The following is a 72,089-nucleotide window of genomic DNA, read 5'->3' as shown; positions in this document are numbered from 1 at the left end:
GTGCTGTCCAGGAGTAGTACTGTGAAGGTCCACAGTCTCTTGGCTCGGCTCTTCAACTGCCAGCCTCCTGCTTGTGCTGCTTCATCTCAATCTCTTGTCACTTGACCGTGGTTGGATGATCATGACCTTGCTACTGATGCAGGCTGTCATCATGGGCCACTTCGAGCAAACCACGCAACAGATGCTCCAAAGCACATTAATCGAGGATGTGAAACCCTGGGATTGCTTCCTGTCTCTCAGCTACTTTCCCAGTTACCAAAAGATCCTAGACTTTGACATGGACGATGTGCCTAGTGAAGATCCGGTCTCTTGTAACCCCAGCACAGTAGGGGCTTCGGCCAAATTGGAGGCTGCAGGTTGACATGCTATGGAAGCTCCTGACTGGTCTCTTAGACAAAAATATACAAAGTCCTTGCTTCTAGATGTGAATGGATTTTAAAATGTTGCTGGTATGTATCTAATATATGGTAATGTAATATATAATTAAGTTATATTTAAGTGTTGAATAAAATACTGTTGCATTCAGCCCAAGGCCTTTCCAGATTGCATCTGGCTCATTGCGGTGGAGACCTCATCGACCGTATTATCCTTCTCTAGATCTGCCACTCTGGCCTCTCCTAGCCATCTCTTAGGACAGTCTTTTACAAAGTCTAGCACCTCTTGTTGAGGGGCACACAAGTGAGCGGCATGGAAGGACTCCAAATTCCTGTCAAGCTCTTCTGCAATTTTGTCACTTCATCTGACTGTGTCCAGATTCTGTCTTTACCTCTCTGACTGCCATACTCTCTTTCTCCCTCCATCTTAGCCATGCTAACATTTTAATAGTTTTGTTCCCCCTACATATATGTGTTTTTGTTTTGCTAAGTAGCTTGTCCTTGCCTCATGCTTAGCTACTGCCTGGTATTGCGCCATTTTCAATCAATCAATCAATCAGAGCATTTGTATAGCGCACTACTCACCCGGAGGGTCTCAAGGCGCTGAGGGGGGGGGTCCGCTACTGCTCGAATAGCCAGGTCTTGAGCTGCTTCCTGAAGGCGAGGTGGTCCTGGGTCAGGCGGAGGTGGGTCGGGAGGGAGTTCCAAGTCTTGGCGGCCAGGTAGGAGAAGGACCTTCCTCCTGTGGTGGCTCTTCGGATGCGGGGGACGGCGGCGAGGGCGTGGCTGGTCGATCGAAGCTGGCGCGTGGGAGGGTAGAAGTTGAGGCGGCTGTTGAGGTATCCTGGTCCTTGGTTGTGTAAGGCTTTGTGTGCGTGGGTGAGGAGCCGGAAGGTGATTCTCTTGTTGACCGGGAGCCAGTGCAGGTCTCTCAGGTGTCCGGAGATGTGGCTGCGGCGGGGGATGTCCAGGATGAGTCGTGCTGAGGTGTTCTGGATCCGCTGGAGTCTCTTCTGGAGTTTGGCGGTGGTTCCGGCGTAGAGGGAGTTGCCGTAGTCCAGACGGCTGGTGACGAGGGCCTGGGTGACCGTCTTCCTGGTCTCGGTGGGGATCCATCGGAAGATCTTGCGTAGCATTCGCAGGATGTGGAAGCACGACGAGGAGACGGCGTTGACTTGTCTGGTCATGGAGAGGGAGGAGTCCAGGATGAAGCCCAGGTTGCGTGCGTGGTCAGTTGGTTTGGGTGCGCTGCCCAGGGCGGGGGGCCACCAGGAGTCGTCCCAGGCGGAGGGTGAGGATCCCAGGATGAGGACTTCCGTCTTGTCTGAGTTCAGTTTCAGGCGGCTGTTCGACATCCATTTGGCTACTTCTGTCATCCCTTCGTGCAGGTTGGCTCTGGCGGTGGCGGGGTCGTTGGTGAGGGAGAGGATCAGCTGGGTGTCGTCGGCGTAGGAGATGATGTTCAGGTTGTGCTGGCGTGCGATGGCTGCGAGGGGGCTCATGTAGACGTTGAAGAGAGTTGGGCTGAGCGAGGAGCCTTGAGGGACGCCGCAGATGACTTCGGTGGCCTCCGATCTGAACGGGGGGAGGCGGACTCTCTGTGTCCTTCCGGTGAGGAAGGAGGTGATCCACTCCAGTGCCTTCTCCTGGATTCCGACGTTGCTGAGGCGCTGTACTAGGGTGCGGTGGCAGACAGTGTCAAAGGCCGCGGAGAGGTCCAGGAGGATGAGGGCCGCTGTTTCTCCGTTGTCGAGCAGGGCTCGGATGTCGTCTGTGGCTGCGATCAGGGCGGTCTCGGTGCTGTGGTTGGCCCGGAAGCCAGACTGCGAGAGGTCGAGGGAGCCGTTCGTCTCGAGGAAGGCGGCCAGTTGCTTGTTGACGGTCTTCTCGATGACTTTGGCCGGAAACGGGAGCAGCGAGATGGGGCGGTAATTCTTGAGGTCGGTAGGGTCTGCTGATGGTTTCTTGAGTAGAGCGCTGAGTTCAGCGTGCTTCCAGCTCTCCGGGAAGGTGGCGATGTCGAAGGAGGTGTTGATGATGTCCCGCAGGTGGGGTGCGATGACAGTGTCGGCCTTGTTGAAGACGTGGTGAGGGCAGGGGTCTGTCGGAGATCCGGAGTGGATGGAGTTCATTGTGCGGATGGTGTCTTCGGTGCTGATCGGGGTCCAGGCGCGGAGGGTGGTGGTGGGGGGCGGTGGTTCGGTCGTGGCGTGCGTCGGTTGAGTGCTGAAGCTGTTGTGTATGTCCGCGATCTTGTTGTGGAAGTAGGAGGCGAGGGAGTTGCAGAGGTCTTGCGAAGGGGTGATGTCGTTGTTTCCGGCGTTGGGGTTGGAGAGCTCTTTCACGATGTTGAAGAGTTCCTTGCTGTTGTGTGCGTTGTTGTCCAGTCGTTCCTTGAATGCAGTTTTCTTGGTGGCGCGGATCAGCTGGTGGTGTTTTCGGGTGGCGAGCTTGAGGGCAGTCATGTTGTCCGGTGTTGGGTCTGTGCGCCAGGTTTTCTCGAGTGCTCTGCAGTTCTTCTTGGAGCTCTTGAGTTCGTCGTTAAACCATGGGGCTTTCTTGCTGCCGGGTCGGCTCGGCGGGGTCTTCAGCGGGGTGAGTTCATCTGCGCAGTCGCTGATCCATTTCGTGAGGTTGGTGGCTGCTTGACTGGGGTTTGTTGTGCTGGTGGGAGGGTTCTTGCTCAAGGACGTGGTGAGCTGGTCAGCAGTGATCCTGTTCCAGCTTCTGCGGGGAGCCTGTTGCTGGTGATGGTGGAGCGTGGTCCTTCTGAAGCTGAAGTGGACGCAGCTGTGGTCCGTCCATGGGAGTCCCGTGGCGTGGCTGAAGGCGATGTCCTTGCTGGAAGAGAAGATCGGGTCGAGTGTGTGTCCGGCGTAGTGGGTGGGGGTGGTCACCAGCTGCTTGAGTCCCAGGTTTGCGAGGTTGTCCAGCATTTTAAATTCCAAGGCCATTTTATCTGAAGGGATCGGGTTGGCTGCATATTCCCTCTCTAGTCCCTGCAGTTCTCCTTCCAGGGTAGTCAGCCTGACATGCCTCGCTCGCCTGTCCCCTATCGCCCCAGAAATAATTATACCTCTAATCGTGGCCTTATATGCCTCCCATACTACCACCGGGCTCCACACTGAGGCTGTGTTGTCTTTTAAGTAATATTTAGTTGCTTTGTTAAGTCCTCTTACTTCCTGCCTGTTGGCGAGGCACCAGGACTCCATTTTCATGGATTCCTTAGGTTTCAGTGCTTTAATGGTGAGTGTCGCCAACAGGGGGAAATGATCACTAGGGCTGCTAGCCAGATAGGTCTCGTCCCTAAACCTGGTTTGTGAGTCCTTTGTGGTGGGAATGTAATCAATCAGTGAGTGAATATTGCGTGCCCTGGAGAAAAAAGAATAACCTCTCCGAGGGTACAAAGCTCTCCACACATACCTCAAGACCAGCGTTTGGATAAAGCTCACCAGGTTTCCTCTAGTGGCTTCCCTTTCCACCTTTGCACTCATCCTATCTAGATTTGCGTCTAACACTAGGTTGAAATATCCACCCGGCACCGCCAGATCTGACCCAGCCTCCACTAGTATGTTACTCACTTTCCTCAATGTGTCATCTGAAAGCCCGGGGGGGGGGGGTAGCATATACATTAGCCAATAGGACATCCTCACCTTCGTATTCACACTGGATTGCAATGTAGCATTCATGTGGGTCTGCCCAGGTGTGTTTTGTGTGGAGTGGGAGTGTTTTCCTTGTCAATATCAGTACCCCTCGAGATCCTGAGGTGTATTGAGCGCACCCCTTCAGCCTGTACCACCTTTGCCGGACACTTCGATGTTGCTTGTGTATTAGGTGTGTCTCTTGCAAGTACACCGCATCTAGGGGCTGATTACGATGGAGGATTTTCCGCATCCTCCGGGCCGGCGGAAGCCACCGCCGGCCCAGATGATGCGAAAATCCTCTGCGGACCCAACAAAGACCCACCGCCACATTAGGATGGCTGGTGGGTCCTGGTTTCAGTCCGCCGCTTTTCCGCCGCGGTTGGCTTACAACCGCGGCGGAAAAGGCCTAATATGGTGGCGGAGTCTCTCAGACATCGCCAGACATATTAGGATGGCTGAGAAAACACGCTTTTCCGCGGCGGCTTCTCCGCCGAGGAAAAGCATGAGGATCTTCACCTCGGGGGCCCGTAGCGGGCTCCCTGGGTGAAAGGAGGGGTGGGGGGTGCACAGGGGGGGTACCTATGGTACCCCCCTGCATTTGTATGCATAAATCGGCAGACACCGCGCGGTGCCTGCCGCTTTCTGCATACAAAGGCAATGTATGCATTTGTAACATAGCGGCGGGTGCAGCTTGAAGCCGCACCCGCCGCAATGTTACAAATAGAGGATGTGACCGCCAGGGTGCCGGTCACATCCTAATTGGACAGGAGGGAACTCCGCATGCCCATGCGGAGGTTCCCTCCTCCTCGGTGATCGCGGACGGACTCAAGTCCGTCCGCGATCATAGTGGGCCCCCTAGTTTGATTCTATTGAGGGCCCTTTAGACTAAACTCCTTTTAGCTTTATCTCCCAGGTCATTATCATTTTCAACTAATTTATGCAATGTTCGCTGGGCCTCAGCTGGTCACCTCTCATGTGAATCAGTTTTCACAACAATGTCCCTCAATGAGTAGTTTATTGTGTAAGAACTGTGTACCAGCATTGCCCCCGGCCCCACTCCCCTGAGGCCCTGCTCTGTCTTACCAGACCCTGCCATCGATCTCGATCTGCTTTACCCCAGATGGTCTGATGACATGGGCATCACGTGTGGCAGTTGTCCTTCTGCATCATGTTCCGTTTCTGTTTGTTACTGGCTACTTCTCCCCTCCTGCAGGAAGCTTCTCCATTTATTAGTGTTGGGAACATCTATGTATTTCTGCAGTTCCTTCAGGATTTGTTCCTGCGCTGGACTCATCTGTGCCTTTGTGGGGGAAGGAATGTTTTGCTTCTCCCCTTCCTTTCCCTTCCTTCTTTTAGACAAGTTTCAAGCCCTTCTCCCTTTCCTCTCCAGGCGTTGGTGTTGACCATAGACCTCTGTTTTCAAGCCACGAGCAGACGTCCTGTGCTGTTAGAAAAAAATGAACTTTCCCTTTTTTTTCCAATAATCATTATAAAGGGGAACAGAGTACCACTGGACTCAGACCAACATCCACCTTTAGCCCTTCTTCTAGCACCATGCCCTCTGCGATCACCACTTATGAAAAAGTGGTTCTTAAAGACATTGATAAGGCTTTAAACACAGCACCCACAGATACACCAGATACAATATCCAAAGTGGAACATTTTTCTTTACGACCTCTGTCCAGCAACCCACACATTCTAATCAAACCAGCCGACAAGGGAAGTCCAAACGAGGCTTAAAGTTGTTAGTGACAAAGGACTCGAGGAGGGACACCTGAGCAAAAAGGATCATGCCTTTCTAAACACCAAATACCAGAGAACTCATGTTATATACACGCTACACAGAATACACAAAAGCCTCACCAATCCACTGGGGCAGCATACTATTTCTGATTGTGGGTCATTACATGAACAATTGTAGGCATACATTGATATCTTCTTCAAACCGTTTGTCCCTCTGACCCGGTCCTACCCCAGGGACAATAAATAGAGGGCATACTGTTTGACAATGCTCAGTCTCTTCTTTCACGCTAGATATGTAGGCCTTCGATGCCAAAATTCCACAGCATGATGCATAACGGGCAATCTCCTTTTCTCCAGAATCCAGGAAACAGCCACATTCTATCCTCACACAATTTATGAACACCTTCAATTATCAGAAGAAAGGAGTGACAGTTGGAGCTGGATTTGCCCTAGATCTAGCAAACCAAACTTGTTTGTGGATAGATATGAGAGCATGCACCTTTACAATGCACTTAGGGCCATATGTATCAAGCCTTTTTGGATTCGCCAAGGCCGGAATTCGGCGAATTCCGGCCTTTGCGAATCGGAAAAGGCTGTTTAGCATTTTTTGCTATGTATGTAAAATTTGCATCATAAGGAATCGCAAAAATGTGCGATTCCTTATTTTGCTATAGCATTTAAATTGCGATTCCTTAAATGCTATGTATGATGCAATTTTCAATAGCGATTTTAGCTTAAGAAATCACAATTTACCACCAACTTTCAATTGGTGGTAAATTGCGATTTCTCATAGATATGCACAAATTGCCATTTTTAAATGTGGCATGTGACGCACATACATCCCCATAGGGCATGTATGTGCGCCATATGCACACACATGCTGATTTTCAGGGGTGCAGCAGGGTGTCCTTGAGACACCCCTGCACCCTAGCAATCAATCTCATTCTGCGAATTCACAAATTGTGATTCGCAAAATGAAATGCATTTCACATTCATTCCTATGGGCCTCGTGGCCCATAGGAATGAATGGGTAAATATTCCTTATTTGCGAATTCGCAAATAAGGAATAATTGGAAATCGCTAAAAAAAAGCAATTTTCTACATACATACCATTTAGCGATTTCTAAATAGGGATTCCTTAAAAATCGCTATTTAGAAATCGCAAATGGTGATGATGATACATATGGCCCAGAATCCCTTTGTACACAATATACATATGTGGCGTTGATACATCAATGACGTTTTCATGATTTGGGAGGTACACATGACATCACTGAACCAATTCCTAACATGGCTGAATATTCGGTCACCTGACATTCTTTTCACCATGCAATATGACACCGATAGCACTTCCTTTAGTGACCTTAAGATGATTGTCAGTGAGGGTTTGCTATATTCCATTCTATACAGGAAAGCCAATGAAAAAAGTTAATTCCTGGTGGATTCTAGTCATCATCCAAGAGTCCAGCAGCTACCTGCTCTATGGGCAACTTCTGTGATCGCATAGAAACTGCCCCATGAAAAATAACTTTTTCCAAGAATCCAAACTTTTAAAATTATGATTAATTGAGAGAGGCTATCCCCAAAGACTGCTTTAACAAGCATGCAAAAGGGCCTGGTACACTAACAGAGATTCCCTCCTGGTCCCTCTCTTAGTCAACCAGGAATGTCTGATTTTTGTAAGCACTTTTAAAACTACTTTTTATACCGCTCATAAAGAAATCAAGAAGTTGGTACTGAAACATTGGCACCCTGTGAAGGAGACACTCAACTCTACAGAACCTCTGCTGTGTTCTTTCGATAGAGGCTCTAACATTAGGGGTAGAGGTGCCTATTAGGATGTCAGCTAGCGGATACGGGTCCAACCGATCTCCCTTCGGCCATCCTGACCACTTTATTTTGATGTGGCCTCACATGGTGTGGTCGCATGCTCTCGTTTCTGTATGGGAGCTTGTGAGGCAGTCGGAAACCGGCAGCAGCACAAGCTCCCATTCAGAAAAGAGAGTTTGTGCCCATCCCTGCAACACGTGGAAGGCACCTGAAGGTGGCTGCCACACGGTGCCGGGGTCAACAGGAGGGCACCATAGGTGCCCCCTTTGGACCCTAACCGGAGGCCGGAGGAAGAAGGGGGCCCTGCAAGGGGCCCCCAAAGTCACTTTCCAACAGGCTTTTCTTGTTGGAAAGCCAGGAAAGGAAAGCTTGTTGGAAACCGAGCATTATAAACCGGACGACGCAAGACTCCGTCCATATGGAATACAAGCCTGTTCCGAATGGCAGACAGGCTCCTTGAGCCCGTCAGAAGCCAGACGGAATGTCCGGCCAGTTTTAAAATTGACAGTCTCCATTGTAATGAGGCTGTCAGTTTTGAAACCAACAATATTGGTCGAAATGCCTATGACCAAATGTCGACAGCTTTCTGACCAAGATCATAATCGGACCAAGAGTGGTAAAGGTAGCTCTACCCACCCCCATTCCCCTGATCCCAGCCATATATTCTCAATGGGGTCTTCAATCTGTGAAGGGCCATTATAAGTGTGGCAAATGTATGACTTGCACATTTTGTGTTGAAACAAAGATATTTGTACATTGAGAATGTGAATGTGACTTTGAAATGTTTTTTAATTGTAATGAGTGGAGTCATTTATGCCATTTGGTGTCCCTGTCAAAGAATTTATGTTGGACAAATGTTGCAGAAAGCAAAGGCACGAATTCTCCAACACCGTAGTTGTATATACTCTGGCACCGTCGGCACCGCATTGATGGAGCACTATCAGCAACATGGACACTCTTTTGACGACATGGGATGGCAAGTGATTGAGGTACTCATGCGGAACCCAAAAGGAGGCAATCGCCAGTCAAATTGATGAATCAGAGATACAAATGAAACGAATAATTAAAATCAGTTGGCAAAGGACTAAGCACCCAAGAAGAATGGTGTCAATTTACAACAATATTTTTCGAATCCTTCTCTCATGTATTATGTATTTGCATGTCCAAAGCAGCCATTGTATCTACTTTCCATTGTCTAAATAATTTGAGAATGCCTGCTCATGCCACCTAACAGAACTTTCTTCCTATCAACTTTGCTGGCTTAGTTATGAGTCTTATGACCCACTCTATACAGCTGGACGTCTTTTTCCTTCCCAGCGATGTCCAACATTGTCAGCAAGAATGTGGAGACACATTTAGGAGCACAATCCAGAGTGTGGATGCTTTACTTCACTGGCCATGCTCTTCACTGGGAAGCACTCTTTTGTCTTGCAAACTGATAAGCCTAACAGTCAATAGTTACCAGTGAGAATGTAGACAGCCGTAGGCAGCGGTAGACAGCGGTAGATAGCAGTGGCATCATGCTGTTGCTAAATTGCCCTGTATTGCTGATAATTTCTTCCTGGAGGAGGATCACTGTGAAAAAGCTTTATTAAATACATTGGATCATTGGCTGGAGGAGAACGCAGGATGTAGGAGGAAACCTGGAAGTAGTCTAACACGGATCAGTGCATATGAGTGCACCGGGTAGCAGTGTGAAGAGGAAGGAGCTCCAAAAGACTCCAGAGCTTTGCCCCAATGTCTCCTTGGGTGCAGGTCTTGGGTTATCTACTGGCTCGGTTAGGTAAAAGGCAGCAGCAGGTAGCATTGGTAGAGTTTTCCATTTCGGACGAAGGGTGGACATAGTTGTTGCTTTATTGGGTGCTCCAATGCTCCCACTTCGACACACCAGTAAGTTGTCACCCCCTCCACCGCCCGGTAGCGAGAAGGTGGCGTGCAGGTAGGATGGTACAGGAATTATCCTTCCTTGATGGTTTTGCTTAGCACTGTTTTCTTTTTTCCAACTTCTCCTGCAGTTGATTTACTGACTTTTGGTGACTGTTACTGTACTGCCTGTTCGTGGTAGTCTCCTGCCCGCCTGCTCAAAATTGGACCGATTCCCATTCTTTCTCCATTGCTGTTTTACTAAGTATGTCCTCCAAGTTGGGGAAGTAGAAGTGAGGAGACAGAGGGAAACAGAGAATTTGGGCATGGAGTTGAGGTTGAGAAGATTATGTATGAGTTATGGCCATTAGGAGAGTTTACTTGCCATCCATACCTTTCTGAGATTTTACTCAAAAATCAAATATTGGGTAGCCGTGCTGTCTATTAAAAAAGGAAGAAGGTAGATCTTCAATAAAAGCGGCAGCAGTTTCACATTATATTAAGTGATTGACCTGGAAGCTGCCAGGGGTTCTTATACCCTGAAATCTATTGGTTGTCTTGATGTTCTCTCTTGTCCTCTGGACCCAGGTTTCTGTAACTCTGAAATGCACCTACTCTACCAGTAGCGAAGGTCGTCTGGTGAGCTGAGCTAGAATGAGGTTGGGAGTAAAATGCTTTTGTGTAATGGGCAGGTTTAATCAGCAGCGAGTGGGCTTCGGAAGGTGACACCAGGTGTGGCTTGAGACTCCCTTTGAACATTTTCTCCAGTGTGTGTATTCCAATTCCATCCTGTTCATACTGAAGTACCAGTAACATCACTCATTGACTTAATTTTTGGGTTGCACAATGAAAGCATGAACGCTGGGATCTGGAATACTAATATCAGCCAGATCATGTAGGATGACAAAGTAAAATCCTCTTTGAACCAAATCTCATTTAAAGGCCCTAAACGTCATTGCACCTATCGCAGCATAGCTTTTAAAAACAGAGAACAAAACTGGTGCCACCCTATTGCCAATGTTTATTCAGCAGACCTCCGAGGTCAAACAAGCCCTAGAGTGTAAAAATTCAATTTGTCTGTGCATAAGGAATTTCTAATCGATGAATTTGCTGTATTTGAGTCAGGTTTGATTAAGCCATTAATTGCTGACTGTACACTGTCTGATTCTGACATTGAAATTAAGATTAATTTTGTGTTTGATCAAAAAATCTAGCCAGTCATGCACTCCCCCCTTAACATTTTCAAAATGCATTGATAAAATTGTTTAGCACCATGCCACTATAAAATCATCATCTGACGTGTCTCTTCTGACATTGATTTGCATGCATCTTGCAATCTTTCAGGCAACTATGTGCAATATTAGGATCTTTGCATTGTTTGGTGATAATTTTAATGTCCATTCTAACCCAACTTGAAAAGTCAGCTAACAATTATCATCAAATATTAGATGCTATTTCTGCAATCCTTTAACGTTTGGTCTCAAAGGGGGTAAATATTTTGGACAAGGATCTTCTTATAGCTAAGCTTGTTGGCAAGGTGAACGCTAGGAGCCTTGATAATTAGGGGGCCTTATCAAGAACAGTGCTAAATGCCCTAGTTGACATCTAGAGACATTGGGATACAAATTGGTTGCTGAACGAAAGTTTTACAGACTACACCAGCCATTTGCTGACCACCTCGACAGCGGCATGAGGAAAAGCAGCTTTTAGAGGGCGGTACAGACAAGTTTGCTGCCATTCAGATTGCGAAGTGCCTTTCCATCAAGCCAACTGTGGCATGGAGATCTCCTGCTTCGAGTCTGTAGATTTGGAGGAAATGGGGTGCAAACTCACCCATTTCCTTCTATTCCCTGCAGTCTCCGGCGTGGCCCCCTTCGTCCAGGGCTCCACCTCACAGCAGCAACTTGACCCCGAAGAAGGCAACCCCGTCGGACTGAAATCCAAGTAACTCTGTTTCACACTCTTCTCCCTTTGACTAGACTGGGCATATATGGTCCAGACTCCAGAAAAAGAAAAGTACTTGTACAAGGTATTTTTTCATGTGTAATGCATATGTGCACATTTTACACTTATTTAGTCAAAATGTACTCACCTGCATCAACACATAAGAAAGAATATTTCTCAATTACTGACAGCGTCCCGTGCCGGTCCCCTGCTGTCAAACACCACCGCTGGACCAGCAGTGTCATCTATAAACGGTGGGCGAGAGACCGTTGACTTGACAGAGTACATTTGACTGCCCCCATGGTGGTATGGCGGTAAGTAGGTTTAATCATCCATTCAACCCCTTAGGCAATCAAGGACCAACTCCATCAGTAACCAAGTTATTCTCCTTCTGCCACCTGGATTCCACATTCCAGAATCCAGTAAGCAAGGCGTTGTAACATTAGCATTTAAAGGAATATACATCATTAACAAGATATAACATATCTCCCTTCCTTAATAACTTAAAACAAGTTGTATTAATATTACACTAAGATTTGTTAATAAAAGAAAACATTAATAAGTTGAAATTAATATAGAACTCATGTCCGATAAAATGCATAACATATCACACAAAATTTTAAATGCACTTATAATCTTTCATCCATATGGGTTTGGATTTAGGACGAACACATCTTTCCTTTACTTTTCTATCTGAAGTCAACCCTGAAGAACTTGCAGAATTAGATTCTGCATCAATACATTTTTGATTTGCAAGAAGTTTACACTCTAAATCATTGCATTTTGTTATACTCCTTATATTCCATTTCTTACCGTCATCTAACTTGACTACATTACCAACAGTATAAACAATTTGTTTTGGTTTGGACCATTTGGAAGAACCAGGTTTCCTGTTCCCCATTTGTTGTGTACGTACCCACTCACCACTTTTAAATGATTTTGAGGATGCCTTAACTTTGACATTATGATCATGAATATATTTTTTCTGGTACTTTTGAACTTTATTTAAAATCTCCTTGTTGTTTTTAACTGTCATGTCATCTTTCTTAGACATCCAAGTAGGTTTGACTTTGGAACCCGCCTCACGTCTTTTTAATAGAAAAAAAGGAGACATCCCAGTGGCAGTATGTGGAGTATTCCTGTAAGACCATAACATGTTTCTGACAGCATCTTTGCAGTTGTCACCATTGTTGTTAGCTAGTTGAATACATTCTTTCAAAACTCGGTTAAATCTTTCTACCAAACCATTTTCTCTTGGATTATAAACCGAAGTAGTGTTATGTTTAATATCAACCATTTTAAGATAACCGGCAAATTCACTTGCTACGAATTGCGGGCCATTATCTGAAAGAATTACACTAGGGTATCCTTCTCTACGAAAAATTTCCTCACAAAAATCAATTATGTTGGAAGCTTTAATGTCTTTTACAAAAGCAACTTCAGGCCATTTAGAATGAAAATCCATTAAAACTATTGCATATTTGTCCTCAATTCCCTTTACATGAAAGGGACCGCATATATCAATAGCAACCTTGTCCCATGGTTTATCAGGAAAAGAGGTTGCAGAAATGGTGGTTTCTTGTGATCTGTGAGATTTATCACTACACATACATGCTAAACAATTTCGAACACTTCTTTCTATATCCTTGTCCATGCCAATCCACCAAAAATCATTCCTAGCTCTCCTTTTCATGCTGATCATGCCACTATGTCCCTCATGCAATAACTTTAACATCTTTTCCTTAAGCGATGAAGGTACTACTAACCTGTCACCTCTCCTAAGAATACCATCAACATATGATAGTTCTCCCCACACCATTTTATAGTCAGCTAAATCAGTCTTGTTCAATGTAGATGGATTTACACCTTCATGCAACTTTTTTATCAGATGTTGTAACATATCATCTATAGCTGCAGCTTCAATCCATTCCTGTTCTTTCAATGCATTATTGCATGATTCCTCTATGTTGGCTATTAACCACTCGTCCTTATCTTCATCTATATCAACCGTATCATAGTTCAATGGAAGGCGTGATAGACAATCAGCATTGATGTTTTTATGACCAGGTACATACTTTATCTTGAAATTCTATTCTTGCAATCTTTAAGACCATTTTGCTATCCTAGGTGTGGCTTTCGAAGCACCTTTTGTAGTAAAAATGTCAATTAGAGGTTTGTGATCTGTCCATAGTTCAAATGTCGTTCCCCAAATAAATGTTTTAAAGTGATCCACTCCCCACCAGCACGCTAAGGCTTCTTTTTCAATTACTGAATAGGATGGTTCAGCCCCTTTAAGCGTGCGAGAAGCAAAGGCAATGATTCTCTCAGCACCATCATTGTCCCTTTGCATAAGAAAAGCACCTAAACCATAAGCACTTGAATCAACTACTATTATAGAGGTATGATTAGGATCATACGGCTTCAGGGCAACTGCTTTGGTAATGTCTTTTTTGATGTTGTCGAAAGCTTGTTGACATAAGGTGGACCAATTAAATGACACACCTTTCTTCATTAGCATTCTCATTTCATGTACCTTGTCAGCAAAGTTAGAAACAAATTTGGAATAATATTCCGCAAGTCCCAAAAAGGACCGTAATTGATCTTTATTAACCGGATGTGGCGCTTTTTCTATAGAATCCAACAACTTCATTTTTGGCTTAACTCCTTCATTGGAAATAGTGTGACCAAGATAATCAATTTGTTTTACCCCAAACTTACATTGCTCACCACACACAGTTAAATCAGCGTTTTGAAGTTTACCAAGAACATTATGTACATTTTTATCATGAGAAGATATATCTTTACCCCAAATTAGAACGTCATCTTGAAAAATTCTAACATGTTTCTCATCTTTCAAGATATTGCTCATGACTCTTTGAAAAACTGAAGATGCAGATGCTAAACCAAACGGCATCCTCAGGTATTGGAAAGCACCTTCGGGAGTGATGAAAGATGTTAAATGTCTGGATTCATTATGCAATTTGATCTGATGATATGCATTTGACAAATCAATAGATGAAAAATACATAGCATCCTTAATACTAGATACCATTTCATTTATGTGTGGAAGGGGATGACGGTCAACCCATATGTTGTTGTTCAAATCTCTCAGGTCCACACACATTCTAATTTTTCCATTGGGTTTTCGAGCCAAAACAATAGGACTAAGCCAATCAGAGGCCTCGATAGGTTCAATCACTTTAGCCTCACATAATCTATTTAATTCTTCTTTTAATGGGCCTCGTAAAGCAAATGGCACGTTTCTTACTTTATGAACAATTGGATTGTTGTCAGATTTAAGAATTATTTTGTGTTCAAATTTAACTAAACATCCAAGATCTTTGCTAAACAATTTGGGAAATACAGATTCCCATTTGGAGGATTGATTGTCATCAGTTAACAAAACTTGATCAATATATTCTTGGGATAATAGTATTTGATCAGGATGATTGGGGTCTAATATCAAACCCATTTTCTTTGCATCCTTCCATCCCAAAAGAGCACGTCCTTGTTCAACTACATAAACTGGACTTAAACAAGATCTTCCTTTGAATGATAACCGAGCATCAAAATACCCCAAAATAGGTAGTTTTATACCACAATACCCTTTAGGACATACATTCGAGTAAATCAAAGTTGGTTTGCTCCCATTTTCCCACATGTACTTATCTATAATGGTATATGGCGAACATGAGTCTGCCCATAGTGCCATGTCATCATTATTTATCCTCACAATACACTTAGGGGGTTGATAATCTTCAGAAATCTCACAAACAGAATCATCATGTATAACCATCACTTCAATCTCTGTTTTATTATTTTCATTATCATCATCCTCGCTATCACTATGAGGTTCAATGAGATTGACAGAACGTTTCCAATTACTATTATCACCAGTTCGGCACCACTTGGCAAAATGACCTATCTTTTTGCATTTGCTACAAATGACTTTAACAGCAGGACATTTATTGAAATCAGCAGTATGTTTCTGACTGCCACATCTGAAACAAACACGCTTGCTGAAACTACCTTTGTTTTTTGAAAAATTAATTTTTACATCTTTGTTATCAGATTTAAAATCAGTCTTCTTTTTGCTATTGTTTATTACACTAACACTGCTGGATTCGTCATTATCTTTCTGTTGTGTGGAACTTAATTCTTTACCATAATGAGATGTGTTTTCCATTTTCCTAGCAGTGTCCAGAGTTTTTTGCAAAGAAGGATTTTTAAGCTCAAGTAAACGCTCTTGAAATTTTATGTTTCTGATTCTATTGATAAATTGATCTCGAATTATCTCTTCGTGTAAATCTTTAAACTTGCAGGTTATAGCCAAAGACCTCAAACAAGCTACATATTGTTGGACATTTTCTCCTTGTAATTGTGCCCTCGAGAAAAACTTATGTCTTTCCACCACTATGCTAGTTTTTTTTCCATAATTTTCTTCTAAGGCTTTTAAAGCTTCAGAATAAACATCTATAGATGCATCGTTGGAACTGGTTTCACTAGTTTCACTACTTACATCTACAGTGTCAACAACAGTAGACACCACACGATTTATTATTGGTAAGGTTTTTAAACCTTTCCTACCTTCTACTCCTAAATTGTGTTTTAGTAAAGCTAACTTTCTAGAAGGTAAGAATACATCTCCTCCAATAGCCTCTAAGTAGGTTTCAAACGATTCGGACCAATCCTCCCAATTCATGGAAGGAGAACCGGGATTTTGTAGGAATTTGGGAGGAGCTGTAATAGAAGAGTTAACATCCATAATGACTAAATTCACTTAATTTCTATACATATTCAGAAACATGTATATAAAAAAAACCTAAAATAAATAATGTAGTCACCGATGTCAGTTTGAATAAGATATAGTAGTTCAAATTTGCTTCATATGTGCTTAATATATGCATAAATACACATATATATGCTGAAGTACGATGAAACTATATCTGTTCAAATATTCCATACAATTCTATTTTCATTAGTATTTAAGTTCACCTGCAGTAATGTCTGATGTTATAATGCTTGTTATAAAGGTTTCACTGTTGTGCTTCGGAAAATAGTTTAAGTATAGCGTTTTTTCAAAATCCGAGTAAAACGATGTTTCCGTGTTGCTATTTGCCGATATACACTATTTGTGTATAGTTGTCATGGCAAATTAAGATGGCCGCCATGCGTCAAGGACGTAATGTCGTGGAGATGCGCAGCGTTATTCAGCGTGGTTCAGCGTTGAGGCGCGATGATGCACAAAGTAATGACGCGTGAGACAGATTGCAGAGGTACGCGTGCAGCGCACTTGAAAGTCAACAAAGCACGCGAGTGAAGATTTGTAAGTAAACACTGCAATGATGATGTTATCCAGCACTAACGATTTCCAGTTTCTTTTTCGTATGGCAACAGCTTAATCCAATTTACGATTAATCCAACAGTAAGGCAACAGCTTAATCCAATTTACAATTAAAATGCAGAGAAGAACCACGTTTCAAGTTCAAAATGTAATACACATTCAAGCGGTTGCTCGATATGAAGGTTGAAAATTTTGTTGTTTAAACATGAAGGCAGGTTAAAAATTAAGTAGGTTAAAATCGTGCAGAAATAGATTTTAGCTATAGATAGCTATATTCAAATGTACCTTGTAATTTGTAGTTATCAGCCTTAGGGGTTGAGAAAATTTTCAGAAGGTTGAAGAACATTTCATCAGTGATTCTTCACAAATTCATTTATTTCTCTTTAAATTCAGTATAGAGAATCTTCAAATCGATCCCATCCTCGTGGCCACTGAAATGACTTGACATAGGCAGATTGAAGATAAGAAGTAGGTTTAATCATCCATTCAACCCCTTCGGCAATCAAGGACCAACTCCATCAGTAACCAAGTTATTCTCCTTCTGCCACCTGGATTCCACATTCCAGAATCCAGTAAGCAAGGCGTTGTAACATTAGCATTTAAAGGAATATACATCATTAACAAGATATATCATAAACGGTGGGCGAGAGACCGTTGACTTGACAGAGTACATTTGACTGCCCCCATGGTGGTATGGCGGTAAGACCGCCAAACTCGTAATCAGGTCTTAAGTCAGACAAACCTTATTTTTCTGCTACCATGTGGTCAGTTGTGTGCTGAAACAAAAGGCGTAACATACTGCATACCACTGCGGCACTGCCAAGCATATTTGAAGTTTCCTCACAGGCACAGTTTTCACGGAGATGAGGTCGTCATGAAGACTGTGGCCTTGAGGAAACAAAGGGCCCCATGTTGCCTCAGGGCCAAGGGGTGTCTGCAGGAGGGCACATGTTGTGCCTCCCTGTGTGCATTCACCCCCTGTTCTAGCACGACATGGACTTTGTAGTCTATGCCATTGTGGACTACAAGGCCATACTGGAACGAGCTTTGGCGTTCTCGTTGCAGTTCTTTTTTTATAGGCACCGCTGTGGAACGCCAAAGGAACTCCCGCCAGACCAGGAGAAAACTCCTATTCTGGATGGGTTTGGCAGTCCTGGAGCGGGGGCTCTGGCATGGCAGCCCGCTCCAGGCCTGCCAAATCATAATCAGGCCCTTTTATTTATGATTTAATGATAAAATATCTTAACCTGCTTTCCATAAAAAAATATTGTAATATTAAGTGTTCCTAAAATATAATTAAATAACTTTTACTTCATTCTATGGACCACTTTTAATAATGATTAATGTATAATAAAATATAACTTGTTTCTACTTCATGTGGAATGAATTTTTTAATTTAAACTTGAAAAAAATTGTAATTTCATTTAACGAAAAATAAATTAATGTAATTTTTATTTCAAAATTAAGTGAATAGTATTATGGCATTTTATCTGTACTTCAATGTCTAAAATACATATATAATATAACTTGCAAATTCACAATACTGATTCTGCACCTAAGTACTAGATGAAATTCATTCAGTCCTTGCAATGTTTTGAAACAGATAATTTGAGTAAAATCTGTTTGAACACTTATGATTTGACGAGCAGGGGCGGCTCCTCCACGTGGACAGAGGAGCTTCACCCCACTGCTTACTCATAGTGCAAGAAGCAGAAACATGAAATGGTATTTTAGATACCATTTTATATTTCTGCTTCTTGCACTGCGAGAAAGCAGAAGGCAGGGTTTGGTTTTGCCCGGTCCTGCATAGAGAAAATGGCCTCCCCATAGACTCCTATGGGGTCGGAGTCCTAGCCATTCACAACACTGCCATTGCAGCGCTGTGATTAGATTAGGGGAGAAGAGGGAGGCAGCCTGCTTCCTGTATAGAGAGGAGATGAGACGCAGGAACGGAGGAGATGGTAAGTTAATTTTTTTAAATTACATTAACCCCCCCTTCCTGCACGACCCCCTCCCTGTGCAACCACCGCCCCTCCCCCCACGAGTGATGCCGGACGCAACTGTTTACCAGAAAATATATCCTTAGGTAAAAAATCAGAGCTGGATTGGAAATCCAAATCTTCTCTGGCAGGAGGCCACAACTGGAAGCAGTCCCTAACCCATAGGTCTTCAAACTGTGGGGCGCGCCCCCCTGGGGAGGCTCAGCATCCCCTCGGGGGGGGTGGCGCGCACTCCACCCTACCACTTCACATTTCATTGTTGATTCCAGGTGCGCAACACCTATTAGGCTGAAAGTGCTTTAGCAGCCCCCCCCCCGCTGTCGTGTGTCTCAGCCGGGCTGATGCTACAGCTCCAACTGCTATGTGTTTGTGCGCATATTTCAGTAGCCCCTTATGGGCTACTCAAGGTGTGAAGACAAGTGCTTCAACGCCTCAGTTGTAAGCCCTATATATATGCAATTACAACATTACAGTACCATTTAAAGAATTCTAAGCTGTCAAAAAACGCTTGGTGCAACGAGTCGCCAACTGTGAAGGACAAACAAATCTTTGCTGCCCTCTTGCAGGAGGTCAAGGGGGATTGGTAAACGGTGCTTAGGTAAATAATGGCAGATTCAGAACTAAATAAGTGGCTGGGTAAATAACACAGTGCCCTGATCAATGGGAAGCGCCACCGCCGGCGCTGCTGTTCATGCAAATATTTATGAACGAGGAGGAGATGTTAACCCCTATATAGAAAATTCTTTTTTATGTTACTAGGAAAACCTTTCACGATCACGTGTGTATGTGTGTGGGGGGGGGGTGATTGTCACTGTAACAGTTTGTCATCGGTTTTATTAGTATTATTGTTAGTAACTGCAATATTATTGCTATCACATTATTGTCATCGATAGCAGTAGTATTGTCATTATTTTGTCATCATCTTTAGCGGTTTGTAATGCACTTGTGACAACACAACATGTTTTTTTGTTTTTGTTTTATACAGCAAAAACTCGACCCAAAGGCATCAGAGCACTTTGCATGAGCACCAGTTACCAGCTGTGAGGGGGGAGTATGCGGGAATGCATTCAGGGGCGGAGGCGTTTAATGTGTGGCATGAGAAGTGGACACAGTATCATTTTATTATAACTTTTCAACATGATGCACAGCAGCCACAGCATAGCTTGAAGACATTGCATGTGTGGTAAAGGCACCTACATGGAAAAGGCATGCTCTGGCTAAACACTTATAAAGTCCCAAAGGCGAGACATATTGGCTATGCCAATGCTTGTTAAATAAAGCAATTTTATTTTAAATGCAGCCTGTTTTTCTTAAAGGAAAACGGGATGCATAAAAAAAAAAATTAAAAGCTACCTTTTCATTTTTAAAGAGTAGGCAGTTGTCCATGGGACCACTGACTGCGCTTCAAAAACGTTGGTGCTCACATTCACAGAGGGGAAGGAGTCCCTTGGGGACCCCTTGTTTGCAAATGGGTTATCACCTCTTTCACGGAGTCCATAAAATATATATGTTTTGCGACCGCATTCCGGTCGCAGAACATTCATATATGCCTGTGACTCAGTATTTGGAAGGGATGCCCTTGGCACTCCCCCTTCTCATACCAACTTGCAAACCCGATTGTGCGAGTCAGTAATAGGTTACTGACTCGCAAAATAGTGTTAGTACATGCTGGAAGCAATTTTAGCAGTTGCAAACGGCCAGGTTCTCCATTTGCGACTGCTAAAAATGGTAGTACATGTGTCCCTAAGTGCTTTGTTACTTCATTCAGTTCTATGTACTCCTAGCTTCTGCCTTAGGGTTGGCCTTGCTAATCCAACAAAAAGTAGAATCCATACCTGTTTTCTGGATATCCACAATGAATATTTATGATGTTCTCATGCAGACCTGGGTTCTAACTTGTAAGTTCACACTGGTAGAGAACGACTACAGAAAGATTTGCTGTTTGTGAAAAAGGCTTTGTTTCAGAAGCAAGTTGAGTGCACAAAAACAACATCCTTCGGTTTAGACGTACATTCTAAAGTGACGTAACATAACTACATCCTAACATGGTCAAACTAGCCCATCTCTTCTCCCCTGATACACCACTCACCAGAGGCGCAACTAGAGCCAAAATTCGGGGGGGGGGGGAGGTTGGCGGTGAGGCTGTGTGTGTGCACCCGGGAAGCTGTCTCAGCACGGCTGACATACACGACGGGGGGGCGCTGAGCCCAATGGGCGTTGCGTGCCTGCCACTCACACCCATGAGGTTCTAAAATTCGTCTTAACATCAACTTAAAAAATATGTCTACCGTTTAGCCTTCTGTTTATTTCCTCAGTCTTTTTTTTTTTTTGTTCAAAAACCTTTATTTGAGCAAGCATAGAAAAATACAAAAATGGGCCTACAACCTCACGGGCTGGCCGCCAATTAATAAGGCACCAGGCACGAATCAGAAGTGTACACCCGTGGTTAGGCACAAATCTAGCACCAAGCATTACTCGCAACATGTCACAGAGCATATTATTTCCTCAGTCTTAAATTCCTTCCAAATTCCTGTCCAGCTAGCCCACGCTGGGCCAACACTGCATCCTCTTGCTTTTTGTTAGTGCCTCTCCTTCACTTTTCTGTTTCTAACCTGCTCCCCCCTCGCTCAGTCTGGGCTCTCTCTTCCCATTTGCCTCTTGTGACAAAACTTAATATGCCAATAACCCCCCTGCCCAACCAATTTGTAACATAGCCTGACAGTTTGTGCCAGAGTGAGACTTGGCCTTGGCTCCTCCGAGGGATTGTGAACATACGTCTGTGTAGGCAAGAGGGCTTTGCTCTGCTGAGGGACTGTGATAATCTACAGCAGCACGCACGCCAACCCTTGCTGTAGCTGCTAGCTATTTTAACTTTTTATCTTACCTGACACTCGTGCTGCCACATAGGTCGCAGGCACTTGAGCAGCTTGGACATTTGGGGGCATAGACTCAGGCTCTTACCTGCACCATAATCGTGGAACCACCCGCACTTTGCGGGACTTAGGCAGTATAGTGGGCGATTGGAACTGGTCGCAGCGTTTTCGGCCGCCATCTTGGGCGGGTGTTCTCCCGGTCGGAACGTTTTGCAGGCGCCATCTTTTTGTGGGTCCAGAGGCTTTCCTCACAGGACTCCCGCGCACTGGGACGAGTATTTAAGACGCTCCTCTCTGGTCAGTTTTAGATTTCTCTACCTACTGCACGCACGCCAACCCTTGCTGTAGCTGCTAGCTATTTTAACTTTTTATCTTACCTGACACTCGTGCTGCCACATAGGTCGCAGGCGCTTGCACAGCTTGGACATTTATGGGCATAGACTCAGGCTCTTACCTGCACCATAATCGTGGAACCACCCGCACTTTGCGGGACTTAGGCAGTATAGTGGGCGATTGGAACTGGTCGCGGCGTTTTCGGCCGCCATCTTGGGCGGGTGTTCTCCCAGTCGGGACGTTTTGCAGGCGCCATCTTTTTGCGGGTCCAGAGGCTTTCCTCACAGGACTCCCGCGCAGCTTAGTTCATAAGGGATGAGTGAGCAAGCGCGCAGCGTGGGCGCGCAGCCGCGAGCCAGCGGCGCGCCGGAGGTGCGCCAGAGGTAAGCCCGTTTGCGCCCGTTCGCGCTCCGGGCGCGCTGGCGGCTGGATATGCTGCCCCTATGGCCACCAACCTAATCTATACTAAAGAGGAGCTCCTTAGCTGGAAACCTGTTGATCCACCCGGTCATCAGTCCACATCTAATAGAGGTCAGAAAACTCTGTCTTGTGGTTTGTTAAATGTGAGATCTCTTTGTAAACATGCCATGGAGATTGCGCTACTCATTGAACAGCATGAGTTTGACGCTCTCTTCATGACGGAAACGTGGACCAAGACTGATAGTGCAGTGGAGTTAGGTCAGGCGTGCCCTCCAGGATACAAGATCAGACACACCCCTCGTATCGGGGCCAGAGGTGGAGGTATAGGGTTAATATATAGAGAGTCGCTGGATTTTTCCCAATTGGAAATCAAGGAGGTCCCGGATTGCGAACCTATGGGTTTCTCCTTGAAAGGGCAGAGCGGGGTCCTGTACACCGGCCTTTTATGTTACAGACCCCCTACTTGTGCTCTATCCTCCGTGACTGAGCTCACGGACTTGATATACGATCTCTCTAACTCCCACGCCAGACTGATGGTGTTAGGGGACTTTAATCTTTGGCCAGATGGGCCTACAGACTCTGTTTTTAAATACTTGACCCAGGCCTGCTGTAACATTCATTTGGAACAGTTAGTTCTCTCTTCTACTCACCAAAAGGGTCATGTTTTGGATCTTATCTTTGCAGACTCTAGCCAGGTGACTGTAGAGAATATCCTTCCACAATGTTGGACGGATCATGCCCTTGTCCTTTTCTCCATAATTCTCCCACTGGGCGGCTTAAAAAACAGCAGCTCAGGAGTTGTTAAGACTGGTAGACAATGGTCGAGGCTCTTGAAACATGCTAGTTTGCCGAACTTGCTCCCTCGAACGTTCGAGCTGGGAGGTAACGTAGAGGAAAGTTACAACTCTCTCTCTCTGCAAATAACCTCCTCTCTGGACAATCTGGCTCCATTGAGAAAAATGCGTGATAGATCTAAAACCGCAATGCCTTGGTTCTCGAATGAGCTTTTTCAACACAAACTTCGCTGCAAGCGCGCTGAACGGGCATGGAGAAAGCAGTATCTTGAGCCTGACAAATTGCGCTACAAACAGGAACTGGCGACATATAAGTCGCAGATTAAACGTGCTAAAGCCAGGTTTCTGGAAGCGACCTTACTGTCAGCTTCAAACAAAGCTCAAGCCCTATTTAAAACTGTCAAAGACCTGTCCCGCCCAGCTTGTGCTACATCAGTTATTCCAGCCTCTCAATTGCTCTGCGACTCATTGGCTAAGGCCTTTGAGGATAAGATCGCGAATATTCTGAGTAATCTGAGCCCTATGACACCTGTGGTTGACTTACTAACCGCCTCAGAAATGGAGATTGGTAAAGCCCGTTTAGACAGTTTTCCTCTCCCCCCTCCTTTTCGGAGTTCTGTTCGTTGGCGGATGGAGTAGCTTCAGGCTCCCCCTTGGATGTGCTTCCGCACAAATTTTGGAAGCTATTCAGGCACGAGCTTTTCCCCCCTCTCCATGCTATATGCTGCCAGTCCCTTATGTCTGCTGTGGTCCCGGATAATTGGAAGCTTGCGGTAGTATCTCCTCTGTGGAAGAAGGAAACGCTGGACCCTTTGTGTCCAGCTAATTATCGATCTATATCATTGCTCCCATTACCGATCAAGATCTTGGAAAAACTGGTTACAAAACACCTGTCCAGTTTTTTGGAGACAAATGATTGTCTGCATACGGCGCAGTTCGGTTTTAGGCCAGCCCATGGAACCGAATCAGCTTTGGTGACTGTTTTGAACGACCTTCGTTCGCGTGCCGACCAAGGCCGAGCAGCATTTTTAGTGCTGCTCGACATGTCGGCAGCGTTCGATACGGTCAGCCATGGTATTTTGATCAGGAGACTGAAGGAGGCTGGGGTGGCGGGTCTGGCCCTGAACTGGCTGGCTTCATACCTTGCCAACAGACATCAGGTAGTCACCCTGCCTCCCTTTAAGTCCATCATTAAAAGGGTTGAGCTACCTCCGACCCTTGATCAAACTTATTAAATCTTTTGGCATCGCAGTCACCAACTACGCTGATGACACACAACTCATCTTCTCTTTCGAGGGCAAGGATGCAGTGTCACAGCAGACCTTCCATCACTGTATGGTTTCCACGGCGGAATGGCTGGGCAATAACTCCTTACAATTTAACAGTTCAAAAACCGAGGTGCTCCACTGTTTTGCAGATCGTATCCAGCATCCCCTTCCGCAAGACTTCTGGCACATATCCTTTCAGGGCACGGCATCTGCAGCTGACTCTGTTCGAAATTTGGGAGTGAGGATAGAATCTAATCTACAACTGGATGGTTTCGTAAATAAAACAGTATCCACTTGCATGATGCTGTTGCGTACTTTACGAAAGATCCTTCCACTGCTCCCGCCCCATGCCAGACCAGAAGTAGTGCGGAGTATCATCTTGAGCAGACTTGATTACTGCAACGCACTACTTCTGGGGGCCCTGTCACCTTGCTGGGTAAACTGCAGCGGGTCCAAAACTTTGCAGCAAAACTGGCACTTTCCCGGCGGCGCCTTGATTCCTCTTCAGCCGCACTTAGGGATCTTCATTGGTTACCCATTCCCCAGCGTGTTGAGTTTAAGGCCCTGCGCTTGGTCTTTCGGGCTAAAATGTGTAATTACATTAGAAAACAGTACACTTAAGGTCGCAGTAGTTTGTGTCTAGACTACTCAAAAACATATTTTGTAAGAGAGTTGGCATTGATTAATTTATTGTTTGCTATATGGTTACTTTTTCAAAAATTTAATGAGAACAACTCCAGACATGTTTGCTGCCTCTAAAACAAGCATTGGCAAAGCCAATAGGTCTCAGCAATCAGTGGTAATACATTTGTGGATATCAATAAAAACAGCCCCTGAGCCATACACAAATGCACTTACATTGCCATCGCCTGTAGCTATCTGATTGCTGAGACCTATTGGCTTTGCCAATGCTTAATCTGATATCTTGTCTAGGGCAAGGATGTGGCACAATAGCCAGAGCTGATGACTGTGGAGCTGGGGAACCAGGTTCAATTCTTGGTGTCTGCTCAACATCCTGTGATTCAGGGAATATCACTTTATTGCCCTGTGCTTACAAAAAATGAATGTGTGCCGCTCGCAGCCGTTTTCAGGTGATTACAGTGTCTCGAGTGGAAGAGGAGAGAGCCTTTTCTGGACCCAGCGAGGATTTTAACCGGGCGTATGCCATTGGGGAGTGACTGACTTTCCGATTCACTGCCCAGAGGGTGCGTGACTGCGAGCCCCAGCAGGCGGAGCGCGAAAACCACCAGGCGCACCTGCGACTCTTCCCGCCCCCCTGCATATAGGAGTGCCTACAGGATCGCACGCGGGACGCGCGCGGGACGGAGCACGGGGCGGAGCACGGGGCGAAGCCCGGGCAAAGGGCGGGCCGTTTGAGGCCATTCTAGAATGGTCGTGACCGGGACCGGGCCACCACCCTTGGTCCGTTCATTTTCCCTTGCAGACTTTTCTCTGGTAAAACATCGAAAGTATTGGTGCCTTATGATGACCACGAGAGAAACAAGGAGCAAAAGCACGCTGGCAGCAACTGCTGCTGCCAAAGGCCCATTGGATAATTATTTTGTCAAACAGGGGTCATTATTGATTGATGAGATCACGATCTTGGAGAGGCGTATCTCACAAGAAATAGACTGGGTGAGAAGGTCTTCCATGGGCCCCCTGGCACAGGCAAAGAGCCCAGATAACAGACCCAAGCACACCGAGTACACTGAGTGCAATAAAGGGGTGACCAGCGAAGGAGAGTTCTCTGTGAATCCCGATCCTGATTTGATTAACTCCAGCTCCCACACTAGTACGAAGGACCGCAGTGATTTTGTCGATCTGAGTCTGCTAAATTTACCACCAGTCCAACCTTACCCCAGCTCCCTCCCCAATCCCGAACATGCTCCCGTCGTGGATATCACTAACAACAGAGATCCTATGCAGGGGGCAAGGGAAGGAGCAATCCCCAAAAGGAAAAGAGGGGCACAAAACAACGGGGCAAGGAAGGCAAAAACCCCGAAGCTCAATCCTACCTTGGAGATTATTAGTCCCGGATTGAGCACATCGGGGAACTTGCCCACGGACAGAGCTGAAGCTATGCCTATTGAGATCCCGGTTATAGAGGCAACGGATCTTATTATCACGAATCCTTTTGAGACCTCTTGTGCAGATATCACTCTTGCCGATATTGGATCCCTCTTGAGGTCTTTACTAAGTCCTCTAGAAGCACGATTAATTAAAATGGAAGCCAGGCTAGTGAACATAGAGAAATCGACGGTGCAACTAGGCGACAATTTCAAAGTACATAGCGTAGCAGATATCAAGGGTGGTAGAGGGGGGGCAGAAACAAAGAACAATAGGGGTGTCTCAGTTATCACCAAGGCAGGCATTAGTGCAGTACCACCAGCCCAACTGGCCAAATCAACTCCCTCCCATAGTACGACCACGCAGTCAAAAATTAATGCTCGTATCCCCAACCAGCCTATAGCTCAACTGAAGCAAATATCCCCTTCTCAAACTACGTCCAAACACTTTACGGATAACACTCCCGTTCTTAGCCAACCACACAAACCAGCAGCACCAATTGATGAGGTAGTAGGCAATGCTAATAAGGCAAGAGTAGTGAACTTGCCGCCGGAGGCGAGCCCGTATACAGTAATCTTAGTGGGGGTACCCGAGTTAATAACCACTTCTAAAGAATCAACCGCCTCCTTAAAGAACAAGGTGTTAAGTTGGCTATCAATGTTCAGATCTCTCCCGCAAGGTGTTTCGTGCAAGGTGCTCATGGTTAGAAGGGTCCCATGGGTGGGTAGTACAAGAAAATCCATCAAAGGAGACTGCATCCTGATTAGTTTCAGAGATCCCATGATTGTCTCCCACATTTGTGGATGGTGCCCCGATGACCAGGGGAGCAACATCCAGTCCCTACCCCTCTCTTTCTTTTACCCCCGGCTGACATACACATGCGAGGAGGAGGGATGGGGTAGACCCTTGGAGAGGGTGGGAGGGTGGGACACCAGAGGGAGAGGAGACTTTCATCCCTCAAGAACCCTACAACAAGCACACTTTACACCATATACGGAGGAGGAGGGTTGGGAACCGAGTCACGGGAGGGGAGGCGTTTGGAGGGGTAGAGAGAGAGGAGCTTATCGCCATCCTGCAGCCCACCACCCTACATATCTTCCCACATTTAATAGGTATAGTTACTTGGACATGGTAGATTGACAGTCCATCTGTAACCTTAGTGAGCAATACTACTATCCAAGGGAAGGTGTGGAGCCAGATACCACATCCCCCATATCTACTACGGATCCAACACTAGAGACTGGGTACCCCAACGTTCCACTACACAGCAAGGAGGTCAATCAAACTACTGTTCGAACTACTGTTGACCCCCCCCTTACAACCAGGGATCTAGGTGAAATATCGGGGGGGTCGTCCCAAAAAATTAGGACCCCGGGCACTGCCATTGATAACATTCCCTCCTTACCCCAAGCTTCGCACTCAAGGTCACCATCGCTGAGGATGGTATCATGGAATGTGGCTGACCTGGGCAACAAGCTGGATCAACAGGAATGGACTGCTTTTATTGACTCCAAAGATATATGCCTGTTCCAAGAAACCTGGGCGAGGGACGAGTCCTCTCGCCAAGGCTTTGTGGCATTTTCCATTCCGGCAAAATGGGGGGGCAGAGGCAGTCCTTCTGGAGGCCTTTCAACCTGGGTAGCTACTCACCTGGGTTGTCAGGCCGTACGTCTCCCCCTGGCCTCAGAGGATATACTAGTGGTGTTGTTGGAATGGGCAAACTCCCGTAGACTCGCCGTGATAAATGTATATTCAAGGCCGGTAAATATATCTCGGGAATCACCTACTATAGAGGAATTGTCAGCTTTCCTCTGTGAAATCCCTGAGGGGACTCCATTTGTGGTAGGTGGGGACTTGAACTCACACTTTGAGCCCCTTGCAGGCCTGCAAGAGGATGCAAGGTGGTCAGTTCCCTCCACGGTGGCTCCTCCCCCCAGAGCTTGGACCCCTCTTGCCTTACAGATCACTGCTCTAACCCTTAAACATGGGGTCAGAGCTCGCAATAGGCGCTTTAAATCTGATATTCCGAGTAAATGCACCTATAATAGAGTAGGCAGAGAGTCACGTCTGGACTATGTCTTAGTGCAATTGTCCATGTGGTCGCATATCATAGACTTCAGGGTGACAGAAAGATCTGACAGCGACCACAATGCCCTAAAACTAGACTATGCTCTCCCTGGCCAGGAGGGCAGGGGCTATGCTACGGTGGTGTCAAATACAGGGCTTCTCCTGGAAAATAACAGAAGGAGAATAAGGTGGGAAAAATTAGTTACTAGTAGAGAGAACCTCCCAAGACTTTATGCCAGACTTATTCCATCATTGGAAAAAGTGGGCAAACTAAGCGAGAAATCCAGTAGCCAGGAAACCCACAATTTACTGTATTTGGCACATGAAGAGCTCATCAGCACCTTGGCGGCAGACCTCTTTTCTGAGGGTCAAAGTAGAGGTGGCGGGAAACACCGCATTACATGGTATAATGCCACATGCTGCAAGGCGAAGGGAGATCTCCTGTCTTGTATTAAGGAGGGCAAAAGCAGACTGGAGACACAGGCTAGAAGAAGGGTCTACAAGAAACTTGTCACCCAGGCTAAGATTGAGTGGGATCAGGTTAAATGGGAGGAACTCTCTTGTACGCTAGCTGCGTAAGACTATCGCAAGTTCTGGCGAATTGTTAATACGGGATCCGAGCATTTACCATCGGCTATAGAACCGAATATTGCACCAAGTGTATGGCAAGAGCACTTCCAGTCCCTCTATACAGTGGAAGCGGGGGCTTTATGCCACCTATCCCCAACTATACCTAGCCACCCCGAGGGGGACCCCTTCACAGAAAAAGAGGTGCGAGCTGCTATTGCGGGACTGTCATCAGGCAAGGCTCCTGGGTTGGATGGCCTCCCAGGTGACCTATTCAAACAAGAGCCCGATGTATGGGCCCCTTACCTATTGACAATATTTAATGCTGTTTTGATTGGTATGGAGGTTCCTAGTACTTGGCTGGGCGCAGAGGTTGTCCCCATATTTAAAAAGGGTTCGCCTCTGCTCCCAGCCAACTACAGGCCCATCAGCCTAATAGACGTGTCCCAGAAGCTTTTTGGCAGTCTTATACTAGATCGTCTCCAGAATTGGCTCGAGGAAACTGCCACTCTGAGCCCATATCAGGCGGGATTTAGGAGGGGAGTGTCCACAACTGATCAGATATTCCGCCTAAACCTTATTTACTGGAGGACTGCACTAATCGAGGGGGGCAGCTTATACACGGTCTTCGCGGACTTGCGATGCCGCCTTCGATTTGGTGCCAAGATCCAAACTATGGAGCGTGCTCGCTGACTTAGGGGTCCCGGTAGACATTCCTGCCATCCTAATGAGATTACACCAGAACAATTTTGCACGTGTCAGGTGCGGCAGAAATGGTAATCTAACTGAAAGATTCCCAGTTGATAGAGGGGTAAGACAGGGCTGTGTGCTCGCACCGACCCTGTTCTGCCTCTTTGAGAACGGGGTTATTGCCCACCTGACCAGGATTGGTGACATTGATGCTCCCAAACTGAATGGCAGTAGGGTGCCCACTATCATGTTTGCGGACAACACCCTGCTGCTATCAAAATCCCCCATGGGAATACAACGGGTACTCGACGGGTTTCTGGAATTTTGTACGGAGAGGGGTCTTGAGATCAACGCTTCTAAAACAAAATACATGATCCTAAACCCCACCCCTACAACACGCCCTAATCCTTTGCTTGGTTTGGTGCGATTGGAGCGGGTCTCTACATTTGAGTACCTAGGAGTAACTTTAAATGAGAATCTGACATGGGGGACACACCAGATTAAGGCAAACATGAATCCGGTGCAGTTAGTGGGTGGCATCACTAGGATGGTGCAAGCAGGCGAGACACCAAAATGTACTTTTTTTTCTATTCTGAATTTAAAAGCGGTATCGGGATGGGTTTGAAGGGCAGAAAATAAAAGTGAACTATGAAGCAGGTTAAATGTATGGCCTGGAATGTGGCAGACCTCAATAGTGCAACTAAGAGACAGCTAGTCCATGAGGAATTACGAATGTATCAGCCCCACTTGGTCTTCTTAACAGAAACCCATCTCGCCTATAAGGATCGAAACATGTTGAAACAATTAGGATATAATAATATTATCTGTACTACTCAATCTGTATCTATAAAAGGAGTGGGCATACTAAAAGATAAGAGGTTTCACTGTAGCGTGACTAAGACTCAATCTGATCAATGGGGTCGTTGGGCATTGGCACAGTTCGTATTAGGGGCAGAAAGTTTGTGGCTTGTGCAAAATATGGCCCTAATGTGGACGATCACCTTAATCTAGAATTATTAAATTGGAAGGGTGAAAAACTGTTTATGGGAGACATTAACTGTGTAATAGATTATGGTATAGACTCTACGGGGAAAGGTAGTAGTATTAGAATGCGAAAGACCCGGGCTGTAATACTTCAGTTGGCAAGGCTTCAGTCGGTTAAGGATGTATGGAGGTATTTGAACTCAGCCATACCGGTGTATACATTCTATTCAGCTCCCCATAAATCATTTTCTAGGATAGACATGGCCTGGGTGTCGGGCAGTTTAATTTTAACATCTGATATGGGAATATGTCCCTGGGTCACTTCAGACCACAACCCCATCATTTTATACTTTCAGGTTGAAGCAGAGAAAAGGGAAAGTAGACTGTTCTCTTTTCCTAGGTATGCGAATATCTTGTTAAAATGGCCGAACAACTTGAGGAATTTTTTAGAGAGAATATGAGGACAGCATCTCCTCTAATTGTCTGGGATACTATGAAAGCCTATGTCCGTGGTATTACACAAAAATATATTTTATTACAGAATAAAAAACGCAAAGGGGAAATGGAGATAAGGGTGAATGCTCTGCGCATTATTGAGAAACAGCAAGTCGAAGCAGTAATAAATGCCCAGAGGAATCAGGATAGTTTGCTCCTGTCATTAATAGATGCAAGAACCATGGTGAAGTAGTTACTCAGGGACAAAATTGCAGCTAATTATAAGAAACATCGATTAAAACAATATGAGTATGTGGAGCATATAGGGCAGATGCTCGCTTATCAGACAGCGGATGCGTCAGCTAAAACAAAGATAAGTGCAATTAAGGCTATGGATGGGCTTTTGTATACTGAATCCACAGGTATTTTGGAGCAGTTTTTGTTGTTCTATAAGCAGTTGTATTCACTTACTTGGATATAAAACCAAGTGGAGATTGTCGGTAGTAGCAACGGAGGAAGCTTCTATGCTAGATAAGACTGTAACTATGGAAGAAGTGGAGATGGAGATTTCAGCATTGCAAATGGGGAAGGCTGCTGGAGATGACTCAATACCATTAGAATTTTATAAATATTTTAAAAAGATTTTGCTCTTGCCTTTCAGTAGGGTAATACAATGGGTGTCTACTAGTGGGCAGGTACCGGAGTCGTGGTGTATGACACAAATGGTATTTTTTCTAAAAAAGGGCAAACCACTGACTGAATGTGGATAATACCGGTCTATATCTTTAATTAATGCGGATGCCAAGATATTTTCAAAAATCTTGGCAACTCGATTGGCTCCATTAATGCCACAATTAGCCTCTGTGTGATAGCATGGATTTATCATGGGTAGGGACACTACCTTGCATGTAAATATGGCTATTGGAGCGTTTAACTTTGCGGGGAAAAAAAAAGATTGACTTCGGTATGATTCTTTTAGATGCCGAAAAGGCTTTCGGCCGGGTGAGGTGCAAGTTTTTATGGGCTGTACTGATCAAGGCCGGCTTTGGATCACAATTCCGGGCTTGGGTCCAGGCTCTATATAGTAAGCCACAGGCAAAGTTATCTTACATGGGTACTCGCTCCACATCATTTAGAATTCTATGCAGGACTAGGCAGGGGTGTCCCTTGTCTCCATTATTGTTTGCTCTATATATAGAGCCATTTATGCGCATGTTACAATCTTGTATGCATAATCATATTAAGCCACTGGAATTGGCGAATTCCAAACTTAAGATCACAGCATATGCAGATGACATTGCGGTCTATGTAATTAATCCAGGTGAGGCCGTGATAAGCATCCAGGAAGAAGCAGAAAAATTTGGCGATGTATCGGGGTACAAATTGCACGCTAACAAGACCCAAGTGCTCACCAATTTTGGGATCCAAAATTCAATTATCGGGTCTTGTACTACTGCGACTTTTCTGGGGGGTAAAATTACTGCTAAAGTCAATCAGATTGTCGACTTAAATTATGTACCGCTTTTGAATGATACTATTAAATTGCTAAAAATCTGGCATAAGTTCACTATAGGGTTACTAGGCAGATGTAACCTCATAAAAATGAAAATACTCCCTAAGTTTTTAGATTTGTTTTGGTCTATACCTTTAAAAGTCTCCAATATATATTTTTTTTAAACTTGAGGGGATCTTTAGTAGTATTATATTGGGTTATAAGAGACCTAGGAGGGCAATCGACTTGCTCAAATCGCCATTTCAGCAAGGCGGACTTGGCTATCCAGATTTCAAAATGCACTTTTGGGCTGCCTTTACAGGTCGTTTTCGTAGCTTGTTGGGCCTAGATAACACAGATTACATTTTTAGTTTTATTTTAGGCAGCCAGAGGGATACGTTTCTATATGGTATTAGAGATCCAAACTATTTTAAGAGAGTTAGGTTCAAGACGGTCAGAGATACTGTTTCTATTTGGCAAGCTATGGCTGATAGTTCTAAATTGCAAGCATATCATGGAAAACTTCCATTATGGGGGAATCCTCTGTTTCCCGAAGTCTTCCATGATCAACCGGGTAAACTTTGGGCCAAACATGGAATCACTTGTTTAGGTGACATATATGATGAGAATGGAATCAAGTCATTTGAAAGCTTACGGTTAGTTTTTAAACTTCCTACTCATTTCGTTTTTAAGTATCTACAGATTAGAGACTATCTGGCCCAAAATTTGGAGGCAAAATTAACATGGCACTCAATTATCTGGGACTGTCTGTATGGAGGAATAACCAAATCCTCAATAGGGTTAATGTATGAACATTTATATAGTTTCAGATTAGATTGCAGTTAGAAATAAGCATGACATTGGAGCCAAGCTTTGGGTATCAGCGTTACACCGGGAGTGATCAAAAAGGCTCTTGGCCAGGGTAAAGATTCAGTTCACTCTGTAAGTCTACAACTTCAGCAATTACGTACTACTTGTATGCTATACCATACCCTGGCCAAAATAACTAAATGGGCGCAGGGAAACATGACGGGGGATAAGATCAGATGTCCTAAATGTGGATTATACGCTGCCAATTTGTTGCATATGTTTATTGAATGCCCAGAGCTTAGGGGCTATTGGCAGGGAATCGAATAGCTACTCCAGCTTAACCCCTTCCATACTGGTGACGAACCCCAGCCGTCACGCTCCACGGTGCTCGTGTGCGGATGACGGCTGGGGTTCGTCACGGTCCCGCCCTGTTTGTTCCGCGGCCGTACACGGTGGGGAATCGCGGCCGCACGGAAGGGGTTAAACTAGGTTTGGACTCTCCACTCAATAATTAGGAAATATTACTTGGGTATAAGGAGGATAACCCGGCAGTTGCCTGTCTGTTTTCAATTTTGATGGCGGCTGCCAGATTGGCCGTGGCTCGGGCGTGGGTCTCTAAACAACCGCCCTCTGTTGAGGATTGGTGGTCCATTATTAGAGAGACGTATGGATTAGAGGCAGCCCTGGCTAAGGCAAGGGGGATTTGCTCCTTAGTTAAGTTAGAAACATTGTGGAGACCATTGATTTTGGATGGAATAATCTAATTATTGACAGTTTTGTATGAATTTGTGGTGTATCCCCTATATAACAATTCTCGTTTGTTTCTTATTTTCTTTTTCATGGATGTTTTCGCCTAATGTGTAAATGTAAAAACTTTCAGTGGATTTTCTCTTTTTTTTGTTATTGGTGTTTATATGTGCCTATTTTGATGAAAATAAAAAATGTAAAAAGAAAATTAAAAAAATGTATTTCTTAAAATACACATAACAATAGTTGTAAGGATTAATTTAATAAATGTGTTATAGGAATTAAAATAAGTTTTATTTAAATATAATTTATTCATTTAGGTTTATAATACACAAGTAAAAGTAACAACAAATTAAAAAATATAAAAACATCTAAATAACAATGATGAATTCAACCCAGATCTGTGACTGGGGGTGAGTGTCTGAAAAGTTTCAATGCTCCATTCATCATCTCCTTGTGTTTGCTTTGTTTGCCCTAAGTTGGCAGGGTATGCCCAGATATGGCCCCCTTGCTCACTTTGCCACTGGATTTAAGCTAGCCTGGCTGATGAGGGGTGTTACCCTGAAACCGGTCACAGGATGCTTGTTTCCGGTCCAGGGAAGACCTTGCTTGGCAGTTCGGGCTTGACTGTTCCCATAAGGCACAGGGTCAAGACTGATTTGCATATACATGGGTCTGGACTGGGGTGGCGAAGTGAGCTAAAGGATGATGATGGATTCAACCAGATCTGTGACTGGGTGTGAGTGTATGAAAAGTTTCAGTGCTCCGTCCATCATCTGCTTGTGTTTGCTTTGTTCACCCTAATTTGGCAGAATATGCCCATACGTGGGTCCCTTGCTCACTTTGCGACTGGATTCAAGCTAGCCTGGCCGATGAGGGGTGTTACACCGAAACTGGTCCCAGGATCCTTGTTACCGGTCCAGAAAAGACCTGGTTTGGCAGTTCAGTCTAGACTGTTCCCATGAGGCATAGGGTCAAGACTGATTTGCATATAGTTGGGTCTGAACTGGGGAGGCAAAGTAAGCTAAAGAACAATGATTGATTCAACCCAGATCTGTGACTGGGGGTGAGGGTCTGAAAGATTTCAGTGCTCCAGCCATCATCTTCTTGTGTTTGCGTTAATTCCATGCTGCCTGCCCTGAATGCCCTGATATTCTGACACTCACAATCAACCACACTGACCTTGCCAGTTACTGTGCCTTACTGCTTACTATGCTCCTGATGACTGCTGCATGGCGCTGAATTGTTTTCTTGGTCGCTCCTGGCATCTGCAGCTTTATTCGCCATCATCTTTTATGAGACTGGCCACCGGCCTGCTCATACCGCCCTCTAGGCCATAGGGGAGTGGCAGGGCCACTTCTCGGTACCCTAAAGGACAGACCACAGTGAGGTGTACATAGTGGGGCCCTCTCCTGGGGAATTGAGCACACAGTCACTACACAACCTACGTTGGATCTGCATGGCCTGTCTGTGCCCCCCCGAAACTGCCTTTTGATGGTGTGGCGGCACCTGGACGCAACACTGAATACTTAATGCACATCTGCCCACTGCTAACAGCCAGTTGACGTGGCTCCCCAATTGTCCTGAACGGCCACTAAGATGGGGAAAACTGACATGAAACACGTAAAATTATCCTTTGATCAGCGCCGGCTCACGTGCACGATGAAAGCACCAATGGTGGATTGCCTCCCCTGCAAAAGAAGTGGTGCGGGCACTCCTCAGGAACCAGACATTCAAGCAGTGTTTCTAGATTTTAAACAGCCTATCTGCCATTGACACCAAAAACGATCTTCTAGCCATCAGGTTCGATTGCCTCAAGGAGAGGGTTAACAGCAATGGAGATCGCATCACTCAACTTGAAAGCTGCACATCAAAGATCAAAGTCGACAGAGAGATGATGAACAAGAAGATGCTACAGAAGGATAAAGTCTTAGAAGTCATCTGAAATAAAAATGTGGACCTCGAGGCGCGTTTGTGCTGGAACAATCTGAGGATCAATGGCATTCCTGAATCCACTGCGATGGCTCGCATGGAACATTATGTTGAAACAATGCTGCCAGCAATCTTCGGTGAGTCGCTCTCTGCCATGCTGATGGTCGAGAGAATGCACAGATCGTTGGGTATGTGCCCCCCACTGGGTACCCCTGCATGTCCCATAATTGCCCGTCTCTTGAATTATAGGGACAGAGTCACAGTCCTGCGACTTGCTATACACCAACCAACTCTCTCCTATCAAGGCTCAACTGTCTCCTTCTACCTGGATATCACGGCGGCTGTGCAGGCAGCCAGGAGAGACTTCATGCCTGTTTAATGCTATCTCCTGCACACAGACGCCAAGTATTCCTTTTTGAACCCCGCTAATCTTTGCATCGTTCATACTAGGAATACCACATTCTTTACTGATCCTAAGGTGACTGCCAAGTTTGTTAAAGATATCCCCCTTAAGGCCTCTAGATCACATGCTAAGTGTAACGATGCTGAGAATGGTCATCTTAGCGAGAATGACTAACATTTACGTTTTAATGAATGCTGCACTGACCCAGCTTGCATTGCACTGTTACCTCAAAGTAGCTAGATGTCAATACCGAAAATGATTCATGTTACTGCTCTGAGGCTACTGGATGAATGCCTTGATATGTCATAGCTGACCTGCTAGCTGATGGGCGTACATAGTCACCCTATTCACGCTCTGGTCACCCTGCTCTTCTGCAGCTGGGAGTTTGCCGCGACTCTAACTTGCCCCTCTGGGATGATTCCCAATTGTATCCCCTTAAAACTGATCTTCAGAGTCGTGGAAACAATAGATAGATATTTTACTCAGTCATTCGTGCATGCTTCGTTTCACCAGAGGTGCAGAAAAATAGATAGACGGGTGTTTTCAATAAAGAGTATTTATTGAACAGTCTTCTTTCTCATGCAGAAGAAATGAGTTGCTACAATCGTAATACTGGTTGCAAAGTATAATGCGTACAGTAAGAAGAGTATTATGAAATAATACTGTAAAAGCATTGTATGGTTCCTAGACCATGGATAAATACATACATAAATAACAAAGGCTAAAAAGTACTCAACTGGTGCTTCTAAAATACGCCTACCCCTATGTACCTAACCTAAGTCTAGTACAAGGGAAGAAGTAAGAGAGGTGTAGCATAAATTTAGTATTCTTTGCCAAGAATCTATCCAAGATTTCTCTTAGGTTCTAATCAGCTCCGTACCTTGGTTTAGAATGAGGGAGGTCTGGTATCTCTCTGTCTCCGGACTCGATTTCCCAACAACCCCCGTGGGTAGCTTGGAAACCCTGGAGCTGGATTTCTTGGCAAGAGAAAAGACAGCGTCTCTCTCAGTGCATCTCCTGGAGGGTCGGCTTCCTTCGGCACTTTCTGTAGCAGGATGCGTCAGTCAAGTAGATAGTCGAACTGCTCCAAAGAACCGTGTGTTTGTTATTGCAAGTGTAGGCATATTTATACCTTGATGGTGCCGAGATTGACGTAAAGGTGGACATATTAACGTCATCAAAGCGTCTCAGTTCTTTGAAAACTCCATGAGTTCTCGGACAAGTCAGTGTTCAAGCAAGGGGAAGTCCCAGCAGCTGAAGCCGAGTTTTCCAAGAAATCGTTGTGGATTTTTGGAACTAGTGGAAGTAGCCATGCCATATTTGGACTGCATAAGCTATGTCTAAATATGGTTATGATTTCTATGCCTTTATAAGGATGTGGTGATTTATACCTATACAGGGGCATGAATCGGGAAAATTACACTAGGGTCCTAAAGTGCTATACAACACCCACTCCACTTTATTATGTTCAACATTACTAAGTTCAAGCAATAAAACATATTCTGAAGCATGTGTTTACAATCCCACCCAAAAATACATAAAAATGCATTTGAAAGTGGCTGCACACGAAAAAATTAGCATTTGTATAGTACTGCACGCATTTTAAAAGCAATGATTTCATTTCAATCATGTAGCATGTTGTTAGTATTGCTAACTGAATGAATCATAAACCATTACATTTATGAAATGGCTCGAAATACAGAAAAAAGGTCGAGAAAATCCCAAAACAGAATATATAAACTATTTTGGTTTCTTGATAAGGTCAATATTGTTTCTAGGAAGTGTTCAAAGAATTCTTGTTCTCTAAGAATAGTTCCACTTTAAGCAGATTGCTTGGTGCCAAAGTTCATTTTTGGAAAAAAGTCAAATCAAATCGTAGAAAAATAGAGTTCCAAAGCTAGAAGTGTTTGTTTTAAAAACCGAAGGTCGAATTCAAAACTGATAGAACGCTGTGTGCTAACTTTAAAAGTTATTCGTGGTGCCTGGAGAAAACATTAAATCGTCTAGGCTGGCAAAGAAACTGTCTACCACAGTAGATGAAAGTTAAACAACTTCACTAAGTAGATCAATTGTACACAGATGAGAAGCATCGCCGTCAGCGTCAGTCGCATTAGCAATGTTCGTAGTCAATGGTACCTGTGTGCCTGTTGGTCCGCGTACCTCACCTTCAGCTGGAATTGCCGTTATCGGACCCAGTAAGGTGTCAACATCCGTTGGCATAGCTGATGGAAGTGTTAGACAGATATCCAACACACATTCCTCTCCACAAAGCAGGCATCGTAGAACCTGATTGGTCTGAATGACAGGAACCATGTTGTATTCAGATCTCTCAAAGAGCCAAGCCAAGAATCTGTGTTATGCGTTCACGATACTGCATTGCCAGAAGAGCGTTCTCCATGGTAGTTTGGGTATCGCTGGTGACTGGACTTGCTAAAATGGAGCAGGAGGAATAAAAATAGTATCCCTGCTATGAGTCCCAAGACAAGAGGCAGGCCGCCGAACAGAGTGCACGAAGTTAGGAAAAATGCCTAGAACTGCTACAAAGGGTGCTAACAGTCCCGAAAAAATCGTCTTAAATACATGTACAGTACCACTGGTATCAGACATGTTTAAAATACGACCTAACATTTCTGTGAAATGTATGGGGCAGTTTGTTGATAATAATGCATGTATCTCCGTAGAGGACCTTGCAATTTGTAGATCATACGTCTCTCTGGACGAGGTCAGTGGCACAGTTTTTTGAAAAAAGAATTCTGCTTAAAGTATCAATTTGTATAGAAGAGATGTTCAGTGAAGGCCATAGTGGCAACTCCCGCCTGTCATAGTTTTTGGAAACAATACTTGCGTACAACAAGTGACCCTGGCGTACACAATAACGAGATAGGTTGTTCCTGGCATCATTCCACGACAGCTGTGATCATTCAGCATTGCGTAACTCCCATTGGAAAGCTGCCTAAAAATTGGATCTATCACTGCTGCCGGGGAACCCTGCAGGTGGCATGATAAGTTGTTTGAAGAACCATCACAGGTTCCATGTAAATTAATGCCTTAACATAGAAGTGTACCGCGTAATCTGGTATTGCAATTTTTACCTCTAAGAAATACCTCCTTTTCCACACTCCAACATTTGTGTGTGTATGGTAAATCCCAGGTCGACTTTATGTATTCTTTACCCAACCTTTCATACAGGATTGCTGGTATGTGTTTTAAGCAATACTGAAACTGGAAAATCGTCACTGGTATCGTGATGGTGCCATGTATTATTTATTTATTTATTTATTTTTACAATTTATACAGCGCGAACAATTGCCGTAGGCGTCTCGGCGCTTGAAACAGTGCATAGAATTCCCCACCGAGGCTGTAGACAGTTATTCTTGAGAGAACAGCCAGGTCTTTATTTTTTTGCGAAATTGCATCAGTGATGGGCTTTCTCTGATGGCTACTGGCAGGGAGTTCCAAAGTCTAGGAGCGGCCACCAAGAAGCGCCTATCGCCCCAAATGACTGTTTTGGTTCGCGGTACCAGCAAAAGATTGAGATTGTTGGATCTAAGAGATCTGGTGGATAAATGGATCCTAAGATGGGTTTTGAGAAAGTGTGGGCCCTGATTATGCAATGCTTTATAAACAATACAAAGGGTTTTAAACTTGATCCTGTTCCGGATCTTGAGCCAATGAAGATCTTTTATGGTCTCCGAGATTGGCGTGAACTTTGGAATTCCAGACAGGAGGCGGGCTGCAGCGTTCTGGATTGTCTGCAGTTTGTTGGTCACTCTAGCCTGGGCATTGATGAGTAAGCCATTGCACTAATCGAGGGAAGACAACACCAAGGAGCTTACCGGTGTCTTTCCTGCTCCAACTGGCAGGAACGGCATAATTTTCTTTATCAGCCTGAGTTTGTGATAGGCAGTGGCTGCTGTTTTATTTGCTTGGGCCATAAAATTCAGATTCTCGTCAAAAGTCACTCCGAGATTTCTGACAGTGAGAACAGGTTTTGGGGGGGTGCCATACATTGGTGGCCACCAGGTGGTAGACCAACCGGGTGAGAGATGTCCAAAATGACTACCTCCGTTTTAATTTTAAGCAATTAGAGGCCATCCATTCTCCAATCGCTTGCATGCCCCCTTGGAAATTTTCTGCTACCCTCTCTCCATCACCATTAATGGCCAGCACAAGCTGTGTGTAATCTGCATACGAAGTGAGGCTCATCCCGTGGGCCTTGATGACAGAGGCCAAGTCCGACACATATATATTAAATAGTGTCGGACTTAGGGATGAGCCTTGGGGTACACCACATGGCAGTGAGAGCTTGTCAGATTGAAAATGCCCCAATGTGACCACCTGCGTTCTCCCCGCTAAAAAGGATGAAAGCAAGTTCTTTGCCACGTGGCGAATACCCATCTTTCCGACACGGTCCACCAAAATCTTGTGGTCGACCGTGTCGAAAGCTGCAGATAGATCGCGCAGTACCAGTATCGCTGTTCCTCCCTGGTCCCGGATCACTCGGATATCCTCAGTTGCTTTAATTAGGGCAGTCTCAGTGCCGTGGCATTTGCGAAAGCCGAATTGGGTATTGTCCCATTATCCATTCAACAGCTGGTTTCTCAGAAACAGTTAATGGTAATCTCTCCAGTTTGTCTATGCTCAGCACCGTATAGTCTGCTCCCCTTTGTGCCAAAGAGATTTGTTTATCTGTAAGGTTAAATCCAGTAAACAATGACGTGGTGTTGATTAGACTCCGAGGCACATAGCCGGAACGAAGGTTTTGTAACGACCAGCCTAGCAGCATTATAGAACACATTTGAGACTGGCCATGTTGTAACATTAGCAAGTCCTGTTCCATTATGTCCATGGCAGAGGATTCAATGCTATCCAAAGAATAAATTCTGTACGACAAAGTTGTTAACCCATTGTCAACTACAGAGAGAGCTTTCTCTAAATTAATACGATCAATTTCCCGTATTCGTTCTGCAGTTTCCATTTGTGTGACTTTCCATGCTTCATTATACGCAGCGTATATACCGGCGTATATGAAACGTTTATGACGTTGTTTGCGAGGTCCCATTAAGAATTCTCTCAAATCAATGCCATCTTTAAGTAAAGTTAAGTGTTGTTTTATATCTGGGAGCGTAGATTTTTGTAGCCACTCAAGGCACAGTTTTCCTACACTGTAAGTTGTTATTATCCCTGGATGTTGTCGCTGGACATATCTTGGATCTGGCCTAGTTACTGTAAACCCCTGTGTCTTGTTCAGGAATCTATCTTGACAGTTATTCATGTCTGTGGGCCAGATTAACCATTTTTTCCAATCAGTATTACTTCTGTTTTGTTGTAAAATATAATTTACGTCTACCTCCCCATCCGAAGTTCCATTACTCTAAGGTGTGGGTTTTGGTATAGACGGTTTGTTTAAATCTTTTATCTTAGTCAGGCCAAGACAAGGGGGTCGATTCCGATCCGGTAAAAAGCGCTCTGAATTGCCGTTCGGAGCGTTTTTCCCTGTACGAATCGTACCCGTAAGCGTCCCCGTACGAATCAGCAAGTACGGTCCCAACCAAAAGTGTCACTTCGTACGCCTCGTAAAAAACGCCGTACAAATCGAAAGTCCATACGAATTGCAGTCGGCTGACGCCCCACGCTACGTCTGAACGTAAATAGACCGCGTCTTCCGAACCAGGAAGTACGATCCGTGTTGAACACACTCCGTACGGCTCTTTTTCTACGAGAACTCAAAACTACCGTAAAAACAGACTCCGGCACGAACCGCACCCTGGTACGCAACAAGCAGGACATGAACGCCATCGTCCGTGTCATCCCAATCCTGTACGGCCACCACCTCGTACATAGAAACCGACGACGGCGCAGAAGGTGAGTACAACGAAGTCCAACATACCTGTACGTGGTGCCACACACGCACATCTCCATTGCACGACTGTAATGTCTGGGTACGTTGCACTGCACACTCCCGCACATCACCAGTGTAATACGGAGACGTGCCGCACCTACGTCATTGACCTCGGGGTACGGTACATCACCGCACATCAACAGTGTAATACGGAGACGTGCCGCACCTACGTCATCGACCTCGGGGTACGGTACGCCACCGCACATCAACAGTGTAATACGGAGACGTGCCGCACCTACGTCATCGACCTCGGGGTACGGTACGCCACCGCACATCAACAGTGTAATACGGAGACGTGTGCACCTACGTCATCGACCTCGGGGTACGGTACGTCACGCACATCAACAGTATAATACGGAGACATGCCGCACCTACGTCATCGACCTCGGGGTACGGTACGCCACCGCACATCAACAGTGTAATACGGAGACGTGCCGCACCTACGTCATCGACCTCGGGGTACGGTATGCCACCGCACATCACCAGTGTAATACGGAGACGTGCCGCACCTACGTCATCGACCCCGGGGTACGGTACGCCACCGCACATCAACAGTGTAATACGGAGACGTGCCGCACCTACGTCATCGACCTCAGGGTACGGTACATCACTGCACATCAACAGTGTAATACGGAGACGTGCCGCACCTACGTCATCGACCTCGGGGTACGGTACGCCACCGCACATCAACAGTGTAATACGGAGACGTGCCGCACCTACGTCATTGACCTCGGGGTACGGTACATCACCGCACATCAACAGTGTAATACGGAGACGTGCTGCACCTACGTCATCGACCTCGGGGTACGGTACGCCACCGCACATCAACAGTGTAATACGGAGACGTGCCGCACCTACGTCATCAACCTCGGGGTACGGTACGCCACCGCACATCACCAGTGTAATACGGAGACGTGTGGGACATACGTCTGCTATGTCAGTGTAAGTGTAAGAGGTGTGTAGAAAACACACCCAGCAGTGCCCAGCATTAGAGTGTGTGTGTGGCTAAGACCCCCACCAGTGCCCAGCATTAGAGTGTGTGTGTGGCTAAGACCCCCACCAGTGCCCACCAGTGCCCAGCATCAGAGTGTGTGTGTGGCTAAGACCCCCACCAGTGTCCACCAGTCCCCAGCATCAGAGTGTGTGTGTGTGGCTAAGACCCCCACCAGTGCCCACCAGTCCCCAGCATCAGAGTGTGTGTGTGGCTAAGACCCCCACCAGTGCCTAGCATCAGTGTGTGTGTGGCTAAGAACCCCACCAGTGCCCACCAGTGCCCAGTATCAGAGTGTGTGTGTGGCTAAGACCCCCTCCAGTGCCCACCAGTCCCCAGCATCAGAGTGTGTGTGGGCTAAAACCCCCACCAGTGCCCAGCATCAGAGTGTGTGTGTGGCTAAGACCCCCACCAGTGCCCAGCATTAGAGTGTGTGTGTGGCTAAGACCCCCACCAGTGCCCACCAGTGCCCAGCATCAGAGTGTGTGTGTGGCTAAGACCCCCACCAGTGCCCAGCATCAGAGTGTGTGTGTGGCTAGGACCCCCACCAGTGCCCAGCATTAGAGTGTGTGTGTGGCTAAGACCACCACCAGTGCCCACCAGTCCCCAGCATCAGAGTGTGTGTGTGGCTAAGACCCCCACCAGTGCCCAGCATTAGAGTGTGTGTGTGGCTAAGACCCCCGCCAGTGCCCAGCATTAGAGTGTGTGTGTGGCTAAGACCCCCACCAGTGCCCACCAGTGCCCAGCATTAGAGTGTGTGTGTGGCTAAGACCCCCACCAGTGCCCAGCATTAGAGTGTGTGTGTGGCTAAGACCCCCACCAGTGCACAGCATTAGAGTGTGTGTGTGGCTAAGACCCCCAACAGTGCCCACCAGTGCCCAGCATTAGTGTGTGTGTGTGGCTATGACCCCCACCAGTGCCCAGCATTAGAGTGTGTGTTTGGCTAAGAGCCCCACCAGTGCCCAGCATTAGAGTGTGTGTGTGGCTAAGACCCCCACCAGTGCCCACCAGTCCCCAGCATCAGAGTGTGTGTGTGTGGCTAAGACCCCCACCAGTGCCCAACAGTCCCCAGCATCAGAGTGTGTGTGTGGCTAAGACACCCACCAGTGCCTAGCATCAGAGTGTGTGTGTGGCTAAGACCCCCACCAGTGCCCACCAGTGCCCAGCATCAGGGTGTGTGTGTGGCTAAGACCCCCATCAGTGCCCACCAGTCCCCAGCATCAGAGTGTGTGTGGGCTAAGACCCCCACCAATGCCCAGCATCAGAGTGTGTGTGTGGCTAAGACCCCCACCAGTGCCCAGCATTAGAGTGTGTGTGTGGCTAAGACCCCCACCAGTGCCCACCAGTGCCCAGCATCAGAGTGTGTGTGTGGCTAAGACCCCCACCAGTGCCCAGCATCAGAGTGTGTGTGTGGCTAGGACCCCCACCAGTGCCCAGCATTAGAGTGTGTGTGTGGCTAAGACCCCCACCAGTGCCCAGCATTAGAGTGTGTGTGTGGCTAAGACCCCCACCAGTGCCCACCAGTGCCCAGCATTAGAGTGTGTGTGTGTGGCTAAGACCCCCACCAGTGCCCAGCATTAGAGTGTGTGTGTGGCTAAGACCCCCACCAGTGCCCAGCATTAGAGTGTGTGTGGCTAAGACCCCCACCAGTGCCCAGCATTAGAGTGTGTGTGTGGCTATGACCCCCACCAGTGCCAAGCATTAGAGTGTGTGTGTGGCTAAGAGCCCCACCAGTGCCCAGCATTAGAGTGTGTGTGTGTGGCTAAGTCCCCCACCAGTGCCCACCAGTGCCCAGCATCAGAGTGTGTGTGTGGCTAAGACCCCCACCAGTGCCCAGCATCAGAGTGTGTGTGTGGCTAAGACCCCCACCAGTGCCCAGCATTAGAGTGTGTGTGTGGCTAAGACCCCCACCAGTGCCCAGCATCAGAGTGTGTGTGTGGCTAAGACCCCCACCAGTGCCCACCAGTCCCCAGCATCAGAGTGTGTGTGTGTGGCTAAGACCCCCACCAGTGCCCACCAGTCCCCAGCATCAGAGTGTGTGTGTGGCTAAGACCCCCACCAGTGTCCAGCATCAGAGTGTGTGTGTGGCTAAGACCCCCACCAGTGCCCAGCATTAGAGTGTGTGTGTGGCTAAGACCCCCACCAGTGCCCACCAGTGACCAGCATTAGAGTGTGTGTGTGGCTAAGACCCCCACCAGTGCCCACCAGTGCCCAGCAGTGCCCAGCCGTTAAATCAAAAACATACTATTGTTAACCTCATTACCATCAGGAGATAGACACAGGTTAACATACCCAAATTTGAACATCACACCAGCTCCCAGGCACACAGCAGTCACAGACATTATCAGACAAATTAAAGTTCAGAAACTGAAATAAATAGCTTTATTCAGCTGGTTCAAAATTGAAAACGCAAATGAGATTCCTTGCTCATAAAAGGCCAATGGCCAGTCCAAACAAGTCAGAATAACAGTTTGTGCCTTCATGGATATGCTCACACCCAAACTTGCCTGCACATGGAGTTCAATCCGCTGTGGTAACTTTGGGGACATCATCTGTGGAATCCTCTGGCACCGCATGGACAGGAGAGGGAAGTACAGGTGGAGTGGGTGCAGGTGTTGTGGATTCATCCACACTGGCCGGTGCATCGCTGAAAGTAGCAAGATAAACTTGGCTGCACACTTCAGCCAGTTCTGAAAAACTACCACCTGAACCCGGGGACACATTGGGGGTGGAGGTAGAGGGCTGTGAGTCTGTTCTCCTGGATCTGTGGATGCGTGTGTGAGGTGTGTCCCCTCTCCCTGTGGGTGTGCCAACATCCTCTTGAGATTGTGTGTGTGGAGATTTGAGCTTCTTCTGCCGCGTGGGTGTGCTGGGTATGTCTGGTGTTGTGTCTGACCTGTGGCGTCTGCGTGTATGTTGGGTAGGTATGGGAGAGGCAGAGGTGGATGGGTCTGAAGGATGGGGGGGGACAGATGCTGTCGGGTGTACAGAGCTGCCGTCAGTGTTGACTCTATGGCAGCCACACTCCGACGTAGATCAGACATGGCAGATGACTTGCCCTCCATGAACGACACCAACTGTGTAATGAGTCGTGTATGTCCATGGAGGACAGTCAACATGGATGTCTGACCTACTACAATCTGCCAGGGTAGGTCCACAGACTCAGCACTGAGGGCAGCTGGGGACACAGGGGCAGGGGCTGCGGTGCCGGGAACAAAGGAGACACGGGGGCTAGCACGGACCCTAGGGACACTAACAACTGGGAGGGTGGAGATGGTACTGGAGGAGGGGAGGCCAGCCAAAGATGAAGAAGTGACCATTGCTGCATATTCCCCCTCCTCCTGAGAGTCTGATTCGGAGCCGTCCACATTGTTAGGATGTGCCATTCACATCATGTGGTCCGGCCTGCAGACTCTCCTCACCCTCCGTGCCACTGCCTCCCTCTGACTCCTCAAAGCAGGTGGCACTGTCGCTGGGTCCCTCTGCCTGGTCCGCGCCTGTGTCTCCTCCAGATTCTGATGATGATGCTGTTGGCAAGGAGAATAAGAAAAACATATCAGTCACCTGTACACATCCGACATATCAGCTACAAATCATTTGGGCACATTTATAAACATGGCATGCATCATGAGTCACATGCCACTGAACTCTGCACAATGCTAAGTTTAGTTTTGGGCAATTGTAAGAGAGACAACGCTCTATGTATAGTAGGATACAAGCAACAGGCAAGGCAAAAACTTGTATGAGAGACACAATGATGAGCCACTGCCTGACAACAGGATAGCTGATGATATACAACAGAGAAAGGGTATTGAGTACACGGGAAGTAATGGCGCTCAGACAATATTAACGTGAATGTTACTATAAATGTAAAAGTAACTGGTGCAAGCAGGGAGGGGGGACCCAAAGAACCCATCAATTTAAATGTGAAAAATCCACATATAAAACTTGAAACACAAAGTCCTGCGCACTCAAATGAAATATAACAAGTAGTATGCTACTATATGTAATTGAAAAAGACAAATGTCCAGCTGTGGTTCCTGGAGTTATATGTATATCTCCTTTTATTAGATCATCACACCATTGGTAAATTTACAGCCAGCCGACACGTGTTTCGTTATAGGTCAGTACAGTCACAGACGTTATAACTCTTCAGGGCTCGATGGCTGGATCCTTTTTTATTATAGGGCCCATGTCCGGTGATAATTCCAACCCGGCAGGGTAACCTTAAAATGGGAAGGTGACGGTATATGGTGTTCCGACAATTTCCTGTAAAATTGATGTAGAGGACGCCAGTATTCCGCGCCTCGGAATCACAAGTATTCAACAGTCCAATATTATAAGACGTAAGATTTCCTTCGTAAAACACCACATGGATACGTGCGGCGTTTCAGCTCCAGGGTCGAGTCACCCTCTCTACACTTTGTGTTTCAGGATAGCTGATGATGCATCACAGTTCATTTGCCCACCCTGCCACCCAAATCCAGACCTGGTCATGTTTGATTCGCTTTGACCTTGTGCCACATGGGAAAAGTCCTGCCTGAACTGCCATGTGATGCCATCCTGGGTCCTGAACCAAGTGTCCCATAACCTCACACTGGCATCACAGCTGTCTACACCCAAAGCCACATTGTGTGGCTGACCATCAATATTATTTACAAACAACATGCAACAAATTTTGAGAATATGCACACACACACTGCCCAGTGTGAGTATGCACAAGCCTAAATTAGTGCACATATACAGTGTGCACCTGTTGCTAACACATGACAATTAGAAAGTGTACAATGGACAAAGGCCACTGAGGCTGGCTCGTGCAGAAAACACATTTTGAGACTCAAGATCAGTGCCAAAATATGAAGAAGGGCAGACACAGTGCACATGTGGTGCTACATGTAAGGTACCAACAGGTGTCACAGACCCCCCTCCAACATGATGATGTGCAAAGGAAGATGCATACCAAGACATTGCACCATAGAAGTACATGTGAAAAACAATCATTAGCCAAAGCGCTGGTCAAATGTGGAGTAGGGCAAGGCATGTAAAGAAGCAGCTGCTGAAACTGGGCCATTCTTATGCCAATGCATAAAGTGCCTGTCTGACCACACGACTCCAACTATTGGAGTGTTACCATACCTTGGAGCACTGCAGGTAGCATGTGACACACATGACAACAAACAGACATGTACCTACCCCCTTCTTGCTGCTGTCCCTGCTGCAACTGCCTATTGAGGTCTGGGAACACCACTTCCGGGACCCGGAGCATGTGGGGGGTGAGGTGGCGGGTGCCGCCATGCCGGCGTGGAGCTTCCAGCTTCAGCTGTACTCTGGCGATGCGGCGAGTCCAGCACCGGATGTCCTGCCACCTCTTCTTGATGTTTCTGAGCCTCCTGCGAGGCCTCCCTCACTCCTGACAGCCCTGGCGATGTCCACCCAGATTTCACCCTTCTCATAGGCAGATACCTGTCACGAATGTAAAGTAAAAGAACATCAGTACACCTGGTCCATGTTTCAAAGACACACATATGTGCACAAAATACTTGAGGACAACAGGGCATCGGATGCTCCACACATTTGCATCATTGTCCAGGAGTATGTGGCCTGTGAGCAAACACAACTGCAGTACATGCCATTTAAAGGCTACAGATGACATGAGGGGTGCAAACCACTCTTTGAGCATGGCACTCACTGAGCAATATATGCTACATCTGGGTGCACTGCAGCACGTGACATGCTGTCACACACCCCACTATAACAAAGAACCCTCTTGAAACAACACTGTACACCCTGGCACTCACTCCCAACAGCATAGCATCTATCCACTATACATACACAGTGGCTATAATGTCACACACACAACAGGTGCACACTTCAAGGTATTGCACACATCACTCACCTGCTCCTCTGGTCTCCCATACAGCTTGCTGTAGTTAGGCAGGAGGGCATCCAGCAGGGCCTTGTTCTCACCATCACTGAATGCAGGTGCCCTCTCCATGCTCAGCTAATCAGGGTCCAGAGGATACAGAGACAGCAGCTGTGTTTACCACTCCAATGTTGTGCAGGCAAGTGCCCTCACACAGACACATGCAGCCTTATATTTGTGCTGCAGCGGGTCTGTGAGTCCAAGGAGTAGTGTGTGATAGGCCACCATAGTTAGCATCCTATGTTTCATCCAATCTCATCACACATAAGGCCATGACACACAAATGCATGGTTTGAAAACTGAGCCAAAGCTGAACAACAACTTTTGCAACATTGTATACTTTTGCCCAATGGAATTTTCTAGAACACCTGTAGGAGGCTCAAAACTCTCTGTATCCATGACAACCTGGTTGCATTCTGATCATTCCACTGTTCCCCTAGATGTTCCCTATGTATTTATTTGAATACCCACACAAGTACGTTGCCATTGCCGTTGCAAATGCAACCCATTCAATGGTGAAACGAGGCGTACACACGCACGTACCATTGGGGTACGCTGTGCTCGCGTATGGCTAAAATGCAATAGGGAAACGAGGCCTACACATGCACGTACCATTGGGGTACGCTGTGCTCGCGTATGGCTAAAAAGCAATAGGGAAACGAGGCCTACACACGCACGTACCATTGGGGTACGCTGTGCTCGCGTATGACTAAAATGCAATAGGGAAACGAGGCGTACACACGCACGTATCATTGGGGTACACTGTGCTCGCGTATGGCTAAAATGCAATAGGGAAACGAGGCCTACACACGCACGTACCATTGGGCACAAGAGCTGTTGAGACATGTCATTAATCATTTTCCACATGTGTATCACATACATTCAACACTTCGCACCTGAGTAACGTCTGCAACATATTGTGATGCACATCAACACTGGAATGGCACACCATTCACTACAGGGAACTGTCACATGATGACAGCAACATGCCCACTGTCACAGAGGTCGAATTGACGCACAGCATGACCCTGTGTGACCACGTCATGTGTGTGCCATGTGCGACATTGTGCATGCTATTTGCATATGAAATAAACAGGTCAGTATTATATTCCTCACCTTAGAATATCCCCAAGTGTCAGACTGGATATGGCAATTTCCGCTTAGCAGTACACTTGTGTGTCGGTAGGTATCTCCTGCAGCTCCGCGTGTGTCGTTGGCGTTGTGTGCGCCGTGATGACGTTGTCTGAGTACTCATACATCGCCTCTGCGTGCTCACGCCAGGTTCTCTTTTTTCACACCACCACTGCTGTTCCCGTATAAGTGTAACCTTACTAATTTTTCTTTTTTAAATCATAGTACGATCACTTCTGACCATTTAACTTGGATTGTCCGACTCAGGACGGTGCCGATAGGGATGGCCGTTTCCAAGCCTGCGAGGATTGCGACCGACTCATGTCGGTGACTGACCCTCACCGTCAGTGTCTCCACTGTTTTGACGTCAAGCACGACAACAAGAGCTGCTCCGACTGCCGGGACCAGACATATGAAGCTAGGTGTGAGTGGTCCCACAAGCGGCTCGGACTCCAGCAGTTGGCCCTGAACCATAATAGCTCATGGTCTGGACGTAGGTCGAGTGCCTGGGCGTGGGTGTTGAGACATCAGAGCCCTGGGATTTGACATCAGTCCTCCAGGGCAAAGTCGTCAGGTAACCACAAGAAGTCAAAGAGACGTCATCGCACTTCAAACTCACCACAATGCACGTGCAATGCTGCATGGGATTCGGGTGACACCGTCCACGCGGCTCCATCAGATTTGCAGCCGTCGTAGCCTGCACCACGACCTCCGGTCCCTGGCCAGCATGCGACGCAGGAGGAGTAAGTGCGCTTCCTCATGGCCATGATGTCCCTCACTCCACCGACGGGCTACACCGCGGCTTAGGGCCCGTCTGGGGACACTAGCGGGTCTGGTGCTTTGCCCCCGACGCCGTCACTTGCTTTGGCTCTGACGCAGGCGGCGCCTTCGTCCCGGCCCCGCTGGGACAGACAGGATCCGATTGGTGATCCTGGTCCTCTCTGGTTCACCTCACATCCTCACTGGCAACACTCCTTCAGGTGTCACCCTTGGCGCCGTCCTCGGGTGGTGCTGTCCCCGATACCACACACTTTACAGCTCCGGTGTGGGAACTGCGCGGCAGAACACCGTAATGCTGCATGTGGAGTTAAACTTCAACGAGCCGGGCACAGCTTATGACAACCCTGATTATCAAGGAATGGGTGATAAGGAGTATTGGGAGGGTTCTGAAGACCCACTGACACGTGAGTGTCAGTCCCAAGAAGACAGGACAGGTGGACTGGGGGATGCGAGTGGTCTGGACACCTCACCAGACACTGGTAATGTCTCTACTCCAAACGTGTCTTTGGATGAGCGGATAACGTATAGTGTTGTGTTTACGTGGGCGGCTGAAGCCTTGCCCCTTCATCTCCCCGTTGCGGCCGTGAGTACCAACCTCCTCACTGAGGTCCTTAAACTGCATTCAAGCTCGGCTGAGCCTCTGCAGCGGTTTCATGATGCATTGACTGACGCTATATTGGCCACCATGTCCAGGCCCACTGCAGGTTTGGCTGTAGATAGGCACGTTGTCAGACGCCCACACCCCTCCCCGGACGACCCATGCTTCCTGTCCTCCCACCCCACCCCAGAGAGCATGGGCATCCAGGCCTCCAAATCACATACCGCATTCCCGGTTGCTCCGCTGGACAGGGTATCCAAGAGGTATGAGCAGTACGGAAAGATGGTATCATCCTCCCTGAGTCTGGGACTGAGGTCTTCCAACATCACATGCCTCTTTGTCCGCTACACACACTCTCTGTGGGACACGGTTTTTAAACTGCTGCCAGAGTGCGCGTTGTTGGTACGGGCAATACTTGGCCAAGCCCTTGTAGAATGTCGATCTGCGACACGGTATTCGATCCGGTGCGGGCTGGATAGCACCGACTCACTGGGCAGAGCGATGGCATCCACGGAGGCAATTTGTTGCAAAGCCTGGTATGTATTCCAAGTTAAGAATATGGTACTAACTACCGTTCCTTACAGATATTTCATTACAAAAGGTAAGTAACTAGTTCATACTGTTTAGTATATCTGCTGTAGGAGCATCTATGTTTGGTCCTTGCCGTGATGACAGGGTTTCAAATGTACGCACACCATGCCACTTGTGCAAATGAACCGCTCATATGTGTGATGGCATCACAGACCATTTGTCACAAATCAAACATTTCTGCGGTCTGATGATGTCCATGTAATAGTTTGGGAAATATCACACCGCAATAGGAATATGTCAGATCTGTGCAAATGATGGCACATGTGATGTGGGTGTGTGGATTGCTGTCAGCTGTCTGGATTTGCAGACAACCTCCTAATGCAATTCACGTGACGTGTGTCACTGACGTGATACATTGTCATGCTCACTCAGACCTTCCCATCAGATCATTTGTATGCATGTCATATCCATTCCACAGACCACAGGTCTTTTACTTTTCACGGAGGAGTGGCTGGCAGCTGGCACATGTTTCCTCAGTGTGTATCCCACGCCACACTCTAAATTGTCTAGATTTGTTGAAGCAGTGTTGCTTGTGCCTTGTACATTGTTATTGTCTTAGTCTGACAGTTCTACACATTTTCTACTACATATGGTTTGCAGGGCACCCCCTCTGGAAAGGCCGTTGCCAGACTTGGAAGCCATGAGGGAACGAAATTGCATACGGCGTTACCGCTTCGGCAGACAGTTGATCAAGGACCTGACGGACAGGCTGGAAGATCACCTGCAACCACGACACAGGTATCCAACTGCGCTGCCACCCAAGGTAAAGGTGATGGCAGCCCTCCATTTCTTTGCCACAGGTACGTTCCAATTCACCATAGCTGATGTGGGAGGGATGTCTCAGACAATGTTTAGCCAGGTAATGGGTGATGTATTGGCAGCTATGTTGCTGCACCTGGATGAATTCATTACATTCCCTACTCCAGAAGAGTTGACAGATGTCAAGGGGGAATTCTATGCCCTGGGCCGCATGCCACATGTAATTGGTGCAATTGATGGTACACATGTTACTCTGGTGCCACCACAGGCTCAGGAGCAAGCGTATCGCAACAGGAAACACTACCACTCGATAAATGCCCTGGTGGTGTGTCTTGCCAACATGATTATCTCACATGTTTGTGCACGTTTTCAAGGATCGTGCCACGATGCTTTCATCATGAGGCGTAGCAGGGTACCACAGATGATGCTGCAGCTGCACAACCACCGGGCATGTCTTGTTGGTGGGTAAACTCTGTCAGCTATGTCTGTCAGTATGTCAAAACTTCATGGACTGCATCATATTACACACTCATTTCCATGATGTCAATTTGCAGGAGATGCAGGATATCCAAACATGCCGTGGCTAATGACTCCGCTACGCAACCCCAGGACAGCTGCAGACCAGCGGTACAACAAAGTTCATGGGAAGACCAGGCGGGTGATCGAGAGAACATTTGGACTCCTGAAGAGCCGGTTCAGGTGCCTGGACAAGACAGGCGGAGCCCTCCACTACACCCCACGCAAGGTGTGTGACATCTTCACCGTGTGCTGCATGCTACACAACATGGCAGTGGAGAAGGCCGTGCCACTCTACCTTGATCCTGATGAGCTGGAACATCCGCCCGTTGAGGATGAAGGCCTTGCCCAGGATGCCAGTGACGACGAGGATGAAGATGATATCCGGAGCCACCTCATCCGCAACTTCTTTTCATAATGGTGAGTCATAGGTGCATTTTGGTAAAACATGTACTATAGAGTTGCATGGGTAGCATGCTGTGTATGCAACTGACTGTATGCAATGTCACTTGGATGTTTGTTGTGCAGTGTCACACAGGTGCAGATGTAATGCAGCACACATACGTGCTATGTGTGTACTTGGAATGTACAGGTGTACTACAACATCAGACTATTCAACAGGACAATGTCAGAATGACATTATACGGAACTTGACCCCTTGTGTGCCTCTCATCCCCAGCTCGCCCTGCCTGTTGTCCGTTGGTGTCATAGTGGTCAGCCTGCTATTGCTCATTATGATTGCAACGTCAGCCGAATCAACGGAGCATGTATGGACATGTGGAGAAGTCAATTTGGGTAAGGACTCATATGAGGCTGTTTAGCGTTGGTATGGTTTCAAATGTGTGGTACATGTTCATGCGCATGTTGTTAGACCATGCATACATGCAACAACATCATGTTTTTTATTACATGTATGCCCACTCCCATGACAGGATAGTCACCCCATCTGACAGTCATCTGTTGTAGTTTTAGACTCGGGTGAATGCATCAATGTGTGTAGACATTGACACTGCAACATTGCATATACCATGGTTTGACATTGTGTTAGAGGTCACAACCACGGACTCTGTGGGGGATTGCAGCCTCACGGTGTGCATTAGAATGTGTCTGGTTCCTCACCTCCACCTTGTGGGCCAGTCCAGTTTGTTTACCACAAAACCATGTTTTGTAGGTGTGGCCCAGTGTATGTTCCACATGTTAAGACAACTGTCCTGTGATTCTGTTTGCATGGATGCATTGCCCCTTGTTGCAGTATGTCATGTCACTGTCATGTCGTTACCTCAGTGCAGGTTGAGAATACTGCTACGCCAGCCTTCACAGTGAGTAGCAGTTCTGTTTTCATTCACATGATGCCATGTATGTTTTGCAGTAGACATGACAATGTTGGGATGATGCATATGTGAATTATTGTGTTGCACCAGTGGAGTGCGGTCATTCACATGATTCTCTTGTCCCGTGCAGCATTTCTGGGCGATGGTAGGGTATCATTATGTGGCTTGGATCAACATCACTTGCTGTTGAGTTGTTTTCAACCTGCTTGTCATATTTAGCATAGTGATGCAAAGTTGATAGAGCAAAAGACTGGCTACAGAGTGCCTTCATTGCATGTAGGTCATTAGCTTCCTCATCATATGTGATTCTTACAGCTGTTGTGGGTGATGTCAAGTTTGCCTACATGGCCCGTACGGGTACACATAATCAAATACAGATATTACACTTTGCGTAAGTAGCATTGCCATATGTTTTAATTTGTTTGTAGGGTCCACATCATCAGAGACAGTGAATTAGTTTTTGTCCGCATAGATCTCATTGCATGGTAGCTGACTTGTGAGCGTTACACAAGACTCAAATAGATGACAGACTGTCCTAGGTTTTATGTTTCCGTGTTACAGCATCGGATCTCATGTGATAGCATGATGAGTGATCTCTAATTGGCTACAGTCGTTACACTTCACAGGTGTGACTGGTACAGTGTATCTCATGAGGTATTTTTAGTGTCAGTGACATGAGAAACTACTCCTAATGTTTTTTTGCCTCTGTTTCAGGTCTCCCTCCCTGCAGTTCCCATCCTCTCCTTCCCTCGCCTGATCACCTTTTTGTGTCTGTCATTTGTACTCAGACCAAGGGGCTATTTGGAGGTGGAACCCTTTGAGCATCACACCACTCTGATGAAGAAAGGTACGGCCAGTCCCTGACAGGCTTGTAGCGAATAGTTCTGCTGCATTACAGGTGACATCATTCATAGACTTTTTTTGTCTTCTTGCTAATGCCAATGACCATGTATGTTTGATAATGCTCCATGGGCTCACAAGGTAAATCATCATGTTGTGCATGACGTGTGATTTCAACTGAATATTGTGCCTCCTTGATGTCAACGCGCATGTCCTTCTAATGTGCATGTATACTATATGGCATGAAGTAAGCTTATGCTTGTTATGTGTTTACGTGTACAGTGACTACATGCATGGTGTTGGTTAAGGCTACAATACTATATTATGTGTGAGGTAGATGGCTGTGTAGCTGCTGTTTAGCTTGGAACACACTAGATGTAGTCTACACCTGCTGACGCTGTGTGTCCTGTGCCCCACTTGTCCCTAAGGGGCCTGATCCAGTGACCGTGATCTTTGGTGATTACTGTGCCATTTTATTTTATTTGCAGTGACCCTGAGTGAAGCAGACACTCCTGCATTCACATACACATGTCACTTTGTGGCTTGCCAATGCCCTTGTGGTATGTGCTTGTTTTGCAAGTTGTCACACCCCTCTTGCCGTCGTGTCTTCACTCATTCCTGCTGCTGCATACACAGCCACAATGCAGCGCACACTATCCAGGACCACACACGCCTACAGGATACCCCTCCTTCCATCCATTTGTAGAGCATGCTCCAGCCACCCTACACACAGAGAACACCAGACAATCATCCTCCTGGTATCACGATGCCTCAAACTCAGCCATTACAGCTTCTATGCCTGTGTGTGCAACACATACTGGCAAGACTATGCTGAGCCACATGACATTGTGTCTACGTACCACCAGGTCATGTGCCTTGTACAGCACACACACCTTCCATAGGCACAATATTGTACAGTGTTACCTTGTCAACAGCACAGCAGCAAAAATCGGCTTCCTTACAGTCACGTGGAAGTACACGACCTGGTCACACCACTTCAACATAGCCGTCACAGTCAGTCAAGTAGCCACAGGGCAGGGACACCATGACCACGTCTCTTGGGTGTGGTGTGATTTGGCTGTTCTGGTGTAGATAATTGTCAGACGTGGGTAGATGTTCTGGATGCGTTGCACCCATCACAGGAGTATAGTACTTGTAGCTCCATGGGGGGAGTTCACCTAATTAGGTGAGCTTGGGTAGAGTGCTACAGCCCATTGCCCACAGTCTGTCCTGCCACCCTTGTCCTGTGCACCATTCATCACATCCACAGTACAGCATCATGCTGATGATAGTTCATATACCTGAGGACACAGATGTAGGTACTCCCTACGTGGACAACTAGTTTTGTCAAACTGATCTATACACCTCAAAGTGACTCTCCTGGGCCTGGCTGTTATTGCAGTTTTGTGATCCAAACCCCCTCCAGCATTTACTATCCCTCACAGGTGTGTCTTTCCATCCATGTATCTAGTTGTTAGGAATTTGTGACCGATGTGTGTCCTCACCCGGACTCAGATCCAAGTGTGTGGATGGCTGCAGTTTGTTGAATACCCTTGAATTTCATACATTTGCACACACATATCATTTTATACTGTGGGTACAAGATAACTCACCAAATGCGTATGATGTTTAGAATATTTATTGGGTGATCTTGTGCAGGAAACGTGAAGAGGTGCTGTACAGAAAGGGGGGGAATTCAAAGTTCACTGCTGGAGATGAGATGCCTTACAGTTTGAGTCAACAGAGTCCAGGCCACAGTGCTAGGCATCATTGGGCAGACTGTGACCAGCCAGTCCATGTGGGAGAGTCTCATAGGTGATGCTGTTGCACCCAAGGGCAATATGCCAGGTCAGGTGTCCTGGGAGTTGTGCATGGCCCACTGCCTCTCAATGTCTTAGCCGTGGACGACCCTTCTTCCTTGGGGGACCCTCACGTGCAGGCATGGACGATGCATGGGACGCTACGTCAGACAGTTCCTCCTCCTCCTCCTCCCTCCATGTGGCTGGTGTTGCACTTTGCCTTGATGTAGCTGGCCTGGTGACACAGGGAGGGTGCTGCATGTTGGCAGCAATCTGATGTAGTGATTGGCTCATATCCCGATGCACCGTCAAGAGCTCAGCCAGACTTGCCTCCACCCGTCCATAATGTTGGTCTTGCCTGGCATTTTGCTCAGCCTGCTGTTCTTTTACCTGGTTGAGGGCCTCCGCTAGCTGGCTTACCTCCCTGGTGTCCCGCCGGTATGCCTCCAGGATGTTAGTCAGTTCAGGCATACCGGGCCCTGCAGCTGACTGGCCAGAATCTCGCCTCCGCCTTGCGCCACTTCCACCACCCTGACCCACACGAGCACGGCCTGCGCTTGTGGGCACATCTGATCGACGGGCCCCCCGAGTGCTGGCAGGGTGGAGGTTGTCTGCCACCTCAGGGGTGCCCGACAAAGGGTGTCCCTCATTTTCAGACAGGCTCTCTGGTGGATCATGGGCAGGGTTCTGACCTGTCTGCTGGGATGTGATGGGAATGGTTCTGGTGGATGGCACAGATGTCGCTGGTACAGTTGCTGCAGGGGTTTGGGATCCAGAGGAGCCAGGTTGGTTGGGGTCATCCATAGTGCGTTGAGTGGCGTCGCTGTCGGTGGGGTCATGGTCCTGCTGAGCCTGGGACTGGAATCCTTCTCCCCCCTGGTTGGGGGGGGTCTCCACACGTTGCCCTGTGTGTGGAGAGACAGACACTGTTAATGCACTATCAAGTGACATCTTAATTAGTTAGCCATTATCACCATCATCACCATCACAATTCCACAAGCTTTACATTGTTGTCATTGTTCAGTTGTGTATGTAGTGGTAGTAAATTGACATGTACTCTGGAGTATTTTCCTTCTTCCATTCTCTTGACAATGACTGACACAGCCATTGCTGTGTCTTGTCTTGCCGGCACAACACATATACAGCAGTGCTCTGGTTCACGCAACATCAGGATACGGTGTTAATCCTTATGTCTGCGTCAAGCATGCACAGAGTTTAGATGCAGCATGTTCATGTAAGAGACAGAGCATTATTTTTTTGGATACATTCTTCTACTTTGGATAGGTGTTGCTGTTCCGTGATGGCCAACCAATGCCAACACCCCTGGACCTGTACACCCACTTCTAGATCATGGCTTTAGAACGTGGCACTTCTCCAAGACGCATCAGCTTGTCAATACCAATGTCCATGTTGGTACTTAAGTGCATCCGCAACGTTCATGAGATGGGGCACGTGCATTGTGTGAGAGGCACAATGGACTGGAGCATCTGCAATGTGCATGTAAAAGTTGTATGCGTATTCATATGAGTGAGTGGTTAGTTGTGGTACATGACAATTGTGACAGTGTTGCACTCCATTGCCTGTCCCCATGGGATGAATTTCTGTAAGAGGGGTGTATGACAGGCCATGCTAGTAGTGTGCATGTGATTTGCAAGCGTCCATCCTTCATGATTTGGCTGTCCCCTCATGTAGCATGCTGGCATAATCGTGGTCGTGGGTTCCTGCACAGGATGTGTGACCTTGTCCTGGTGTTTGTGTTTGCAATGATCACAGGAGGGACTTGTGCTGCCTACACCTGTGCCCATTGTGTACTACAGAGCTTTCCAAACTGTGTGTCCTGACACAGTACAGTGTCGCCTGCAAATGGTGGGAATGTCGCAGGCACTTAGTACATGACTGCTGGTAATTAGGAGACATCCCTAAACACTCTGCTCTATGGTCTTTATACGGCCTGTGCAGTGCTCGGGTACAACTGTGTGTGTGCCCAGGGAGCTGGGTTGAGGTGACAGAGGGAGGAAAACTGAGGGATGGTTACAGAGGGAGGGAGGGACACAGAGGGAGGGGGGGAGACAGAGGGAGGGAGACAGAGGGAGGTAGGGAGACAGAGGGCGGGAGACAGAGGGAGGAAGACAGAGGGAGGGAGACAGAGGGAGAGGGAGACAGGGATGGAGGGAGTTAGAGGGAGGGAGGGAGACAGAGGGAGAGGGAGACAGGGATGGAGGGAGTCAGAGGGAGGGAGGGAGACAGAGGGAGGGAGGGAGACAGAGGGAGGGAGACAGAGGGAGAGGGAGACAGGGATGGAGGGAGTCAGATCGAGGGAGGGTGACAGAGGGAGGGAGACAGAGGGAGGGAGGGAGACAGAGGGAGGGAGACAGAGGGAGGGAGGGAGACAGAGGGAGGGAGACAGAGGGAGGAGGGCAACAGAGGGATGGAGACAGGGATGGAGGGGGTCAGAGGGATGGAGGGAAATAGAGCGAGGGAGACAGAGGGAGGGAGACAGAGGGAGAGGGAGACAGGGATGGAGACAGGTTGTTTGTGCTTGCTCGCTTGCTACACTGCCTTACTGTGTCACAAAATGATGCATCTCCGGAAGGTGTGTCAGCAACATGAAAATGTTTAGAAGCTGTGGTCTACTATCTTGTGTGATATTTCCCTATCCCTGTGCATTGGGCATGGTGCTTGGGTATGTCCCTGGGACATATGGGATGAGAGCAGTCTCCTACCCTACACCTTCCACCCTTTGTGCCTCCCCCTTGCAACTAACCCCATTCTGTTGTGTCCTGCTGGGACTTATGGCCACCCACCCCATGCTGCTGGGCACTGTTGTAAGTCCACCCATGTAACATGTGTTTTTTGTACACTCACCAGACTCAACGGCTTCTTCAATTCCGTATACTCCCACCGGTGGCAGCAGGGCCATGACTTTCTCCTCCCAGGGCTGGTATACAGAAGGTCTACGGGGACCACCACCTCCAGTGTAGTGTGCATTAGCGTAGTCCTGGTCCATTTTCTTCTTCACCATCCTCCGCAGATCATACCACCTGGACTGGCATTCCTGCCTGGTGTGCCTGATGGGTGCAACAGCATTGACCTTGTCAGCGATCCACTCCCACATGTGTGTTTTTTCAGCCATGCTGGTCTGTCTGACCAATGCGCCAAACAGCTGTGGCTCGACTCTGATGACTTCATCTGTAAGTATCTCATTCTCCGGGTTAGTGAGCTTTGGATTCTTTGGTGTGATCATGGTGTGGGGTGTATGTGATTGAGGGGGTGATGGTGTGTATGGATGAGGATGTGTGGGTCTGATTGTGAAGGGGGTGGTGTGGGTGTAGATGAGATAGGGTGTATGTGTGAAGGTGTGTGGCTGCAATTGTTGGTGAGATGTCTGTGTCTTCGCAAGAAGGGGTATGTTGCAAAGGATGATGGGTTGTATGTGTGGACCCTTTTATTGGTCAATTTGTGGGTGTGGCTTAATTTGAATTGGTGGTGTGTGTGTTATATGGGGTGGATGTTAGTGTTGACCTCTGTTTGCCTGTTTGGCTGTGACCAGGACATTGTTTCTCATCGGTGTGTACACAGGAGACATGTTTAGTGTGGTTGTGCGACTCGTTAGCAAAGTCCTTGTGCTGGTTTAGGTGTTGGCGTTATGTGTCCGTGTCGTACTTGTGCGTGCGGGTGAGTTATACGGGCCGTTGGCGGGTGGGGGGGTTCGTGGTCGCTTGATGGGGGGTGTGCGTGTCGTACTTGTACGTGCGGTTGACTTGTACAGGCCGTTGGTGGGTGGGGGGGTTCGCGTAGACTTGATGGGGGTGTGTGCGTGTCGTACTTGTGCATGCGGTGGACTTGTACGGGCTGTTGGCGGGTGGGGGGGTTCTTGGTTGCTTGATGGGGGTGTGCGTGTCGTACTTGTGCGTGCGGGTGAGTTGTACGGGCCGTTGGCGGGTAGGGGGGTTCGCGTAGACTTGATGGGGGTATGTGCGTGTCGTACTTGTGCGTGAGGTTGACTTGTACGGGCTGTTGGCGGGTGGGGGATTTTGCGTGGGCTTGATCGAGGGGGGTGTGCGTGTCATACTTGTGCGTGCGGGTGAGTTGTATGGGCCGTTGGCGGGTGGGGGGGTTCGCGTGGGCTTGATCAAGGGGGGTGTGCGTGTCGTACTTGTGCGTGCAGGTGAGTTGTACGGGCCATTGGCGGGTGGGGGGGTTCACGTAGACTTGATGGGGGTGTGTGTGTGTCATACTTATGCGTGCGGTTGACTTGTACGGGCCGTTGGCGGGTGGGTGGCTTCACGTGGGCTTGATCGAGGGGGGTGTGCGTGTCATACTTGTGCATGCGGGTGAGTTGTACGGGCCGTTGGCGGGTGGGGGGATTCGCGTAGGCCTGATGGGGGTGTGTGCGTGTCGTACTTGTGCGTGCGGTTGACTTGTACGGGCCGTTGGCGGGTGGGGGGGTTCGCGTAGGCCAGATGGGGGGGTGTGCGTGTCGTATGTGTGCGTGCGGGTGAGTTGTACGGCCCGTTGGCGGGTGGGGGGGTTCGCGTAGACTTGATGGGGGTGTGTGCGTGTCGTACTTGTGCCTGCGGTTGACTTGTACGGGTCGTTGGCGGGTGGGAGTGTTCTTGGTCGCTTGATGGGGGGTGTGCGTGTCGTACTTGTGCATGCAGTTGACTTGTACGGGCCGTTGGCGGGTGGGGGTTGCATGTGGGCTTGATCGAGGGGGGTGTGCGTGTCGTACTTGTGCGTGCGGTTGACTTGTACGGGCCGTTGGCAGGTGGGGGGTTCGCGTAGACTTGATGGGGGTATGTGCGTGTCGTACTTGTGCGTGCGGTTGACTTGTACGGGCTGTTGGCGGGTGGGGGGCTTTGCGTGGGCTTGATCGAGGGGGGTGTGCGTGTCGTACTTGTGCGTGCGGTTGACTGGGCCGTTGGCGGGTGGGGGGGTTCGCATGGGCTTGATCAAGGGGGGTGTGCGTGTCGTACTTGTGCGTGCGGGTGAGTTGTACGGGCCGTTGGCGGGTGGGGGGGTTCACGTAGACTTGATGGGGGTGTGTGTGTGTCGTACTTATGCGTGCGGTTGACTTGTACGGGCCGTTGGCGGGTGGGTGGCTTCACGTGGGCTTGATCGAGGGGGGTGTGCGTGTCGTACTTGTGCATGAGGGTGAGTTGTACGGGCTGTTGGCGGGTGGGGGGGTTCGCGTAGGCCTGATGGGGGTGTGTGCGTGTCGTACTTGTGCGTGCGGTTGACTTGTACGGGCCGTTGGCGGGTGGGGGGGTTCGTGTAGGCCTGATGGGGGGGTGTGCGTGTCGTATGTGTGCGTGCGGGTGAGTTGTACAGCCCGTTGGCGGGTGGGGGGTTCGCGTAGACTTGATGGGGGTGTGTGCGTGTCGTACTTGTGCCTGCGGTTGACTTGTACGGGTCGTTGGCGGGTGGGGGTGTTCTTGGTCGCTTGATGGGGGGTGTGCGTGTCGTACTTGTGCATGCAGTTGACTTGTACGGGCCGTTGGCGGGTGGGGGGTGCACGTGGGCTTGATCGAGGGGGGTGTGCGTGTCGTACTTGTGCGAGCGGTTGACTTGTACGGGCCGTTGGCAGGTGGGGGGGTTCACGTAGACTTGATGGGGGTGTGTGCGTGTCGTACTTGTGCATGCGGTTGACTTGTACGGGCCGTTGGCGGGTGGGGGGCTTCGCGTGGGCTTGATCGAGGGGGTGTGCGTGTCGTACTTGTGCGTGCGGGTGAGTTGTACGGGCCGTTGGCGGGTGGGGGGTTCGCGTAGACTTGATGGGGGTGCGTGCATGTCGTACTTGTGCGTGCGGTTGACTTGTACGGGCCGTTGGCGGGTGGGGGGCTTCGCATGGGCTTGATGGGGGTGTGTGCGTGTCGTACTTGTGCCTTCGGTGGACTTGTACGGGCTGTTGGCGGGTGGGGGGGTTCTTGGTTGCTTGATGGGGGTGTGCGTGTCGTACTTGTGCGTGCGGGTGAGTTGTACGGGCCGTTGGCGGGTAGGGGCGTTCGCGTAGACTTGATGGGGGTATGTGCGTGTCGTACTTGTGCGTGAGGTTGACTTGTACGGGCTGTTGGCGGGTGGGGGATTTTGCGTGGGCTTGATCGAGGGGGGTGTGCGTGTCATACTTGTGCGTGCGGGTGAGTTGTATGGGCCGTTGGCGGGTGGGGGGGTTCGCGTGGGCTTGATCAAGGGGGGTGTGCGTGTCATACTTGTGCGTGCGGGTGAGTTGTACGGGCCATTGGCGGGTGGGGGGGTTCGCGTAGACTTGATGGGGGTGTGTGTGTGTCATACTTATGCGTGCGGTTGACTTGTATGGGCCGTTGGCGGGTGGGTGGCTTCACGTGGGCTTGTGCATGTCGTACTTGTGCATGCGGTGGACTTGTACGGGCTGTTGGCGGGTGGGGGGGTTCTTGGTTGCTTGATGGGGGTGTGCGTGTCGTACTTGTGCGTGCGGGTGAGTTGTACGGGCCGTTGGCGGGTAGGGGGGTTCGCGTAGACTTGATGGGGGTATGTGCGTGTCGTACTTGTGCGTGAGGTTGACTTGTACGGGCTGTTGGCGGGTGGGGGATTTTGCGTGGGCTTGATCGAGGGGGGTGTGCGTGTCATACTTGTGCGTGCGGGTGAGTTGTATGGGCCGTTGGCGGGTGGGGGGGTTCGCGTGGGCTTGATCAAGGGGGGTGTGCGTGTCGTACTTGTGCGTGCGGGTGAGTTGTACGGGCCATTGGCGGGTGGGGGGGTTCGCGTAGACTTGATGGGGGTGTGTGTGTGTCATACTTATGCGTGCGGTTGACTTGTACGGGCCGTTGGCGGGTGGGTGGCTTCACGTGGGCTTGATCGAGGGGGGTGTGCGTGTCATACTTGTGCATGCGGGTGAGTTGTACGGGCCGTTGGCGGGTGGGGGGGTTCGCGTAGGCCAGATGGGGGAGTGTGCGTGTCGTATGTGTGCGTGCGGTTGACTTGTACGGGCTGTTGGCGGGTGGGGGGCTTTGCGTGGGCTTGATCGAGGGGGGTGTGCGTGTCGTATTTGTGCGTGCGGGTGACTGGGCCGTTGTCGGGTGGGGGGGTTCGCATGGGCTTGATCAAGGGGGGTGTGCGTGTCGTACTTGTGCGTGCGGGTGAGTTGTACGGGCCGTTGGCGGGTGGGGGGGTTCACGTAGACTTGATGGGGGTGTGTGTGTGTCGTACTTATGCGTGCGGTTGACTTGTACGGGCCGTTGGCGGGTGGGTGGCTTCACGTGGGCTTGATCGAGGGGGGTGTGCGTGTCGTACTTGTGCATGCGGGTGAGTTGTACGGGCTGTTGGCGGGTGGGGGGGTTCGCGTAGGCCTGATGGGGGTGTGTGCGTGCCGTACTTGTGCGTGCGGTTGACTTGTACGGGCCGTTGGCGGGTGGGGGGGTTCGTGTAGGCCTGATGGGGGGGTGTGCGTGTCGTATGTGTGCGTGCGGGTGAGTTGTACAGCCCGTTGGCGGGTGGGGGGTTCGCGTAGACTTGATGGGGGTGTGTGCGTGTCGTACTTGTGCCTGCGGTTGACTTGTACGGGTCGTTGGCGGGTGGGGGTGTTCTTGGTCGCTTGATGGGGGGTGTGCGTGTCGTACTTGTGCATGCAGTTGACTTGTACGGGCCGTTGGCGGGTGGGGGGTGCACGTGGGCTTGATCGAGGGGGGTGTGCGTGTCGTACTTGTGCGTGCGGTTGACTTGTACGGGCCGTTGGCAGGTGGGGGGGTTCACGTAGACTTGATGGGGGTGTGTGCGTGTCGTACTTGTGCATGCGGTTGACTTGTACGGGCCGTTGGCGGGTGGGGGGCTTCGCGTGGGCTTGATCGAGGGGGTGTGCGTGTCGTACTTGTGCGTGCGGGTGAGTTGTACGGGCCGTTGGCGGGTGGGGGGGTTCGCGTAGACTTGATGGGGGTGCGTGCATGTCGTACTTGTGCGTGCGGTTGACTTGTACGGGCCGTTGGCGGGTGGGGGGCTTCGCATGAGCTTGATCGAGGGGGTGTTCGTGTCGTACTTGTGCGTGCGGTGGACTTGTACGGGCTGTTGGCGGGTGGGGGGGTTCTTGGTCGCTTGATGGGGGGGTGCGTGTCGTACTTGTGCGTGCGGTGGACTTGTACGGGCCGTTGGCGGGGTTCTAGGTCGCTTGATGGGTGGTGTGCGTGTCGTACTTGTGCGTGCGGGTGAGTTGTACGGGCCGTTGGCGGGTGGGGGGGTTCGCGTAGACTTGATGGGGGTGTGTGCGTGTCGTACTTGTGCGTGCGGTTGACTTTTACGGGCCGTTGGCGGGTGGGGGGTTCGCGTGGACTTGATTGAGGCGGGTGTGCGTGTTGTACTTGTGCGTGCGGGTGAGTTGTACGGGCCGTTGGCGGGTGGGGGGGTTCGCGTAGGCCTGATAGGGGTGTGTGCGTGTTGTACTTGTGCATGCGGTTGACTTGTACGGGTCGTTGGCGGGTGGGGGCTTCGAGTGGGCTTGATCGAGGGGTGTGTGCGTGTCGTACTTGTGCGTGCAGTTGACTTGTTTGGGCCGTTGGCGGGTGGGGGGGTTCGCGTGGGCTTGATCGGAGGGGGTGTGCGTGTCGTACTTGTGCATGCGGATGAGTTGTATGGGCCGTTGGCAGGTGGGGGGGTTTGCGTAGGCCTGATGGGAGTGTGTGCGTGTCGTACTTGTGTGTGCGGTTGACTTGTACGGGCCATTGGCGGGTGGGTGGCTTCGCGTGGGCTTGATCGAGGGGGGTGTGCGTGTCGTACTTGTGCGTGCGGGTCAGTTGTACGGGCCGTTGGTGGGTGGGGGGGTTCGCGTAGGCCTGATGGGCGTGTGTGCGTATCGTACTTGGCGTGCGGTTGACTTGTACGGGCCGTTGGCGGGTGGGGAGTTCGCGTAGGCCTGATGGGGGTGTGCGTGTCGTACGTGTGCGTGCGGGTGAGTTGTACGACCCGTTGGCGGGTGGGGGGGTTTGCGCAGACTTGATGGGGGTGTGTGCGTGTCTTACTAGTGCCTGCGGTTGACTTGTACGGGCCGTTGGCGGGTGGGGGGGTTCTTGGTTGCTTGATGGGGGGGTGTGCGTGCCGTACTTGTACATGCGGTTGACTTGTACGGGCCGTTGGCGGGTGGGGGGTTCGCGTGGGCTTGATCGGGGGGATGTGCGTGTCGTACTTGTGCGTGCGGTTGACTTGTACAGGCCTTTGGCGGGTGGGGGGGGGTTCCCGTAGACTTGATGGGGGTGTGTGCGTGTCGTACTTGTGCCTGCGGTTGACTTGTACGGGCCGTTGGCGGGTGGGGGGTTCTTGGTCGCTTGATGGGGGGTGTGCGTGTCGTACTTGTGCATGCGGTTGACTTGTACGGGCCATTGACGGGTGGGGGGTTCGCGTGGGCTTGATCGAGGGGGGTGTGCGTGTCGTACTTGTGCGTGCGGGTGAGTTGTATGGGCCGTTGGCGGGTGGGGGGGTTCGCATAGACTTGATGGGGGTGTGTGTGTCGTACTTATGCGTGCGGTTGACTTGTACGGGCCGCTGGCGGGTGGGTGGCTTCATGTGGGCTTGATCGAGGGGGGTGTGCGTGTCGTACTTGTGCATGCGGGTGAGTTGTACGGGCCGTTGGCGGGTGGGGGGGTTCGCGTAGGCCTGATGGGGGTATGTGCGTGTCGTACTTGTGCGTGCGGTTTACTTGTACGGGCGGTTGGCGGGTGGGGGGGTTCGCGTAGGCCAGATGGGGGGGTGTGCGTGTCGTATGTGTGCGTGCGGGTGAGTTGTACGGCCCGTTGGCGGGTGGGGGGGTTCGCGTAGACTTGATGGGGGTGTGTGCGTGTCGTACTTGTGCCTGCGGTTGACTTGTACGGGTCGTTGGCGGGTGGGGGTGTTCTTGGTCGCTTGATGGGGGGTGTGCGTGTCGTACTTGTGCATGCAGTTGACTTGTACGGGCCGTTGGCGGGTGGGGGGTGCACGTGGGCTTGATCGAGGGGGGTGTGCGTGTGGTACTTGTGCGTGCGGTTGACTTGTACGGGCCGTTGACAGGTGGGGGGTTCGCGTAGACTTGATGGGGGTATGTGCGTGTCGTACTTGTGCGTGCGGTTGACTTGTACGAGCTGTTGGCGGGTGGGGGGCTTTGCGTGGTCTTGATCGAGGGGGGTGTGCGTGTCGTACTTGTGCGTGCGGGTGAGTTGTATGGGCCGTTGGCGGGTGGGGGGGTTCGCGTGGGCTTGATCAAGGGGGGTGTGCGTGTCGTACTTGTGCGTGCGGGTGAGTTGTACGGGCCGTTGGCGGGTGGGGGGGTTCACGTAGACTTGATGGGGGTGTGTGTGTGTCGTACTTATGCGTGCGGTTGACTTGTACGGGCCGTTGGCGGGTGGGTGGCTTCACGTGGGCTTGATCGAGGGGGGTGTGCATGTCGTACTTGTGCATGCGGGTGAGTTGTACGGGCTGTTGGCGGGTGGGGAGGTTCGCGTAGGCCTGATGGGGGTGTGTGCGTGTCGTACTTGTGCATGCGGTTGACTTGTACGGGCCGTTGGTGGGTGGGGGGGTTCGCGTAGGCCTGATGGGGGGCTGTGCGTGTCGTATGTGTGCGTGCGGGTGAGTTGTACGGCCCGTTGGCGGGTGGGGGGGTTCGCGTAGACTTGATGGGGGTGTGTGAGTGTCGTACTTGTGCCTGCGGTTGGCTTGTACAGGTCGTTGGCGGGTGGGGGTGTTCTTGGTCGCTTGATGGGGGTGTGCGTGTCGTACTTGTGCATGCAGTTGACTTGTACTGGCCATTGGCGGGTGGGGGGTGCACGTGGGCTTGATCGAGGGGGGTGTGCGTGTCATACTTGTGCGTGCGGTTGACTTGTACGGGCCGTTGGCGGGTGGGGGGCTTCGCGTGGGCTTGATCGAGGGGGTGTGCGTGCGGTTGACTTGTACGGGCCGTTGGCGGGTGGGGGGTTCACATAGACTTGATGGGGGGGTGTGCATGTCGTACTTGTGCGTGCTGTTGACTTGTACGGGCTGTTGGTGGGTGGGGGCGTTCACGTAGACTTGATGGGGGTGTGTGCGTGTCGTACTTGTGCATGCGGGTGACTTGTACGGGCCATTGGCGGGTGGGGGGCTTCGCGTGGGCTTGATCGAGGGGGTGTGCGTGTCGTACTTGTGCGTGCGGGTGAGTTGTACGGACCGTTGGCGGGTGGGGGGGGTTGCGTAGACTTGATGGGGGTGTGTGCGTGTCGTACTAGTGCCTGCGGTTGACTTGTACGGGCCGTTGGCGGGTGGGGGGTTCTTGGTTGCTTGATGGGGGGTGTGCGTGCCGTACTTGTACATGCGGTTGACTTGTACGGGCCGTTGGCGGGTGGGGGGTTCGCGTGGGCTTGATCGGGGGGATGTGCGTGTCGTACTTGTGCGTGCGGTTGACTTGTACGGGCCGTTGGCGGGTGGGGGGGTTCCCGTAGACTTGATGGGGGTGTGTGCGTGTCGTACTTGTGCCTGTGGTTGACTTGTACGGGCCGTTGGCGGGTGGGGGGGTTCTTGGTCGCTTGATGGGGGGTGTGCGTGTCGTACTTGTGCATGCGGTTGACTTGTACGGGCCATTGACGGGTGGGGGTTCGCGTGGGCTTGATCGAGGGGGGTGTGCGTGTCGTACTTGTGCGTGCGGGTGAGTTGTATGGGCCGTTGGCGGGTGGGGGGGTTCGCATAGACTTGATGGGGGTGTGTGTGTCGTACTTATGCGTGCGGTTGACTTGTACGGGCCGTTGGCGGGTGGGTGGCTTCACGTGGGCTTGATCGAGGGGGGTGTGCGTGTCGTACTTGTGCATGCGGGTGAGTTGTACGGGCCGTTGGCGGGTGGGGGGGTTCGCGTAGGCCTGATGGGGGTATGTGCGTGTCGTACTTGTGCGTGCGGTTTACTTGTACGGGCCGTTGGCGGGTGGGGGGGTTCGCGTAGGCCAGATGGGGGGGTGTGCGTGTCGTATGTGTGCGTGCGGGTGAGTTGTACGGCCCGTTGGCGGGTGGGGGGGTTCGCGTAGACTTGATGGGGGTGTGTGCGTGTCGTACTTGTGCCTGCGGTTGACTTGTACGGGTCGTTGGCGGGTGGGGGTGTTCTTGGTCGCTTGATGGGGGGTGTGCGTGTCGTACTTGTGCATGCAGTTGACTTGTACGGGCCGTTGGCGGGTGGGGGGTGCACGTGGGCTTGATCGAGGGGGGTGTGCGTGTGGTACTTGTGCGTGCGGTTGACTTGTACGGGCCGTTGGCAGGTGGGGGGTTCGCGTAGACTTGATGGGGGTATGTGCGTGTCGTACTTGTGCGTGCGGTTGACTTGTACGAGCTGTTGGCGGGTGGGGGGCTTTGCGTGGTCTTGATCGAGGGGGGTGTGCGTGTCGTACTTGTGCGTGCGGGTGAGTTGTATGGGCCGTTGGTGGGTGGGGGGGTTCGCGTGGGCTTGATCAAGGGGGGTGTGCGTGTCGTACTTGTGCGTGCGGGTGAGTTGTATGGGCCGTTGGCGGGTGGGGGGGTTCACGTAGACTTGATGGGGGTGTGTGTGTGTCGTACTTATGCGTGCGGTTGACTTGTACGGGCCGTTGGCGGGTGGGTGGCTTCACGTGGGCTTGATCGAGGGGGGTGTGCGTGTCGTACTTGTGCATGCGGGTGAGTTGTACGGGCTGTTGGCGGGTGGGGAGGTTCGCGTAGGCCTGATGGGTGTGTGTGCGTGTCGTACTTGTGCATGCGGTTGACTTGTACGGGCCGTTGGTGGGTGGGGGGTTCGCGTAGGCCTGATGGGGGCTGTGCGTGTCGTATGTGTGCGTGCGGGTGAGTTGTACGGCCCGTTGGCGGGTGGGGGGGTTCGCGTAGACTTGATGGGGGTGTGTGAGTGTCGTACTTGTGCCTGCGGTTGACTTGTACAGGTCGTTGGCGGGTGGGGGTGTTCTTGGTCGCTTGATGGGGGGTGTGCGTGTCATACTTGTGCATGCAGTTGACTTGTACGGGCCATTGGCGGGTGGGGGGTGCACGTGGGCTTGATCGAGGGGGGTGTGCGTGTCGTACTTGTGCGTGCGGTTGACTTGTACGGGCCGTTGGCGGGTGGGGGGCTTCGCGTGGGCTTGATCGAAGGGTTGTGCGTGTCGTACTTGTGCGTGCGGTTGACATGTACGGGCCGTTGGCGGGTGGGGGGTTCACATAGACTTGATGGGGGTGTGTGCGTGTCGTACTTGTGCGTGCTGTTGACTTGTACGGGCTGTTGGTGGGTGGGGGCGTTCATGTAGACTTGATGGGGGTGTGTGCGTGTCGTACTTGTGCGTGCGGCTGAGTTGTACGGGCCGTTGGCGGGTGGGGGGTTCGCGTAGACTTGATGGGGGTGCATGCATGTCGTACTTGTGCATGCGGTTGACTTGTACGGGCCGTTGGCGGGTGGGGGGCTTCGCATGGGCTTGATCGAGGGGCTGTTCGTGTTGTACATGTGCGAGCGGTGGACTTGTACGGGCTGTTGGCGGGTGGGGGGGTTCTTGGTCGCTTGATGGGGGGTGTGCGTGTCATACTTGTGCATGCGGTGGACTTGTACGGGCCGTTGGCGGGGTTCTAGGTCGCTTGATGGGGGGGTGTGCGTGTCGTACTTGTGCGTGCGGGTGAGTTGTACGGGCCGTTGGCGGGTGGGGGGGTTCGCGTAGACTTGATGGGGGTGTGTGCGTGTCGTACTTGTGCGTGCGGTTGACTTGTACGGGCCGTTGGCGGGTGGGGGGTTCGCGTGGACTTGATCGAGGGGGGTGTGCGTGTTGTACTTGTGCGTGCGGGTGAGTTGTACGGGCCGTTGGCGGGTGGGGGGGTTCACGTAGGCCTGATAGGGGTGTGTTCGTGTTGTACTTGTGCGTGCGGTTGACTTGTACGGGTCGTTGGCGGGTGGGGGCTTCGAGTGTGCTTGATCGAGGGGTGTGTGCGTGTCGTACTTGTGCGTGCGGTTGACTTGTTTGGGCCGTTGGCGGGTGGGGGGGTTTGCGTGGGCTTGATCGGGGGGGTGTGCGTGTCGTACTTGTGCATGCGGGTGAGTTGTATGGGCCGTTGACAGGTGGGGGGTTTGCGTAGGCTTGATGGGGGTGTGTGCGCGTGTCGTACTTGTGCGTGCGGTTGACTTGTACGGGCCGTTGGCTGGTGGGTGGCTTCGCGTGGGCTTGATCGAGGGGGGTGTGCGTGACATACTTGTGCGTGCGGGTGAGTTGTATGGGCCGTTGGCGGGTGGGGGGGTTCGCGTAGGCCTGATGGGGGTGTGTGCGTGTCGTACTTGGCATGCGGTTGACTTGTACGGGCCGTTGGCGGGTGGGGGGTTCGCGTAGGCCTAATGGGGGCTGTGCGTGTCGTACATGT

This window comes from Lissotriton helveticus, chromosome 6, assembly GCF_964261635.1.
Source record: "Lissotriton helveticus chromosome 6, aLisHel1.1, whole genome shotgun sequence".
Lineage (NCBI taxonomy): Eukaryota > Metazoa > Chordata > Amphibia > Caudata > Salamandridae > Lissotriton > Lissotriton helveticus.
The sequence above is the reverse complement of the archived record's forward strand: the minus strand, read 5'-3'. Positions refer to the sequence as shown.